We start from the raw sequence: 72089 nt of genomic DNA on the forward strand, positions 1-72089 counted from the left end.
TCCGGATGTAAAGCCTTAGCATTTGGAATGCTCGCTTTTGTCACTGTCTCTAAGGCATGTACAGGACTAACGACCATTATGAGCTTACCCTGTGCGAGGGCTCTCTCTTTTGCAACTGCAGTTTGAACCACTGTTAGAATTTTTCTGTTGAAGTGAATTTCATTTCTGCTTGTGTGTACAAGTGTTTTTTGTAAGCTATTGGTACTTTTTCTCCTTCATTAAAGGTTAAATACGTGAATCCGCATCTTCCTGGGATGATTCGGATCACTAAGTTGCGTACGTTTAAGCGTGTTTGCAAATGTTTTGTTGCCTACATGTCCGTTTGGACTGAACGCTAACTTTCTGTGTATTTTTGTGTCCAATAATTTGTTTGAAATCTGGTTTGATTACTTCGTAGAGAGGTTTGACCCTCTCTACGTAATTTAGAATGTAAGTTCTTCCAAAACTCAGGAAACCTAGAATTGACTGTAAGTTTTTCCGCGTTTTTGGAGGTTGGAGCAGCGCACACTTTTCCAAAAAGTTGGCTGCCAGGCTTTTGCCTTCACTTGATAACTCGTATCCTAGGAAAAGGACGTTAAAGGCGGGCAATTCTCGATTTCTTAAAATTTCATTTATACCCTTCAGAGGCGAATCCCAAAATATTTGTGTTCACTCTGTTCAAGTGCCTATCCAAGTCATTGTCTGTTAGATAGAAGTCATCTATATATGATAATGCCTCATCATCATAGGTTTGTAGTAACTCTGTTACTCTGGCTGAAAATAACCCTGGACTATTCTTGAATTCCTGGGATATACGACAGAATTGACGCTGTCTCCCCATGATTGAGAAAGCGGTCAAATACCTACTTTCTGGAGCAATGTTTTGACAGAAGAAACCATTAGAAATATCTAATGTGGTTTTCTATTTTTTACGCACAATGTTATTCATTAATGCTGCACCGTGTGCATTTTGTACTGCAAACGTTTTGCAACAAGAGTTTAAATGTCGATAATCCAAACCTACACGATACGTATTGTCTGGTTTGGAGACAGGAAACAAAGGATTGTTCATGGATGAGGTGCATGTTTCAATCACCCCTTGGTATTCAAGTTGATCTAATATCTCCTGACCTGTTTTTTAGCTTCTTGCTTATCTGGATATTGCCTTTGTGCAGTTGGTTGATTTTTTAACTGGATTTTATGGTGAGGAGAATCCTCATCCCATCCTACAAGATTTTTATATAATGCAGGAGCCTGGGCTACTGCCCATTTCCTGGCATATGTATATTTTTTATGAATTGGAATATGATTGGAAAAAGCTGGCATAATGATGTCTTCGCCATGTGGGCACTCCCCGACAAATTCAGGTGGCCAGTCTTGTTCAGCTAAAAGAATGTCATAACCCTGAGAGAGCTTCTGCTAAAAGAGTGCTCTTATTTTTCTAGTTATGTCCCCCTCCATAATAATAATAATAATAATAATAATATGCAAATTTGTAAAAGCGCCTGGTTACACTAGGCTAGTGTGTCCCCGAGCTGAGGTACCGACAGCCAAGAGGCAAGTTGCCAACGCCATTCTCCCCCCCCCCCCCGTTCAGACCCTGCCACCTATTAGCTAATCAGTGGGGCATAGGAAGGGTTTTAAGTGGGGAATAGGGAGGTTTTCAAGTTCCTATGGAAACCTGTCTCCGAGGCCTCCAGTCGAAGGTACCCTGGGAGTTTGTTCCACTGTTGGGCCGCCAAGAAACAGAAGGAGCGACCGCCCATTCTTGCCCTCCTGATAGCGGGAAATTTTGACCTGCCCCATTCCGCTAGATCTCAGTTGGCGTGAAGGGGTATACGAGGTCAGAAGGTTATGTAGGTAAGTGGGCCCCTTCCTGGGTAAAATCCTATGGCTCACACACAGAGCCTTAAACAGGATACGCTCCTTGATTGGCAGCCAATGCAGTGCAACCAGGGCCTTTCTGAGGAGGTTCTCTTGGGTAGCATCAAAACCATGTGGGCCGCTGCCTTTTGGATAAGCTGAAGCCTCTGTATGCACTTGGCATTAGCACCTAGGTAAAGGACATTTCCATAGTCCAGCCTAGAGGTTACCAAGGCATGGACCATGGTTTTCCTAGCTGTGGTAGGCAGCAGGTCCAGTGTCTTACGGAGACCACGCAAGACTCCAAAACATGTGCCTGCCACCCGCCATGTATGGTGCTCAAACAAGCGCTTGGGCTCAAGCCACACCCCTAGGTTCTTGACCTGTTCACTAGGCACAGGGGTAGGGCCCAGGGTCTGTGGCCACCAAGCTGATGTCCAGACAGAAGGATCATTACCAACCACCAGCACTTCTGTCTTGCTCCCGTTCAGTTTGAGGCAGTTATCCGCCATCCATAGAAGTTGCAGGCTGCCTTATCGTCATCATGTGCTAGGGATACAACCAGGTGCGTGTCATCGGCGTAAGACACGACTTTGATGCCAAACTTCCCCGCAATCTCTGCCACAGGAGTGACATAAAGATTGAATAGCATCGGACTGAGTGTAGATCCCTGAGGCACCCCCTGTTTCAGCCTGATGTTCTTAGACAGATGAGGTCCCTGTGCTACCTGAACACTGCGGTCCCGCAGGAAAGATTCCATCCATTCCAGAGCTTTACCACCCACTTCTCCCTTTCTGAGACATTGTAGTAACGTGTGATGGGCCACCGTGTCGAAGGCGGCACTCAGATTTAATAAAATTAAGGCCGCCGTCTGTTCTTCATCAACATACCTTCTAATAGTCTCAGTGGAAAGGAGCAGTGCCGATTCAGTGGAATACAATGCTCGGAAGCTGGACTGGGTGGGTTGGACAAGGCTATGTTTGTTAATATGAGCCGTTAACTGGTTGTTCACTACCTTCTCTGGAATTTTTGAAAGGTATGGAAGTAGGGAGATGGGCCGCAGATTGTCTAGCTGGTCCACGCAAACATTCAGATTCTTTTTCAGCGGTAAGACCACAGCCTCCTTCCATTTCTTAGGCACAATGCCTGAACTAAAGGAGAGATCTAGCAGATGCCTGATATATGGTTCAAGGCCCTCCATACTCCCTCTCAGCACCCCGGGCCTAGCCGGATATCTGGGGGAACCAGATTTAATGCTGTTCGCTATCTTTATTAAGCTCTCGCGGTCAGGAATGGTGAATGTGTCCAGCCGTTCTCCTCCGCTTATGTTGTTGGGGGCCGCACCCTCAGCATGCCCCACCCTTGCTGAGACCGGGAATGTGGAATATATCTTCTCAACCTTTTTGCCAAAAAACTCTGCCACCCGGTCGCAGGATTCCACTTAGCCTAAAATTGGTGCAGCGATATTGGCCAGGCAGGAGATCTCTTTATGAATGGCAAACATCTCCTTTATCGAGTTGTCAGCACTCTCAATCCCCCGGAGTGTTACTTCATATAACTTATGTGGGACACTAACCCTGGTATCTGCAGTTTCAACTTGGATGTACTCATTTAAGTCCACTGTCTCCAGATGATCCTTCAAGTTCTTGCGAGCTATGGTGACTTCTGCTGTGCTGTCCTACATCGTCTGGGCCCATTCTCCATTCTTGAGTTGTGTCCTCAAGAGCCTCGGCATGCCTGCTTCTTAGACCTGCTACCTTCTTTTTGGTGAATTGCATTTTCTTATTTTTTGGAAGATGTTGATCGTCTTTGGACTTCACACGTTCTTCTTTTTGTTCTGACCGTCCTCTTCTTTCTGATTTCTGTGAGGAAGTCTGAAAGGTACGAAAGCAACGCGTATCAGTATCTTGATATCTAGAAGGTTTTCTCAAATTATCCCTATTCCTGAGGTTATACCGCCTTTCAGAGGACTCCTTTTGAGGAGACCTACCTCGGTATTGAGAACACTTCTCTTTAGAGGTTTGTTTAGTGTTCTCCCACTTCTTTTTGGGAGGAGCAAGAGTGTTTTTAATAAAGACCTTTAACTATATAATTCTACTAAATTTTGTATATTACTTAGTAATTCATCGTCTGACATTGCTTCGATGTCAGGGTCAGGTCTGTAGTTGGCTAAAGCTAGCCTTGTTGCTCCTGGTCTACCCAGTGGACGGAGCCTGGTAATGTTATGTGTATGTTTTAGAGCGTCTTTAAACCAGAGCGCATACTATGTTAGTGTAATTTCAACATCCTCGAAAGGAATGTATTCCTCTGGAGCTTCATCTTCTTTGTAGAAGTCAAACACTTTTGATTCTGGATTTGCTTCAGGGAAGATTATCCATAAATAGAATACCTTTGTCTGATGATGTGCCTCTATCACAAAAACTACCCTACCACCTCTTGCTGATAGGCCATTTCTTATAAGTTTCATAGTGATGGCAGATCTTAAATTTTCTGGGATGATTATAGCATCCGCGTCGGTCTCTTGAAACCTCTTATGTCAAAAGCTGCTAGATTTACGCAGCTCCACTGGTTGCGGTGTTGTCGCCGTTAACCGACATTGTTTACTGAAAGTTGCAGAACAAGTATCAAGGAAACAAATATAAGGTGCACAATATTACAGAACACTGAAACTTCAACATTGAACAAACCAAAAACGAATACATAGGATTTTTGTCCTACTCAGCTATGGCAGATATTTTATCCCTTTACCCACTCCAGACATCTGTTGGAGTATTTTACGGGAAAAAGGGGTCTCTGAGAAAAGCACGACTGAGTTACTTTAGTATCTAGCATTAAATTAGTGCCTTACCAAACGTTGGGCGCCATGTACTGTAGTTCCTATATTCCCAATAGGCTCTGCGCATTGGAATAATATATTCTATAGATTTGACGTAGGATTGAGGTCGACTAGTTCTCTATCGAATATACTAAACTTAATAGTGAGTGCCAGCTAGCTCAGAGGTCACAAGAAACTTTCTCGAATTCACAAGAAGGGATTAGTTTCTGACAACCGCACAACCATGACAACTTTGTTTCCCAAGAATAAGAAATATATCTGTAGTCGTGGAAACAATAGATAAGTATTCCCCTATTCAATCATGCATGCTTCGTTTCAACAGAGTTTGTAGAGAAATAGAGAGACAGGCTTTTTCAATAAAAAGGTTTTTTGAACAGTCTTCTTTCTCATACAAGAGAAGTGAACTGCTACAATCGTTAAGCAGACTGCAAAGTATAATGCGTACAGCGAGAATAGTAATATAAAATAATACTGTAAAAGCACTGTATGGTTTCTAAGCCATATAAAAATACATACATACATAACATTGACTAAAATACTCAACTGGTGCTTCTAAATATGCCTTCCCCAAGGTACCTAACCTAAGTCTAGTATGTGGGAAGAAGTAAGTATTGTGTAGCATAGGTTTAGCTGTTTTTGCCAAAAATCTACTAAAGTTTTCTCTAGGTTCTAATCAGCTCCATACCTTGTTTTAGAATGAAAGAGGTCTGGTATCTCTGTCTCAGGACTCAATTTCCCAACATCCCTCAATGGGAGTTTGGAAACACCGGAGCTGGATTCTCGGCGAGAGAAAGGCAGCCTCTTGATCAGTGCGTCAGCGGGAGGGTCGGCTTCCTTTGGCACTTGCTGTAGCAAGCTGCATCGGGCAATTAGATAGTCGAACTGCTCCGAACCACCGTAGTTTGCCATAGCAAGTGAAGGTATATTTATACCTTGAAGGTGTTTAGGAATGCCATAGATTGATGTAAAGTCAGGCATAATAACGTCAGGAAAGAACCCCTAGGGAATAGTTGTTCTTTGCAAAGTACGTGAGTTCTTGGACAAATCAATATTCCAGCAAGGGGAAGTTCCCTAACTGCTTAAGCTGATTTTCCAAGAAATCGGTGCGACGTTTGGTACGGGTAGAAGTAGCCATGCCTCTATTTGGTCTACGTGGGCTATGTCTAAATAAGGGATTGATTTCTATGCCTATATAAGGGCAATGTGAATTGTACCTATATAAGGGCATGAATCAGGAAAATTCACGCGGAGCTCTAAACGCCACACAACAGTTTTGGTCAGTTGTATGGATAATTGCTTGGTGTAGATGTAGAATTAAAACTGTTTCTCTCAACATATATGCCAAATATTTTATAGCATTTACACTTCTGAATCAAATGAGATCTTTTTGACTTATTTCTAAGTTATGATGGCTCTTCTGCTCTCTCTAAACAAGTAAGTAATCTTTGAAATGTCTCCTTATTTTTACTCAAATGTGCATGTTTTTTTTAAGTTGATACTGTATTACTTGTAATGTATTGTAGTTTACAAATCTCCAAGGCTTCTCTAATAAAAAGATCACTGCTTTCCTCTCCTTTAGATAGGCCAAAATCGAAGTTAGAGGTTTTATAGGAATTGGATTTACATTTGGTTGGCCCACCTCACATTGGCAACAGATCTGGGAGAAACTTAGCTTTAAAGCTCGTCCTGCCAACCTTACTCAAACACATTTTGATTTCTATGATAGGCTATATCGTATACCTACATTTTTGGTCAAATGTAAACTTCTTAAAAGTGTTGCTTGCGGGCAGTGAAACTCAAACCCTGGAACTTACCTTCACATGATCTTCATATGTCCTAAACTGTCAATATTTTGGGAGCAGTTGTGGACAAGGATAGGACGTATTACTAAACTTCACTCTTCATTCTCTTTCGATGCTCTACTTTTGGGCGGCCTAAGTAGTATCTAGCCTCAGAATAAATTAATTTGTAAATTGATTGATCTACTCACTGCCATTGCATTGCAGGTTATCAATACTAATTGGAAATATGTAGGTAATATCACATTACAAAAGTGTTGGAATTTAGTTTGTCATAATCGTCATTTGGAAAGTTATAATTTACAGTCTTCATCTTTGTTGGCAAAACAAAAAGAGCTTTGGGAACCTTTGTAATCCAATTTAATTGTGTACTGCCTTTCAGCTATAAGTAATACTGTTTCAGCTATAAGTAAAAATATTTTACGTTCAGCCACAATCTTCCACAGTATCTAAAGCTACTCTGGATTCGCCAAGCAACCAGTGATGTTATGAAATGCTATTTATTACCTGTAAAGTGCAGGCACACACCTAAGGGTGTCATGGTACTAAATGAAAAGAAGGAAACGATGTATAGGAGAGGCTACTGTTCATCATTAGCAAGCCAAGAACATACTTTTTTTAGCTGTTATCTGAGGATTTAGTGAAAAGGTATGATGTGAAGCGTAGGGAAAGGACATTCTAAGCACTGACATCAACGCCCTAGAAGGCCTTTCCTTCTTTTCATTGGCTAAGGGATCTAGGAACTCTCCCAACAGGGAAGTCGTGGGCAATGGGGAGGCGCGAGTGCAGGCTGAGGAGTGTCGGCCTCTTCCCTTTACATTAATACACTTCCCACCTGCTGTGGTCTCCCTGAAAGCCCATGCCTCCCCTCCCTCCTGAATGTGTCGAGATCGCCCTGTTGCCCACCCCTCCTCTGATACCGCTCATTATGACCTGCAGCCAACACACACCTTGAGACAGTTAGGTTTTATTTTTACCTAAGTTACTTTCCATGTTTCCTCCTTCCCTTCCTCTCGGCCCAGGGTCTTACGGGACATAGCAATTGTTTGCACTTACATAACCTTTGCCTAGGCTGATTTGGAAAACACATCATGGGGTAGGACTGGACCAGTATGCTGGTATTTTACAGCTATGTTGCTATTTCGGAATTTCCTGGCGCTGCGTATAAGAGACTGTTTGATGATGGTATACGTATCGTGCCCTCATTTTCTTTCACATGCTTTTATATAGTTTAGTTGTTATTGGTTGCTAGTTGGATGTGGGAATGAGTTAGAGGGTTGTTGCAATATGTTTTACACTCCGATTGTATTTATTGTAAATACTAGCTTTCAAAACTATGTATTACTTGAATTTACGTATTTAACAATTTTAAAGCTACATTTTTAAATCATTAATTATTTCATATTACATGTAATATTTGAAAACTGAATTTGAAATTATTATTTATTATCTATTTATTATATGTATTTGTTTGACAACCTTTTTCTGTGGAATTGTAGCTTCTGTCTTATGTTCAATATTGAAAATAATAAACTTATTTCAAAATAATGCTTATTATATATTGTTTCAACAACTTTACAGAGGTATGATCATGCATACTATATACCTGTTATTAACAACATGCCAATAAACATATGTTTAAAAAAAAAATAACATTGAAGTCTTGAGATTTGAATTTGTCATGGCGGTCTGGTCCCACAACAAGTTGGACACCTGTCGAATGTTACTGCATTCCCTGCCCCATGCAGTGGACCAGTGGCGTAACACAGGCCCCTGCAGCCCCCATGGTGTGGAGGGCCCGAGCTTCAGGAGCCCCCACCAGCACAGTACTCTGCCTGAGAGCTACTGATAAAATCCAGACCAGGCTCCTCCATGTACCTTGCAGGGGAGCCCCCTCAAGTTTTGTTACGCCATTGAAGTGGACTTGAATTGCCTCCGTTGGTGTGGTCAGAGGGACGATGTGGGCTGAAGTATGTCATCTAATGCAAGAGATGGGTCAAAGCATGGTTATGATTGCTTCACTACTAGAAGCCCAACAGTGTGATTGGCTTGCGCTTTCTAAAGATTTGCCAAAATATGACAACATTTGCAGCTGTGCGATATTTGGCAGCCCAATCTGATAGGGAGACTCCAGAGAATCCAGTCAATGGGGGTAAAGCTGGCACTGATGAGACCATGTCAGTCCTCAGCGTCTCAGGCCTTGGCCGAGCTCCACTGGCTCCCAGTTATGCAGAGGGTACAATTCAAATCAATGTGCATAGTCTTTAAGGCTCTGTGTGGCATTGGGCCCAAGCCATTACAGAGCAGATTTGAATGGTACGTCCCCCCACGTAATCTTCGTTCCTCCTCAGCTAAACTGGTGATATTATCCAGGTTTAGAAGAGCTAGATCTGGAGGTAGAGCGTTTAGTATAGCAGCAGCTTCGTCTTGGAACAAACTCCCCACCGAGCTTAGACAGATAGGTAATCAGCTGCCATTTAGAAAGAAGTTAAAGACCTGGCTCTTTCCTAGGGCATTAGCATATGTCCATTACTTTTTTCATCCTTCTTCTGACCCTGTTCTCGCTACTACACTCAAGGTTAATTGATCTCACGTGTTCAAGCTCCAGGACACCCGTATGGTCACAGTGCGCTCTAAAAAATGCGGAATACACTACAATACAATTGTGGGAAGCCCGCTATTTAAAGCTTCTCCACTCCTTAAGGGCTTCGCCCCTTAATCATGGCTAGTCAACGTGGTTCAGTGGAGAAAAAGTCCACATAGCAGCATTTATGAGCACTGCAGTATACTGAGAGAAGCCACGCTGAAAGACCTTAGAGGCCAGTTATCTAGGTGGGAGAGTTCTGTGGAGATTTTCGTTATTAGCAGGCTCTAAACGGGGTTCTGTGACTGAAAGAATTCCCAAATCCATTGTGATGTATGCTGGTCATTGCTTCCCACAGGACCGAGTGATTCCTGATGAGGGAGGAGACAGGCCCTCTTCTTTCATAATAAGGGAAAAAGTGAGAGTGGTCATTTGTGTATTTTGGACGTCAAACTTTCCCAAAGCTTTATCGTTCGAAATTAATAGGAAAAAAAAGTTAAAAGGAAAGCCTGATGCAAGTCAAGCTTTAAGTTATTTGATGAAGAAACAGAGTCAAGACTCCAACTGTGACTGTGGTGGTCATTTCTTAGAAGTGATCATACCAACTTCTTGTCTGAGATTACAGTGTGAAACCCAAGGTGTGTTGTATTTTTATTGGAGAAAGCCTTAGTTAGGCGACTGCTGACGTTGTTGGATGTGACTTAACAGTATTTTATAATTGGAGGGTCTCAGCTCTGTCTAGCTGATCCTAAACTCTTATTCCCAATGACAGTGTAGATACCTGAGAATCCTTTTAACCTCAAAGACTTTGCACACCATACTCAGGTAGGATTTCATTGTATATTGTGTTGAATATCCTCCACATGCACACACACGCACGCGTGTGTGGGTGTGTGTGCTTGTGTGTGTATGCGGAGGCTATTCAACACGTTTTCCCAATACGAAGAGTCCTTTCAGCAACTGACTCCCTCTGATTTTCTAAAAGAATGCATACAATTAATATATTATAGTTGATGCTGTAGATTAGAATTTGGCTATGTAGGAGGTTGTGAAGATAGCCTGCTGTTCCTGATGGGAAGTTAAATAATTATTTTAAAATTGTCTGTAATTAAAAGAAAAATATGTTTGTATACATTTATGTTAGACCTACTCAGTTATTTAAAGCTCCCACACTGTCATATTACCTCAAAAACCAGGTTTATATTTAATCCCAAATGACTCCGTGATTGGCTGTTAATCAGATTTAATTTGCTCTCATAATCAGGTTGAAATTCCATTCAAGTAGCTTGACATTGTCCTCATAGTTAGATTTAAATTTCCCACTCTAGTCTGTGCAGAAATGTTTACTCATGCCACCTTCCCAAAAGCTTTATGTTCAGGCTGGTGGAGGAGGAGAAAGGGCTATGGGCCCGATTCACAGAATGAATTTAAGACTCAATCCTAAACTTACTACTATTTTGGTATTCACAGAATGCATTTACTCATTTCGGTATTCACAGAAGGCACTTACTCATTTCGGTATTCACAGAAGTTAGTAGTCCTAACTTTAGGACTCTTAAATGCCTTCTGTGAATACCGAAAGTCTTAAAATTAGGATTTTTCTCAGTTTAGGAGTCCTAAATTTAGGAGTCCTAACTTTACTACTACTAAATTGAGAAAAATCCTAATTTTAAGACTTTCGGTATTCACAGAAGGCATTTAGGAGTCCTAACGTTAGGAGTCCTAACTTTACTACTACTAAACTGAGAAAAATCCTAATTTTAAGGCTTTCGGTATTCACAGAAGGCATTTAGGAGTCCTAAAGTTAGGACTACTAACTTCGGTGAATATCGAAATGAGTAAGTGCCTTCTGTGAATACCGAAATGAGTAAGTGCATTCTGTGAATACCAAAATAGTAGTAAGTTTAGGATTGAGTCTTAAGTACATTCTGTGAACGGGCCCTATGTCAACAAACTGTGGGTCTTGCAGACCTGCCAACACACATGATGCCACTGTGTGACACATGATATCGACTCCCTTCACAATGTCACCCAGAGCAGAGAGGAGCCAATATCACACTTGAAACCAGCTCGTTTTTGGAGGCTTTTACCTACGGACATCCATTAAAGTGTGTGAAAATACCCGATGACATGAAAACAGCCTTAGCAAGCTTACTTAGCTTTATGGAGGAGAAGATTTGGGGGCAGGGTGGGAGTGCAAGTGCCTCTTATGTGCTTTTCAGAAAACAGCCACACCTCCTCCAAGGTCCCGCCCCTTCTCACACAGTATGATTTTTAGGCAGAAGCCTACAAGCCAGAGCAGCTGTCTGGGTTGCTAACAACATCTTGGTGGCATTCGGAAAGCTTCTCTGGGAATGCATTCCATCCATTGCTTATCATTGACTTTGTGGTTTGTAACTGAAATTTTCTGGCGTTCTATTTGCTGGGTTTATTTGTTTTAAGCTGTCCATCTTGAGTTTTTCCCTTCCCTGGCACAAACCTTATTTACTGTACTCTTCCACCAGGACTGGATTTGTGTAGACAGGCCTTTAAATCTTGTTAGGATTTATGTGGCAATCAGGCTGGCTACTGATGGTGTATTGGACAGAAGGCTGTACGATATTATTTATTTTCTAGGACACAACAAAAGTTAAATATCTGAATTGAACTGTGCAGATATGTCAGACTATATCATAAAGGAGAGTGATCCAGTTAGGAAAGTTGGGGTTGGGATCAATTCATATTTTGTCATAAGAAAGTGCCCCCAAGACCATCAATCTAATCTTTCCTTAGTGGAAGAAACCTGTATATTGTTTCTCCAATCGTCAATAAAATGACTTGTTATTACTTAAAGTATTCTGATATACTATACACTAAGATATATCAATTCAAAAAAGGATTAGACCTAAATTTAAGGAAATAAACAAGGAGTCCTGTATCTCAATTGGTTACTGTTTAGGACTCCCCATGACCCAGCGTATGCGCTGCTCTGGCGAGACATTTAGTGAGGGCTTAAAAAATGCTATCATGGCCAACCTGGCCAGCCTAGAGCTACAGTGAATGTGCACGGGCGCGTGCTTAGGAGCCGAGGCACCAAATGGCAAACTTCGTCATACTCATTAAGCGCCCAAGATCACTTTAGCAGCGCCACTTTGATGTTCTCGTTCAAAGAACATCAACCATCAAAGAACTTGTGTCACTTTCGCCCGCGATCACTTTAGCAGCGTCCCTTTGATGTTCTCGTTCAAAGAACATCAAACATCAAAGAACATGTTGTGTTAATGCTTTGCTGCTCCAGTTTGACTTACAATGTGCTTTCTCTTTCCACAAACTCGATGTTTGTGTTCCTTTATTTTGAGATTCTTTTAGTATTACTGTCACACACACAACCCCAACCACACACACAACCACACACACACACACACACACACTCACACACACACACACACACACACACACACACACACACACAGACACACACACACACACACACAGACACACACACACACACACGACCACACACATACACACAATCACACACACACAGCCACAGCCACACACAACCACACACACAACTACACACACAACCACACACACAACCACAAACAAGCACACACACAACCACCACACACACACAAACACATGCACAACCACACACACAACCACACACACACACAACCACACAAACACACACAACCACACATACAACCACACAAACACATACAACCACACCCAACCACACAATCACACACAACCACACACACAACCCCACACACACAAACACACACACATCCACACACACAACCACACACACACTACCACACACACAAAAACCACACACACAAAACCACAACAACACACACACAACCAGACACACATACACACACACAGACACACACAAAACCACACACACACACACACAACCACACACACACAACTACATACAATCACACACACAACCACACACACACACAACCACACCCTAACAACCACAAGCATCCACACAACAACACAATCACACATACAACAAAACACAAAACACAACCACCCACACAACCACACACATACACACACACAACCACACACATACAACCACACACAACCACACACAACCACACACACAACCATACACACAACCACATACACAACCACAACCACACACACAGACACTCACAACCACACACACATACAACCACACACACAACCACAACCAAACACAAGCACACACACAACCACAACGACACACACACACAAAACCACACATACAACCACACACACAACCACAGCCACACGCACAACCACACATACAACCACACATACAACCACACACACAACTACACACAACCACACACAAACACACACACACACACAACCACACATACAACCACACACACACAACCACACACAACTGCACACACAACCACAACCACACAACCACACACACAATCACAACCACAATCATAACTACACACAACCACACACACATAGCCACACACACACAACCACACACACATACAACTACACACACACACAACCACGCACACACACACACACAACCACACACAAACACACACAAGCACACACAACCCCACACACACAACCACAAGCACACACACAACCACACACACACACACAACCACACACAACCACACACACACAACAACACTGAGCTTGTTAACATTTGGATACAAAACAAACACAGTACATGTGACGATTTCACACATTCAGGAAGGTATACATTTTGAACACAGTAATTAAGAACAAAACATATACAGACCATGAAAAATACATCATATTAGTCATAAACAAATAAAAGGAATAAATCATTAAACATATAAGAAGGAACATACAGAATGACATGTCTAGTGTCCTACAATATAGGGTTACTGGGGTAATGCTCAATTTGAACCCTCCTTGTGCAGTACAGAAACTACTGCTTGGCCCTATTTTAGTGGGTCTATGCCACTCTAATATACTCTGCACCACTGCATTCTACCCCACTGTACGTCACTGTACTCTATTGTACTCTACTGTGTACCACTCCCACACCACTATACTCTGAAACAATCTACTCTGTGCCACTGCACTTGGCACTACGGAACTAGGTGCCATTGGACTCTGTGTTTTGGCACTCTACGCCAATACACTACTTTATTCAAAACCAATGCACTCTACACCAATCTACTCTGAACCCCTGCACTCTATGCCACTATACTCTACTCTGCAACACTTTAAGCCACTGCACTGTAAGCCAACTGCACTCTACATCATTGTACTATACGCCATTGTACTCTGCGCTACTGTTCTCTACGTCACTCTACTCTGCACCACTCTAATCAATGCCACTGCACTCTGTAGCATCCTCCCCAGCCCGAGTACCTGTAAATGATCACCTGGTATTACACGTCGTTATTCCTCAGAGTGTAGCCGTTAACTGAACATTCTACAACATGATTTCTATCCCTCTACTGAAGCACTGACGTTACAGTTCTACGAAGTCCATCAGGGAGCAAAAGAGTCCTGTCATCTCTAACTCACAAGACACTACATCTCCCCCTTTGTTAAAAAAATTAAAAAATAATACATAAAAGCATCACAACTCTTAAGTAAGAGTTCAAGCTTTTACAGTGCAGCAAGCTGAACAGTATTCTTAAGGGTGCTCATAAATCTCTTGGCAACACCATTTTCCTGTGGCCAATGAGGTGTGCTTTTCTGATGCTTGACATTCAGATGAGTGAGGAAATCTCTAAAGACTTGACTATTGAATGGGAAGCCATTGTCAGATTTCAACATCAAATAAACACCCCATGTTGAAAACAATACTTTCTAATCTCTCAATGACTCTAACATGAGTAGTGGACGACTGATCGTCCACAAGAGGAAAACAGGAGTATTCATCAACAATGACTAGATGATGTCAAGTCAAGTTAAACCTATTTTGGTTAGTAATAACCATAAGAGTTCACATCATAAAATTAGACAAGAAAAAATGAATAATTACCCACACATAATCAAATTCAAACTATTATCTGGGTACAAACACATAGATTAAAGACTCCTATTAGTGAGCAAAAACCTCATGAATGGGTCCGCTAAGCTCACCAGGAGTAATTCAGAAATAATAGTGAATGTAATGTTAAAAAACCTTAAAAAACGTTAAAAATAGGCAATCTGTATAATAGATGATTTGAGGGTCAAATGCAAGCAGATAACATCATTTAAGATACAGTCATTAAAAATACAATTTCCAGGTGACATACACTTTAAACTTCAAGCGAGCTGATGATCAGATATACATTATCTATTTGCAGAATAAACAAAACTAAAACTTGGATTACACTGTCACAGGCCGAGGTAGAAAGAAGTTTAAGAGCAAGTTAAAAGAAGACCCCATCTCAACTTAACAACCACTACAGTACGATTAAAAACTCTTCCAGCCCACCCTATAAAACCAAATATGTGGCCTCTTTTTCCAGACACTGTTTTTAAGACTCTCAGAGCTTCTTTGAAATAAGGGGGGAGGCCATATTTCATCAAGCCTTCAGTATTCACTTTTGAAGCGCATTTTGATACTCAGGGCAGAAAAAAGAAAACATGTTCTACAGCTTCAGATGTTTGGGCACAAACTGGACAGATGGCAGAGAACAAATCAATCTTCCACTTGGAGTTAAAAGACAGTAAGAAAACAGCCTAAATGAAACTTCACATAAAGGTTTCTCATCAAGGGTGGAGAAATGGAGTCTAAGGAGTATTCGAAATGTGGGTGCAGTTTAAACTCTAAAAACGGGGTAGTCATTCTACCAGAGAGCCTGCTTAGTATCTGCCTTTCCAGAACATGGTTCCAATATGTGGATTTCAGTCTAGCCAACTCTTACTTGTGGATGGTGTAAGGAGTATCACACAACTTACTCAGCCCAAGTTTCCTGACCAACTTGATACAAACTTTAACCAGGAATATTTGGACCCACCTTTCATGCCCAGTAGATTAACAAGGTACACTGAGAGATAATGAGTAGTCCAGACACATACCCAATAGCTCAATGGCTTCAATTGCACCAAATCTGCAATATGCTTTAGTCCTAGATCTCAAAAAAGAGATAAAAGAGGCATAGTTACTGGGATCTAATAAATGAATTCTCAGCTACAATGCGTCTCTGGGTGTCAGCATACCCCCACAGTTTGGCACCAAAAAGTGCCCCACTCTGAGCTTTTGCTCGATAGGCCTCGAGAGCAGGGGAAAGAGGTTGTGAAAAGAATTTTTTTTTGAAAGTGATAAATAGCACTAGGTCTCTAAGTAAGTAGCAGAGTGCTATTGATGATCTGGGAACTCCAGGGTAACTTCTCGGTCAGTGGAGTTTTGAAATCTAAATCTAAACATATTCTTTAAAAATGGCACAAATAACTAAAACGTATTTACTTACCTGTTTACAGGAAATGTCCCACTGCTGAATCCAGGTATCCAGCACTGAGTAAGAAAAGTTACGTACAAAGTAACTTACCTGTAATTTACTGAATGTACTGTATTTGCTAAGCTAACCTACTGCATCCCCGGTAAATCAAACAAAGTACAATTTCTATTGCATTTTCAAACTGTCCTATATCCAGTAACTTATTACAGAAACTTATTTCATGCTTACCTGTAACAGTGTATATTTTTATACAAACACAATTGGCCTAGAGTTCAGTTATTGAGTGTGTGAATTCATTTGCTGACTGAGTGTGTACATCAAATGCTTAACTCTGTCCTGTGATATTGCCTTACTGCTCGACCACGATAGTAAGGTTCTATCTAACTTTAACCTCTGCCTACCTCTGGGGACATTTGGACTCTGTACACACTATATATACACTACATTTTGGTTTAGTATATATAGAGCCAGTTTCTTACAGCGGTGCACAGCAGATCGGCCCAAATTTACGTGTTCCAATGTTTGGCATTTTTCAAGGTTTTCTTGTAGTTATATTGAGCTTCACATGTACTAGCTCATGCCCCGGCTTTAAGAGCTAACCAAGAGTCACTTTTACAGATTTAAAGGCAGAATTAAATCATGTAGGGTTTTTTGGGGACCTCTGTTTTTTAGCCCCAACTTCCCTAGAGAAAATATCAAACAAAGTACCAAATAAACGTTGGTGAACAGCTAAAATTGTTTCTGGTAAAGTAGAGCTGGGAGAAATTTCAGGCGCAAAATGGACAAACCAGCTGTAAACATCAGCATTCAATTTAGAGTTGGCTATAACCTAAGGCCAAGATACCCTTATGCGATTATTATCAATAGGCGGGGTTATGGCAGTCATATCACAAACAGTCATAGGCCTTCTAATAGCAACCCCTTTTGGGGAAATAGTACGAGGGTTATGGTCTCTAACTGTTCAGGATTGGTAATAACTGTTACACTGCATGAGTTACAAAGCATTCCTTTACTCCACATGCCGTTGCAAAGAAAATGGCTTGCTGTAGGGGGTTAGAAAGTGTTGGATTTAACTCTAACACCTTCCCTCCTGTTGCACAGACTGGAGTTGGAATAGTAAATTATACTATTCCAACATGCAGCACACCCCAGACAGCAAGTCGGGGTAAAAAGTTGCGTTGCAAATTCATGCAGGTCACCACTATCATATCAACTAGTAACAACAAGAGCCTAATGTCCAACATCAAATATTCAATGACATTATTATAACTTCCTCTTTTAAACTGAGGTAATTTCTTAGAGTCAAGCGGAGGAGTATGCCTGTTACAAGCCCGAACTCCCTGCCCAACCACCAAAGAGGCCAACTGGAGAGCAATATTAGAGAATGTGTGCTGCCGATGTTTGAGCTTAAGGTAGGGGATTTCCCAATGTTCATCCTCAGACACTACCAAGTCATTAATGATAGAAGAAGGCTCAAAGTTTACGTTGAAATCACCCCCACCATAACCTTGGCCTCCGGTTGATGCATCTCAATTATTTCATCTAATAAGGCTACCGTTGCGGAATTGCTACTAGGCGATACAGACCTAGTGTATACATTAAACAACATCAGTTTTAGACCAAGGGGAAATTCCAAAGAAACCCCCCAAAGGTCTAATGAGGCAATTTCCATTGTGAATGAGTACATGTTAGGTTATTTTTTATCAAGACCAACAACCCCCCAATTGCCCTACCCGGCCCACTTGGGGAAATTGCCTCAGCACTATAGGTAACATAACCATCAAGAAAAATGTTCTACGTTGCCCACGTTTCCTGAATGAGACATATGCCATGGTTCTCAATATAAGTGATCCAGTCAGGATCCAACAATTTAGACATAATGCCTGCAAGATTCCATGAAATCATACAGAAAGAACAAAATTAGAGCCTCCCTTGCTAGTTAAGACAGCCGAAGGGTGCCCATCCGAGCTAAAGTTACCCTTTAACCCCTTCCATGCTCATGACAAGGTCAGCTCGTCATGCAGTACACTGGAGCTGTGCTTATGACGAGTTGACCTTGTCATGAACAATGGTGATTGAATAAATGCAGCACAGGACGGGAATTCCCTTAGCATTCAAGATGTAAAAAGTAGCTGTCACTGCTCCTTTGATCACAGTTTAACATACAATTCCTAGATCAGGAAAAGAGCAACTAGAGGATAAACCTAGGAAGGGGGAAGTTCGGCTTGGTCAGTCAACTGCATTAAGAGTAGAATCAACAGCTCCATCCGACGGGATAGCAGGAGTGGGCTATATGATGTCCATTGTTGAGGGGTCCAGAGTACTCAATTGCAATCTTCTCCCAGGCATGCTTTGGGAGATCAAACATGTTTAATGGATGCAGGGTAGTTTTGAATAAAAAACAATTACATAAATGACAGGCACTTAATTCTTTTTCAACTCTTTCAGCAAGACAAGGGAATCACACTTGGTCCTGAAAAGCTTGCACAGTAGCAACAATTCCACATTGTCGCTCATGTGCCAGTGCAATGAGTTGTTGTCTTAAATTCTCAAGTATGAAAATTCTTGAGCCTTCTACTATAATGCCTTTTGGAGTAACTAAAAGTTTATTGTGCACGTTTCTGAATTTCTGGTATTCTAGATTATCAGGAAGATGGCGAGCATGCTTTCCCCAAGATTGATGAGTTATAATGTATTTAAGGATTAGCAGATCTCTGTCAGTGCTTGTGGCAACATTTATTTGTTTGACTGATTTGGCAGCAGGTGTACTGGATTTAACTATGAAGTTAACATAAGCATCAGCCGCTTTAGAAGTGCTGCCATGACACAGTATTGGGACACGTAAGAAGTAGTCAGCAGGATTTTTAGCTATTAATCCAATGCACAATTGTATAATCATACTCCTACAGTTGCAACTCCACCTCTGAATGCGGAGGGCATTTAGGCTTTCGGTTTGCCAAAAATGATGAGCAATGCTTGGTGGACAGCCCCCTGCTAGCATAAGCCACAATGTGTCTTGGGGAATTGGGATGTCCCGTGTGCTGGGCAAGGATGTCACCCAACTCCACTGGGTCCGCATCAACAACCTCCGTCTGCAATTTCAGATCAAAGTATGCCATTTCAGTGGTGTTCTCAGTTGCATATTTGATTTTCTTGAAGCTTTATCCAGCGCCACATGACCATCGAAATGGAACAGTTCATTTTGTTAAGTTTCTCAAAGGGGCACTCACAGTGGCAAAGTCACATATCTACCTTGAACAGTAACTGGCCATATACCATGGAAGGATCGCAACATAGTTACTTCCTGTGGGGCAGAAGTGCAAAACAAGGCCTGTACTTTATTTGGATCTGGTGTCCTTCCATCATCGAAAAAGATATGAGCAAAAAACTTGAGTTTTGTGAGATCAGCAAAACTTGCTCCCCTCTTTACATTAATTGTCATCCCTAATGTTATCGCAGTGCCCCACGAAGGAGTTCACAACTTGTTTTTGGACCTTTTGGGCCACAACAGAACCACTGTTTTCCTAAACATTGTACCACCCCAGGTTCACATTTAGGGGTCTCCTTGTTTTCATTAGTACTGAATTTAGAGCAAGGCTTGAGGCTTCCTAGAGCCTCAGGGAGACGGGTCCCTAAATCTGAGATCCAAGTTTCAGACAGACAGCGAGTCAACTTTGAGACTTTTTCTGACCTGGCCTGACTGTAGAACTAGAGCTGCAAGAAAGCACGGAGCCCTTATTAGCACCCAGGAGAGCTATCTTTTTCCAGACCAGGACACTACCCTGATTCACGGTGCACCGGCCACTGGTCGGACCACCTCACTCACTCACTCCAAAAACAGCCTCCAACAGTAGCCTGGCAATCCCGAAGGTAATGTAGCGTTCTATGTAATAACGCAGCCTAGCGCCATACATACACTGAATAACCGCGCACAGGCTTTCCTTTCATCCTTACTTCACAGTTATGAGAGAGTATAACAATAATAACAATGACATCCATGTTGTCTCAGGCTTAGCCATCTTGTAGGATTCTAAGGAGCAGGGGCTCCTATTAAGCAACTTAATTTACAGATCCCAGAAAATAGAATCCTTGTTACAGCGAACACCTGCCCTCCTGCTGGCAGGCCACAGACCACCCAGTGAACACCCTTTGCCCATGAGTCACGGCTGGGGGTAATTTATCTTCAAGACATAAGAGCAAATGTAATGCTCTGTAACTCAAATAATCTGAACAAATGTAGCAGGAGTGACCTTGCTGAGTGAATTCCTTTTTTACTAAACAGGTCCTGGATATGGCTTCCAATGTGTTTTTTAAGAAAAGTTAAAACTCTCGTTCTATCAAGTCAGCCTCTTGTGTCATTGAGCAAACTCTGGCCAGCGCATGTCCTTCTCAGTGTGATTTAGTTTTCACTTCCTGGTGGGGTCATACTTATCCCAAGAAGCGAGGTCCCTGCGGATGCGTCCTGCGAAAGTATGTTCTGCCTTCAGTGCTTTTTATTGGCTGCGCGAGACCCTGCGGCATTACCTCATGGTCGCAGAGCAGACCGGATGCACGCCAGTATGTTTCAGGATGTTTTACATTTTAGTAGTCCTGCTTGCAAAGGGAAGTCGGTGATAGGTTTATGGACATCCCACGTTTGTTTTTCCTGTATTCGGCCTTCTCCACCCACCCCCCAGCGGACACCACTCGTCCTACCTGCCAAAAGCTTTAATAAATGTGTTTTTAATGGCTCTGGAAGTCACGAATGACGTGGAAGGTGCTGGCTGGATTCAACGGCAGCATTGCACCGGTTGTCGAAGAGTGATGCTGGAGTGCATTGCAGCGGATGTGAACGTGGAGCCAGTTTTCTACAATCGTCAAGGGTAATAAGCGCTATTTAAATGCAATTACAATACAACACAATCAAGAACAGCCATGAAGCAGCTTTCGGATTCCACTTATGGGAGACATTAAAATCGCTCCCCCAACAATTGCTGTTGATTTTACGTTTTCGTTTATTTAAATCCCATTTGTGTATTTTGTTAAAGGTGTCCATAGGCAGGGGCTGGGCTATCAGTAAGGCAGGAGTTGCACTTGCACCACAATTATTACTGTCTTGTACCACCCAACCGGAAGCAGAGGAGGTTTTCAACTTCCATTAGGACCCATGGGCAGCGACGGCTCGTGGAGGGAGTTACGGTGGGGCAGGAGGGTGGGGAGGGGGAGGGGCAGGGTGGAGGTTGCTAAAAACCGGCATATGGATAATTGCAGGTAAGTAAACAATGTATTTAATAAAACGAATTTCGTAGTGCGCCTTGTATCGCAAAATGCAATGCAGTGCGAGCTACGAAATTCGTTTTATTAATTAAATTGTTTACTTACCTGCAATTATCCATATGCCGGTTTTTAGCAACCTCCACCCTGCCCCTCCCCCTCCCCACCCTCCTGCCCCACCGTAACTCCCTCCACGAGCCGTCGCTGCCCATGGGGCTCGTGCCCATGTAATGTAGAGGTATAGCGCACGGCTACCCGGAGGCATCTAGGCGCTTGCACGAATACCACTGAGGAACCCTATCTGGCTTCTCCCTGTGAGGTGTCCACTCTTGGGCACCCCCAAGGTGAAGCCAGGCATCCTTGCGTTGTTGGGGCCGTTGTGGAGATTAAGCAAGCTATTGCCCAGAGTTGCAGAGTGGAACCCATGATTAGAATAGGCACCGAGGCGAGAATTATCAGGTCCGAGGAAATTGAGCCCAAGACCCGCCGAGGCGGGAATTGAACCCTGGTCCGGGGCCAGACTACTGTATCAGGGTCTGCCGCTCTAACCATTGAGCCACACTTCCCCACCGGTGGTCCATAAGGAAGGCAGCAGCTGGAGCTGTTTGCCCAAGGCCCCACTCTCTTGAGGGCCCCATGCTACCACTGCTGAATGTATTATATATCACAAGAGTGGGCCGTCTCAGGAGGGGGTTCACAGCATTCTGAATGTTTAGTCCATGAACTCCCAAGGATTTGCCTCAATGTTTAGAACTCCTTAATGATGGCTTGTGGATCCAATGGGAAGTTGTGCGCTTAAGGCTTCTAAGTAGGATGGGGTCAGTATGTGCAGAGAATCTGGGTCCTTGTTCTGGCTCCAGTAAGCCATGTGCGTCGCAATGGTGTAGGGCAAAAGGATGGCCTCCCCATCAGAAAGGGATGAGGGGGCCCCAAGACTCCCAAATCTTACTGATATTCCTTGGACCTTGGGCTGAAAAAGAGCCCCCTTGAAGGGTCGGGGGCTCAATAGAGGACTGGGCTCCTATGTATTTAGATAATAAAGAGACAAAGAAAGATGGTGTGCGGAGCAATAATGAACCTGGTGCACTAGTTTGCAGTTATTCATTTATCATCTGGGAGATACTGTGATAGGAAAGGGTTTGCCGTTGATCATGATGTTCCTTTTTTTCAGAATAAGCTTGATACACAGATATTTCATAAAGTTTCCCTTCCACAGATATCCATAATAGAACCAGTTATTTTTCACCATTTAAGAATGATTTTCTTTTGAAAAATTGGAGGCCTTTCATTAGGACCATTCAATCTTCCAACGTATTAGGACACGTTTTGTGCCTTCGAATTACTTATCATAAAATTTCTCTAATTCTTTATCACTGTTTGCAGCTTTTGGAGATTAAAAGCATGTGCTGATGATTATGGGCCAGATGTAAGAAGCCTAATATCGTCCGGTAAGGGCCGAAATTACTGAATTTCGGCCGTTACCGACTGGTATTAGGCATTTGAGATGTAGAGGCCTGATTTAAGGATTCAGTAATTTATCGAATCGGTAATTTAAGGAATCGTTAAATTACCGAATTCTTAAATACCGATTCGGTAAATTACCGAATCCTTAATGTAGGAAGCACTCAAGTGAGTGCTTTTCACTTGTAAGGATTCGTTATTTACCACCAACTACAAGTTGGTGGTAAATAACGAAAACCTTAAAAAATGCAATTTTGTGCTTTTTTCAACTGTGCCATGTGGCAGACATACATGCCCTATACAGGGGTGCAACAGGGTGTCAATGTGACACCCTGCCACCCTTGCAGGTCTATGCCCTATTACCGATTCGGTATTGACCGAATCGGTAATTCTCATTCATTCCTATGTGCCTCCAGGACCATAGGAATGAATGGGGAATACCGAATCGGTAAATACCGAATCAGTATTTACCGAATTTTACCAATTCGGTAAAATTTACCGAATCATTAGCTACATATCATTTACCGATTCTAAAATTCGGCATTTTAGAATCGGTAAATGATATTTACCTACATCTGGCCCTTAGTTCTCAGAAAATAAATCAAAATATTCCATTGCTGCTCCGGACACAGTTGAAGTCCGCAAACCCCCATGACTTCCTCCGTCATTGTTTATTTCTACTAATATTTGATTATTGTTATTATTGTATTCATATATATTGTATTTTTGCCTTATGTATTCCCGCCTATATGATATGCTCACGCTTTTCATGCTTGTAATGCCTATTTTTATGAAGTTTTTACTTTAATGTTTACTTCTACCACCTGCTTATTGTAATTCTTCTCTTTCCTTCCCCTTCCCTTCCTTTTCCCTTTATTTCTCAATAAATCAAACTTAAAAAAATATTCCATTGCACCTTGCCTTGTATTTGCTTATATGTATTGTGTTAACTGAAGTGGTTACTTGAACCATGTTCCTTATAATGCTGTACATACCTATTACCCAGTTTAGGTCTACTGTTTCTTTTCTCTTTCATATCAATGTTTTCTTTTCAGTCCTTTTGTTGGAAATAAAATTGCGTACATCATGGTATTGACTCTCTTGTGTCTTTTTCCCTTTGGTCTTGCCTGTTCCCCTGTCATCCTGGAATTGCACTTGGAACCAGAATCTTACTTAGCCGTATGTGCAGTTATTCTTTAGCTTGCCTGCTGCTGGTGGAGGATTTCTTTGCCATGCTTTTATTATCATTAATTTAGCTTGCCTGCTTGTCTCACAAACGTTTATGTTGAGTTTTTCAGTGGTGGTTATCAACTTATCATGGTTTATGTGTAACTTCCTTTTTAGACATGCCTTTACCATAAAGGTTTTTACCAGGCATATGCCTTTACCACCCATGCCTTTACAATGAAAATGTAAGTATTTTAAAGGTAAGTATAAACCCTTTACACACACACCTACATATAGACATCTATATTTATCTCACCCTATTAACCCATAGCCTCTAAACCCTAAGAATACCCTTTCCCCCCAAAAATCCACACCCACCCTAAACCCTAAAAATACCCTTGCTAGTCAAATTCCCATACCCACGCTAAAAATACCCTTGCCACACCAAAAAGCCCCACCCACCCTAATCAACATACCAGTGAGGGTCTCAAGGCGCTGGGGGGTTGGGGGGGGGATACTGCTACTGTTCAAAGAGCCAGGTCTTGAGAAGTCTCCTGAAGGTTAGAAGGTCTTCAGTCTTCCGTTGGCGGATGGGGAGTGTGTTCCATTTCTTGGCGGTGAGGTGTGAGAATGATCTGCTGCCGGCGGTCACTCTTTGGATGCTGAGGATGGTGGCGAGGGCATGGTCTCTGGAGCAGAGCTGGTGGGCAGGGTGTAGAGGCTGAGTCGTCTGTTGAGACCCCCCCTGACCCCTTTGGTTTGATGTGGGGGCCATAAAAGGGCCCCACGGGGCAAATAAAAAAAAAAAAATTTGATTTGCGCAGGGGAGCGCCCGGTACGCGCACCGGGGAGCGTACCGGGGAGCGTACCATGGGGAAAAAAGAATGACAGAGTTTTAAAAAAATTTAGCATTTTTTTATAAATTGGAGGTAGTTCTAAAGAGAACTGTTTTTTTATTTGTTTTGTTGTTTTATATTTTTTATTGTTTTTTGGAACATTTTTTACTTTTTTTTGGCTTTTATTACCTATTTTATATTTGTTTTGTAATTTTTATGGGGACAAACAAAAAACAGGGAATTGTAACTGGCACAACTGGAGCAAAAAAAACAGGAACAAATTAAGGTTTGTTTTTGCACTTGTGGTTGTCTCCAGCACGGTTAATTAGTTTAATACTTTGCTCTCGATAGCAAATTGTAGTCCCGCAAAATTTACAAATTATTTTAAAATCTCCAAATTGGGTTTGGATATTTGGGACCATCTCCCTTGTCTCTGGACCCGATGGAGTGGGTTGTTTACTTTGGGAGGTGCTGGGAGAAGATTGGGGAGGGTTTCTGGTCAGTTCTCTGACCTCTGCCGCAGCATAGTTGTTTGGGTGCCGGCGTTGCATGTGGCGAATCATAGTGTTGTTGCCAAAAGAATACTTTTTGGCAGGGTTCCCCCTTGAAAGTACAGTGCCACAGATCAGAGAAGTAACTTTGGGAGCATTAACTTTCTTAAGGCCCCTTGGGATTTTAAAAAACTCCCAGACAATGTGCTCCTTTGGCTTATAGGGGGTATTATCTTCAGGCAGGAACCGCCTCTCCTCCTCCTCCTTCTCCTCCTCCTCCTCCTCCTCCTCTTCTTCTTCTCCGCCACTGTGGTGTTGTGGTGGTCCATGTGGTGGTGGTGGTGGTTGAGATGCTCCTGCTGCTGCTGCTACTGTAGCCATTTCTCACAAACAGGTCTTCCTCAGTCAAAGAACAAAGGTAGAATGAGGAAAAAAGGTGGGGGCTTTCATCATTTGGAAAAAAAACTGTTCTGAACCAATGAAAAGTGTTATTTTCAGGTCACATGATCCGACGCGCTTACGCTATGCGACCTGGGGTGCTTACGTAGCACGATCGTATGCGCACGGGTGCTTCCGGGTGCGCTTACGCCGTGCGTATCACGCGGACGCGGCTAAGCGATACGTCACAATGATGTTTTCGTTCGCGGCAATAGCGCTAACGGGACGTTCACCGGTACGCGCACCAGGGCGCGTCGCAAGACTGCGCTTTCCGGTGCGCACACCGGTGCTACAGGGCAAAAAAAAAGAAAAAAAAAACATGAACAATATGCATAAAAAAAGAGTATTACATAAATATACAATATATGATTCATTATAAAAAAATATTACATGTAATAGCTATAGAAATTTGCTATTAAAAAACCTTTCAAATTCACAGGAAAAAACATAGGTTTGAGGCCCTATATATAGTTCGGAATTAGCATTTACAAAACCTATGAAATTCACTGAAAAAACCATAGGTTTCACACCAGTTATAGTTAGCAATTAGCATTTAAAAAACCTATTAAATTCACTGAAAAAACCATAGGTTTGACACCAGTTATAGTTAGCTGGAAATTTTACTGACATAAAACCATTGAAATTCATTGAAATTCCCACTTTATAGCTAGTTGGACTCACTATAACTTGCGCGCCTGCAATGCACTGCTGATGACGTCACATATTACATCACTCATGACATGGTCAGTGACATCACTCATGACATCACTGATGACACCATCCTTGTGACAGAGTGACAGACCTCCTTTCAGTGTAATGTAACCCTTGAAACACATATTCAAAAATAGAAACAATTTTTTTTTTTAAATGGAGATAACATACCAGTTACAACAACCAATTCAGTAATTCCACCATCTATATACACATCCACTCATTCACCAACAGTTCTATATAGTCCCTCATACTTATACTCACTCATCATATGTAGTGATACACCTATACATCCTGTTACACACCGACAGTCATCCAAAAGTTACTCACACACATACTTACACATGCAAATAAACTATTGAACATCCATTTATTTGAATATACAGCTATACACACACTACCACCTTACTTCTAAGGAAACTTACACATAATTACTCTCTTAAACAATCACTTATAGAAACACATACTTATTTAAACAGGGACTCTTACAATCTCTCACTCTCACATATACTCACTTATATACATCAATACTCACATATACTAGATTAAAACATATGTAGTTACTGATAAAGACACTAGTGAGACAGTCATTCACTCACTAACACACACATATACACACTCATCCACCCATACAGTCCTGCACATATGCTGTCTTCAAAACACATACAAACAGTGAGTCAGTCATTGATGCATCTATGTGCTAAGTAATACCCCCACCAAACCATACAGACACTCATACTGATACTAAAAAAACATCTAATAACCCATATACACACACACATATAGCTACTCACCAACCCATGCAGCCACTTATACACAAAGTGAAACACTAATACAAACATTTAAATATTTAAACAATACTCGCTAATATTTGTATTCACTAAGATACACTTAATAAGCCAGTTAACCAATCAATTAAAAAAAAAAACCCATCCATTTAGACACTTATTTAAACATTTATTCTACCATCGACTTTTACATATACATATATAAAACATATTTATTTTTCAGAAAGACACACATTCACTGGATGGTGTCATCAGTGATGTCATGAGTGATGTCACTGACCATGTCATGAGTGATGTAATATGTGACGACATCAGCAGTGCATTGCAGACGCGCAAGTTATAGTGAGTCCAACTAACTATAACGTGGGAATTTCAATGGTTTTATGTCAGTAAAATTTCCAGCTAACTATAACTGGTTTCAAACCTATGGTTTTTTCAGTTTTTTATCTGCGTAATACTTACATTTTTGCTGTAAAAACATAGCCGTTGTAAATGTCTTCATGGTAAAGGCATGCGTGGTAAAGGCGCATGCGTCATTCCAGCTGCATTGTTGTAAAGGCTGTTTCCCGACAAATAAGTACTCTTTAAGTGCTTATAATGTAAAAAATACAAATAATAGGAAGAAAGCTCAGCGCTCATGCGAACCTACAGACAGCTGAACAGTCCTGTCTAACTTATCCACCAGTACATCCTGGCAAGACCTGTCTCCCTTGTCCCCTACCAAGCCCACAAGAAATCACTAGGCTTAGCAAATGGTTTTCATGCTTTTGATAGCTGGCGCTCAGCCTATGGCACCTGCACGTTTATTTAGTTTTTTCCTTCTCTTGTCTTTCTAGGGTCTTTCCTGCTCCCCAGTTTGGGGCATTGCTCTAACCTGAATTTGCTCTCCCAGCTGTCTGTTTCGAATTCTCCCATGTGTCAACATATTTATTGGTTGCTCTAGTGCTTGTCAATGCTGTTGGTCTGGAGAAATATTCATTGTCTTTGCTAGTTCTTACACTCACCTTGATTCTCCGTCTGCTGAGACCTCTCTTGTTGGCCTGAGCTATAGACTGTAAAACGTTATGGCATATTCCAACTTTTATCCAGATAATGTTGTCTCTTTTCTCATTCCTATCGCCTCTCCTCACCACAGGGTTTAGTTTCAGGAACACTTATTCTGTGCAGCATCAGGTTGAAAAATGCAAATTCAACGGTAGCCATGCATTGGATAGAGGCAGGACATATAGGGGTCGATTCCGATTCGGGAAAAACTGCTCCGAATAGCCGCTCGGAGCGTTTTTCCCGTACGAATCGTACCCTGCAACGTCCCCCGTACGTACGACGAAGTACGATTCGTACTAGGAGCCGTACTCCGTACGAGTCGTAAAAACACCGTACGACTCAATTCAATTCAATTCAAGATAGCTTTATTCGGTATTTTGACAAAAAACCATAAAAGCATGACATACAAATACGAAGCAAAAAACAGATTAAACAACTTTTCTCATATACAAAATTTCTTACAATATAAAATATCATCAGAGTAAAAAGGATAAAATAGAACAAATTCATTAAAATGTGCATATAAAAAAGTTCTAATATTCATTTACAAGACTCTTGGGATTCATACAGTCTACTGCTGTATACGTATTATTCGGTGTTTATAAGGAACATTATAATACGAATTTTCAGTTTTATGTTTAACCAAGAAGTCCTATGCGTTTCCCATGGACCCCCTGCATTTTACAATAAACGCCAGGAATTTTATCGCTGTCACTATGGTAACTTCATCTTGCAGCATATATAATCTAAACAATGCAGTTTTACAGGTTCTTACACCCCATGACTTTAGCAGTGGTAACAGGTATCTTTTCCTCCCCCACTCATAGTACTTACAGAAGAGTATACAATGTAAGTTTGACTGTCTGGATAAGTCATCGCACGGGCAATTTTCCATATTTACAGCCCAGATGTTTGTGATGGGGAAAGATACAAGCCTATAGAACGACTCCGTCCTCATTCGGGTCAGGAGCATTCTATGGTAACACGAGTAGATTGGTGCTAAATAAGCATGGATACCCGGGCCATGTAAAATATTACGATGAGCTACTATGGTGGATTTGTGCCCGTCTAAATACCATCTTCGTTCCGCCAGTAGATCTAAACATGCCGTTTTTAGAGATTTTTTTGATATTAGTGAGCATGTTGTGGGGTTTGAATAAAGATCTGGTTTACCAATAGAAAGAAAAAACTTTTTCACATAGGCTAGCCATGGTTGTTTGGTAGACGCAGAGTAGTTTAGACAGTCATTAATTACTTCCCTGTTGAACCCTGTATCCTCGCATGTCCAAATCTTAAACCACAGCATTACAGGTGCTATTTTTATCAGATCTGTGATATGTACTCTGTCCAGTTCGTTGTGGCACACAGTGGTAGACGTGGAGCGAGGGACTGAGAGTAGATATCTAAGGAAAGCATTTTCCACTGTTTGGATCTGTGTGCTATCTGCTATGCCCCATATACCCGCCCCATATACGGCGGTAGACACGCATTTAGCAGCATATATCTTCAATAAAATGTTCACAGGTTTCTTGCCCAGTCTCTTAGCAAAATGTTTAAGAGCGCCTATTGTACGGGCAAAGGCTAAATTCCTCGAGGTTATTGCTGGTGACCATGTTCCCTTGTTATTAAATGTGATTCCTAAATAGGAAAAGGTTTTGGTCATCGCTATCTTGCTGGTGTTTACAAAGGTTTTGCAGTCTGGTGTGTTTTTTCGCAAAGAGCATGACATTGTAAATGTTTTTCCCTCATTTATTTTTAAGCCTCTTGAGGACATAAAAGATGAGAAACCTGTTATGGCTTTCTGAAGACCTAGCTGTGTGCGGGCCATGATCACAGCATCGTCGGCATACAATAATAAAGATACTGGGGAGCCATTTATTTTAGGATAGTCAACTCTAAGATCATTTAAAACGTCTGCTATCTCGTTGATGTATAGATTAAAAAGAAATGGCGCAAGGATGCAGCCCTGACGGACACCCTTCGCTATAGGGAATTTTTTTGTTCGCTCACCATTTTTGCCATATCTAACCGCTGCACCCGCATCTCTGTATAATTCCTGTATAAAATGTAGGATATTTTTATCTATTCCCAACTTTGCCAGAGTTTTCCACAGCACCGCATGATCTAGGCAGTCAAAAGCCGAGGATAAGTCGACAAAAGTAAGGAAGAGGTTCCCTTGTTTCTTGCTAATGTACTTGTTTATTATTAAGTTCAAATTTAAACCCTGCTCTACAGTGCCAACTCCAGTTTTGAAGCCGTACTGTAATTTAGAAAGGATCCCTTTGTCTTTGGACCAAGATTGTAGTTTAGTTAGCAGTATTCTACCTGCCACTTTCATTAATGTATCCAGCAGGGAAATGGGGCGGTAGCATTTTGGGTCCTGTCTATTCCCCTTTTTGAATATTGGAATGATTATGGCTTCATGCCATGAGTCAGGGAATCCCATTGTGCTATACGCATTTAGTACATTTGCTAGTAATGGAGCCCACAGTTCTGCATTGACTTTAAATAAGTCAATGGGTACTCCGTCTGGGCCGGGAGCTTTTAAATTTGCGCTCTGTGAGATTGCTAATTCAACCTCCGCAGGAGTAAAGACTATATTTAAAGGGAAGCTATCTTGAATCGCTGAATTCCCGTTATAGATGTTATGTTCTGGGGTCATGTTTATTGCCTCTTTTTTATATAAAGAGGTAAAATAGTCAACCCAGGCGTCTTCCATTATGGCTATCTCCAATGAATCTGCCTTGTTCTCCGAGGAAAAGAAAGGAGCGTTAATTTCCTTCCAGAAAGAGACATCGTCTCTTGTGGAGCTTGCCTTTACTAGAGCTTCCCAAGCCTGATTTTTAAGTTCATCCTGTCGTTTACATAGGGTCTGCTTATAGACACGTCTTGCTTGCTTAATCGCACTATTATCCTTGGGGAGTGTCTTTAGAGCCTGTAATAAATCTTTGTGGGCTTTAGAGCAGGCGGTATTAAACCAGCCATATTCTCTCTTTGCTATGCCTCTCTTTAATTTTTTTGTTAGTTTATCATTTATAGTGGCAATTATGCTTCCATATGCCACTGTGATTTGCTGAGGAGTGGTATTAGATTCTAGGCAGACCATGAATTGATTCATTTCTTTCTGCACTAGGTCTCTTAGAAAGGTTGTAGCATCGATTTTTCCCCATTTTTTAGCATACCCGTTTTTTCTTGCCAATGACACCGAGTGGCCATGAAGGATACTCGGTATGCTTAGCTCGGGGCGCTCGTCTTTCTCAATGAAAATTGTGGTGCTGATCGGGAAGTGGTCGCTTAATACTAGATCTTCCGTATTGAAAGCCCCCAGGCAACCCTGGTTCTTGTTGGTGACTAAGATGTAGTCAATTGTGGTACCTGACCCCCGCCCAAAGAATGTTGTCTGGAAGGCTACATAAGGCTCGCAAAGTTCATTAGCGAACCCCATGTCCCAGTCATGCATTAATTGGTTAAGCATATTCCCAATAATGGAATGTTCAAAATGTGTGGTGGGGTCACCTCTTAAATTATAGATGCCACAATTTTTTGTGGCGCTATAGGGGCACAGGTGGCAGTTATAGTCTCCTACTACCAGGATGCAATCTGCATTTTTATCACCCCTCAAGAGCATTGCATTAAGCTCTGCTATTAAGGCTTTGGGCTCTACTTTGGGCACATTTATATATACATTCACCAAGAAGAGGGACCACCCCTTTGCTTTGACTAAGAGTCCTTGCAAGGATCTAGCCACCTCTACATTGGATCCGCTCGACAGATATGTGGTTAATTTTGTATTACTCAGATTGGAAGTAAAGATGCATAGGCCCCCCGACCCTCTGCCTCGGTTACCCTGTATCGCCGGGATGTAGTGGGTACTGAAGCCCTCGATGTGGGTTTCCTCCTGATCCCAGCATTCCTGTAGGCATACTATATCCTGTTTTGCCATGAGTGATAGGAACGGGTAGGCTCTTACTTTATTACTCAACCCTGCAATGTTCCAGGAGGTAATTTTCAAATTTAATTTATGTCGGCTGGGTTCTGTTGCCACTACCTGAGGGGTTGGGCTCTCTATGCCCTCTAAGTTTAATCCTTGCTCCCTGTGTGTTTGGATGAAGATCTGTGGGGTTGTGGGGGTGCGAGGTGTGTTCCATGGAAGAGGATCAGGCGTGTACCCTACTGATGGTCTATTAACAGTGTCAAGCTGCTCTTCACTGTTAGAGGTTTCTACAGGAGTGCCTAGATTTATATTTTTGAGGTTTGTTATCATTATTGGTCAATCGACCATGTCCAGGCAATCATACCTATTCCTCATGGGGACCCCCCTCCAGTAATCAGGATATGCGTTCTCTCTTCTCATTGGCCAGGGATGATTGTCCCACCCTCCATTCCAATGGTTTTTACTATTCCTGTTCCTGTTTCTATTTCCATTATAATGCCCCACCTGTGTCCAAGTCCAATCCTGTGCTTCCTCCCAACTGTTTGGGTCGCCATAATTAGGGGTGTTTATAGGAGGGTAAAAAAAAGAAAGACGTTGTACATCAACGCCCCCCCTTTTTTCTAGAGCTGGCCATGAGGAGATATAATCGGCTGTATCGGGGTCCTCACAGTTTAGTACGATACAATCGCCCTTTAGAGTTTTTTTGGTTTCACCAATCCAGAACACTCTCCTCATGGATACAATTCTTCCGTGATTGTATGGGTGAAGAGGTCTGTTTTGGCTTAGCCACTGAAGTACCTTATTTCGCAGGGACCAGGGGGGTTCATCCATACCATCAGCCAGCTCTGTAACCCCTGTAAGTATGACAGTGTACGACTCTAATCTCCATACGATTCTCCCTCGGAACCTGCTGTACGCGACATCTGTACGGTTCGCGGCTGGTTTTTACAACCCAGCAAGTACGATACGTGTCGGGTACGCACCGTACGACCCTTTTTCTACGGGAGCTGAAAACAGCCGTAACAGGTACGGAACGGCCCCCCCGGGTACGGTGCGTACCCCCCATGATCGCAGGGGTACGCACCATACCCCTGCGATCATGGGGTGTACGAGCCGTACCCCCATTGTACAATCGGTGTACGAGCCGTACCCCATGTACGATGTGGGTACGGCTCGTACACCGATTGTACATGGGGTACGGCTCGTACACCGATCGTACAATGGGGGTACGGCTCGTACACCGATCGTACATGGGGTACGGCTCGTACACCGATCGTACACCGATCGTACAATGGGGTACGGCTCGTACACCGATCGTACACCGATCGTACAGTGGGGGTACGGCTCGTACACCCCATGATCGCAGGGGTACGTGCCGTACCCCTGCAATCATGGGGGGTACGCGCTGTACGGGGTGTATGTAATCGTGCGCTTTTCCGTACGAATCGCCCTTACCTGACGTGGACCGTACGAATCGCGTCCTGATTCCCCGGTCCGGATCGTACTCGTCGGGTCGTACGGCGTGTGTACGAGTCGTACGGTTCACAGTCTCAGCCTTGCGATACGTCCGGATCGCGACGATTCGGACGGATTCACGAAATGCGGATCGTACTACGCGACTCGGACGGACGGGTACGATTCGTACGGAAAGGGCTACGAATACGAATCGTACGGTGGATTTTTTTACCGGATCGGAATCGAGCCCAAAGTGTCACAATTGAGATATACTGCACTAGAAGCTGTAATAATTGACCCAGGCACCAATCCACACAAACAGGTATTGAAATCAGAATTCTTTTGGATCAAAAAACTGAATACTTTACAACCGTTTGGGTTGAATGACCGTATTGAATTATCATGATTTCTTTAATTTCAATTTGTCATTGACATGCATTTTATAAGGTATTATTGTTTGAGTATCAGGCATAGAATTGGCATAGAATTGGAAAAGATGGGTATTTCGTATGTATTGAAATGGGTACTTTTTGCAATATGGTTGGCCTCACAAAACATTGTGTTATTAGCAAAATAATTGTAGTAGCCTTTTTGTGCATTCTACCGCAAAACTTTATTGCACTCGTTCAGTTTAACTTCAGGAACTGGTCTCTTTAAATCCCAGCGAGAGGTAGACACGTGGCTACGTCACGAAGCATATCACGTATAGCATAATCAGGAGGAGTGTTTGGAACTTCCTTTATCGGACGGCATGCAGCCTGCGGATCTAGAGAAACTACACTTGGGATTTTTGAGTATTTTTTGAACTGTAAATACTTTGACAGCGCACAACTAGTTTGAGAAAGTAGTAGTTGCGTTTAAGTATTTGATCGTACAGCATTAAGCGCGTAAAGCACAAATATCATTCTCATAGAACTCGCCGAGCAGGGTCTAAACATTACGTTACGTAAAATCATTTGCCATACGCAACTGCTATGTTACGCAACATAATGAACACGCTACCGTGAACGAATATACCGCATTGCATGAGCAAGCAGGGAAGAGATTGCCCTTACGAGTTATAATTTACAGAGTGATCGATTAGGGTCACGCCATTTAATTACAGTTTTAGGTATAGCGTTTTGTATGATTCAATATTGTGCTTTGACGACTTGATTATCAACTAGTGTTAACTCATCAATCTGGAATAGCAGTATTGTGACAATTGAATAAGACATATACTCATGGGCAACAACTGAAAAACATCTATTTATTTGTTTGAATGAATGATATTTTGAAGTACATACATGATCTGAGACCTATGAATAATTATCTTCTTGTTTATTATTTCTATAGACCCCTGAGGAAGGGTCCATGAAGTGACCCGAAATGCATTGGGTGATAATTCATGCGAAGTGTAAATAATGATTTGAAAAAATGAAGAATTCATGAAAATAATGAAAATAAAGAAGATTAAACCTATTACGAAGAGGTTTTATGGTCATTTGGAAGGTTTTTGAGTATTGATAAGGAACCCAGCAGTTCCCTGTAAGACTTATGCACATTCCACAGGGAAGGACATTCCTAACCAGATCAGTTTCAATTATGATTTCAAGGCACTTTGACCAAGTGCATCGAATGGAGCAGCACTAAGTGAAAGTTGAATAATTTGAATGAACTTGATATAACGTAGTGTGCACAGAGCACCGTTGTAAATAAAAAACCTCATAGACCTCCCCATCAGTATTTCATGAGGTGAAAGACCTGTTCTCCTGTCTGGGGTACTGCGCATACTCATCAACACCAAAGGTAAAGCATCAGGCCATTTCAGAGACGTAGATGAACACACTTTCCCCATTCAAGCTTTCAAAGTCCCATTGATCTGATCCACTATCAAAGAAGCCTCTGGCCGATAACTACAATGAAGTCTCTGATCAACATTCAGTGCTCTGCAAAGCATCTTCTTGATTTCGCTATGGAAGTGTGTTCCTCTGTCCGATTCCAAAGTGGTCGGAATCCCAAACCTAGGAATGATTTATATCAGCAACAGCTTGGCTACAGTGAGTGTATCGCACCTACAGGTAGGATAACCTTCCACCCACCTTGAGAACACACAAACCACAACCAAAATGAACCTCAGCCTGTTGCACAAAGGCATCTCGATAAAATCCAACTGCATCCTGTTGAAAGGTCCTCCTGACCTGACCTGACTCATTGTAACCACAGTTTTCTTTCAAGCATTCATCTGCTGACATATAACACACCTCTGACACATAGTTTCTGCCACAGCACGAAATCGCAGACTATACCATGTTTGTATGCACACTCGCACCATCGCATCTCTTCCCAAATGCACTGCACCATGAATCAGCCTTGCCATTGGGCTCAACAACTCATCCTGCAACACCGCTCTTCCTTCGCTTGAAACCCAAATTTCCACATCCCCTTTCTCACAGCCTGAATCGATCCACACATTGTTCTCCTGTTCCGAAACGTGTTCCTGCAGGCACTTGAGCTCATCCCAAGTAGCTGCCATGGCCAACATCATGCTAAACTCGGTTCTTTCTTGGCTCCCATCTACATGATTCTCAGTGAATGAACAACCTAGTTCGGCACAGCATAGCGATTTCCAAGTGACACAAAATCTGTCCCCTTTCCATGAGCCGTGCACTTTAGAACAGCAATCTCTTTGGGGCGTTGTAAGGCCTTTAGGAGCAACCTCACAAACTCCCCATTTCAGATGGGTGATCTAGATGATGGCATGTAACCTCTCTGGGGCCATAACTGTCCGAAGTCATGAACGACACCAAACCCATATCGGCTGTCGGTGTAAATGGTAATTCGAATTTGGTCTGCTGCCAAGCAGGCACGAGTCAAAGCAATGATCTCAGCTACCTGAGCGGAGTATACTCCTTCCAGACATGCAGCTTCAACTATTCCTTTAATGGTACATACAGCAAATGCTGCTCTCAACTAACCAACACTGTCTCTTAAGCATGAACCATCGACAAAGAAAATCTCATCGGGGTCAGGCAATGGTTCATCAACAAGTCAGATCTCGGTTTGGTACAAAGCTCAGTCTCATCAAGACAATCATGGTCCTCACAATCTTCATCAAGGGTGTTTGGCAAAGGCATCAAGGTGGCAGGATTCAAAACAGAACACCTCCTAAGGGTCACATTCTCCGCAGCAAGTATAACCTGCTCATAGCGTGTGAGCTTATTATTGGTCAGGTGCTGTGTCTTGGTCCTGGTCATCAACAATTCAACAGAATGTGGAACAAAAACAGTCAATTGGTAACCCATGACAATGCTTTCATACCTTTCAATGCTGACACCTGTTGCAGCAACAGATTTGAGACATCCGGGCAACGCTGAAGCTACTGGATCTAAGGTAGCTGAAAAGTAGGCAACTGGTCTATGGACATCTCTATGATCTTGGACTAAAACTGACAGTGCACAGCCTTCTCGCTCACAACAGAATAGTGAAAAAGGTTTGTTGTAATCAGGCATCCCTAGTGCCAGAGCACGACAAATGTCCTCTCGCAACTCAAAGAACGCCTTCATACAGTCATTGTCCCAAGGTACTGGATCACTTACATCCTTGTGCATCAGTCTTTGTAAAGGCTTTGCTTTCAGTGAGAAGTTGGCAATGCACTGACGACAGTAGCCAACCATGCCTAAGAACATACTGACCTCTCTGTGTAGAAGGCACCATCATACCCATAATCGCCTCTATCCTGTCTGGTAACACCTTCCTCTTGCTTTTTTCTATCCGGTGTCTCAAATACTGCACTTTATTCAAGCAGTACTGTAGCTTATTTGGCGACACTTTGTGTCCATTCTCTGCCAAATAGTAATGCGATGGTATCAATCCTGCAGGCATCTTCAGTCTCTGACGCCAAAAGGAGGTCGTCAAGGTACTGTACGAGAACGGAGTTCTGCGGCAGTAGAAGACTCTCAAGATTCTTTTTCAAGATCTGATTAAAGATCAAGGGACTCTCTGTGTACCCCTGTGGGATACTACACCACCTTAAAACACGATTTTCCAGCTTAAACGCAAAAAGAAATTGGCTCTCCTATGAAATGGAATCAAGAAGAAAGCCTGACAAAGGTCAATCACAGTGAACCACTCTGCTTGACATGGAATCTGAAACAGTATTACAATTGGATTCGGTACCACTGGATAACAGGGAACAACTATGTTGTTAACCTGGCGCAAATCCTGCACACTTTTAAATTTCCTTCTCAGCTTCTGCAATCCCATAATAGGCGAGTTACATTGACTGCCCATTGCTTCCTTCTGAATTCCCTGCTTAATCATGGACTCAATCACAGCCTTTATTCCTGCAACTGTCTCTGGCGTCAAATTATATTGAGGTGTTCTGGGGAACTCAACATTTTGCTTGACCTGAATCTTAACTAGCTCTACTCCTTTGATCAAGCATATGTCCTCACCAGTGAAGTCACACACTTCCCGCGAGACTGAATCTCTCAAACCAAGTGGAAGCTCTTCCACTGTCACAACAGGGTGCATTTCGATACACAAATGTTGATTTGTGACCTTAAAAGCAGCATCATCATCATTAGTCTGCAACTCCACTCCTTTAGGGGTGCAATAAATGATGCAATTGAGTTTACACAGGAGATCCCTCCCTAGTAAACAAACAGGGCTCGAATCGCACACCACAAACTGATGTCTATGTCGAAATGTCCCTATCTTCACAGGAATCGGTTCTGTTAAAGGGCTTGTTATTTTCTTGTTCGCAACACCTCCAACTTGGATACATTGTCACATAAGGGGTAGGTTGGGGACTACTGCAGATCTCACAGTAGAACGGGTAGCACCAGTATCAACCAGGAAGGTGGTGGGGTGACCATCAACAGCAGCTTCCACAAATGGTCCCCTCTGGTCTACCTCCAAGACTGCAGTCTTCCTCCCCCCTCAGGCACCGTCATGCCAACGGGTCTTGGTAACAATCATCGCTGTTGTAAAAAAGAGGCATCTGTTGGTAAGTCCGAGTCCTTGTCGAGATCCTTGGAGGCAGGGGAACCTGAACTCGCTGAGCCGAAGTGCCTCCTTTTATCGACTTTGGCTTTTTCTATTGTCTTCGTCACCTCGGATTCTTGAACATGCACTATCTTATTCTCCTGCTGCATCTGATTTGTAGGATTCAAAGGACACTCAGTAGTCTTTTTCAGAGTCGCCAGATCTACTCTTGGCCTAGAGTCCTCAGTATTTCCCTTTCCCTTATTCTAACCATTCTATTTCCTTCCCAGCGTACCTTCGCCTGACTGTACTTGCCTCCCTTGTCGGCAGCTTGAACCAACATCAGCTTATCCTTGAGTTTCTTATGCTTTGAATCTACCTCATCACTGCAATATCTAGCATACCTCAATATCTCATCCACTGGCTTATTCTGCCAACAAATCAAATGCTGCTGGATCATAAGGCAAATCTCAGGTCTCAAGCCTAAAACAAATTTTGACACAAACTGTCCCATGTCCTTAGGATCCATTACATCCAACCCACTGTACTGCTTAAAGACTTGCAACAACCTTTCCTAATACTCATGCACCGTCTCCTTTGGTTCCTAAACTGTCGATCTATTTTCACCCAGTCAATGTCCTGCTATGGTACTTTAGATTTTAACCAGGTGATCACCTGCTTGTACTTTTTCATAACAAGGGGTGATAGGCCATTAGTGACAACATCCCTGTCCGATTCAGAAGTGGGCCATTCAACAGCAACCTTACATGCTACCCACAAGTCACTTGGAACCACAATGTCAAACAATGTATTCAAATCTATCCACAACATCTTCGTAATCTTGCCAAACCTCTCAACCTGCATGTACCACTCAACTGGGCTCTCTTTCTACTCCAAGGCACATGCACATAACCTCTGCTAGCTACCTCTCGTAAAGGGTAATTCCCAATTCCTTGCACTCCCCTCCCGGAGGAGGTGTCTCTGCTGCATTTCTCTTAACACTCTTTTTCTTGGACCATCTTTCTTCCCACTTATCAAGCCTATTCCATGCTCGTATCCCTATAATCAGTTCTCTGATGTGGGTCTTCAGTCCAATTACGCTCTTTTCATCCAAATCTTGGTCAGTATACTGTAACCGGTGACCACCCTGCAACATTTTAGTTTTAGACAAATCCACTTCATACCTGCTCGCCAATTCAGTTAGGTTCTCATGCGCCGACCTTGCTTTGCGAGTCACATCCTTTGCCACAAGAAACAACTAGTCTGGCTCATAGAGTTCCACCCTCTCTAAAGGCAAGTTCCCTTCAACAATCTCAACCAATTCTGCTTTTACCGCATCACATCCAGCCTTTTTGCCCATACTGCTGCCTTCAGGACACCTTTACCAAATGCACCACTCGACTCTGCATTCAGGACCCTGTTCTCTGCACCTACTCCCTTTAGGTGTATCCCTTAAAACCACGCTATTGTCGACACTCCCATGATACTAGACCTCCCTTTGTCTGTCACTCTGAGTCCCTTCAACCGACTCCCATGTCCTCAAATATGACCTCAATTCTCCCAGGGATTTTGGTCTTCGTCCCCTCAGATCCATCTGTCCTCTTTACAAATCTGCTGTAGCCGGCAACGGCGTGCTGGACTCTACAGGCCTCAGTAATGGAACCAACCCATTCACTGCACTGTTCATTCCCAAGTCAGCACTTCCTTCCATTCCTATCTGGGATGGGCCTCCATTCATCGCCTTCTCTGGATTGTACACTGACACTATGGGACCAATGGTAACTGGCACCCTAAGGGCATCCAGTAACCTCTAAGAATTTACAATTTCTGCATTTCCCCCATTGAGAGTTTTCTAATTACTTCAGAACAAGGTGGGGCTTGTGGTTCCTTAGTTCTCTCTATTGGAGCTGATCTGTCCCCCTCTGACTCGCAATTGTACGGAGGTGGTCTCTCTGATAACATCCTTTCCATCAAGCTATCATCAGTATCACTGTCGTCATCCTCAGCTTTCTTTTTCTGCGTATCCCCTGACTTGACCAACAATGGATACAAGTTATCCCCCTCAATCGTCTGTACTCTCCATCTCTTTTCAAATGCATCCCATCTCGCACCTTGAAATGCCCTGACTGACCTCTTTACTCGTTCCTGTCTCTTGGCCCTGTTTCTTTCGTGTGCCGCCCTAATCCACACATGTAATGCCTCAAATTGTGTTGGTCTAGGCAAAGGTCGCAAGGAAGCCATAATCGATTTCAACTGGTATAAAACTTCCAATCTAAAAGTTCCATATCTGGGAAAGGTCAACTCCTCATTTACTTCAGTCATTTTGCACCGGGTCTCAAGCCACAATATAGTATGCAATCCCACATTCGTAGCCATATAATGAGCTGGAGTGTCCTCGGGCGGAGCCTCTCCCCCCCGGGGCTCTAAATTCTTTTCTTTTTTGAACAAATCTCGCAAAACTTTAAAACATTTCATGATGAAACCAGCGTTTCTCTTTTCACAACGCTTCCTGATGACAATCCACCAATCCTAGCACGGCTTCACACCAACCGCGCTATTGCAGTGCTGCACCTTCTGATGTCATTTTTCCCCCGCTCGCAGCAGTTCCCCTACTTTTCAATTCACTTCTCACTCACGCACACGTCCCATGCATACACTGAAATAATCACCTGTACGTCCAAGTAATTATTTCGCTGACTGTACGTTCACAGTTGTATAATTGTCTACCGAAAACTGGCAACTGTCTGTCAATGAAACGACCGGACAATCACCTCAACTGATAGGTTACAAACACTCAGCAACCCACGACCAGCGTCAGTTACTTAATCACTCACACATTTGTTCGCCCTATCTCGGTTCAGTGGGCAATCGATAGTACCTCACGATCCCCTTAACAATGATCGACAATTACGGTTTGTTTAAGCTACTCCTTGACCCTAAGACTTTCCCGGGCTGCGCGTACTCACAGCCTGATCTCCTTTCATACAACAGGCATTCCAACTGCGCAAAACATCACAACACAAACACCGCAATCTAACAACATATAACCCTATTCATACTCACTCTCCCACGAACTGCTGCTTTTCGCCGCACCGTCACTCTCTGTCAGTTTCCACGAAACGCTGTCTTCCACTGATAATCCACTGAACAGTCATTGCCTGAATACTATAGGCCTTGGGGAAACTTCTATCCTAATCTAGAACTCCCTTACTTCCAGAGACAAACCTTCCTCTGGCTACCAACGGATGACTCTGGGATTCACATACAGATTTTACTTACCAATCCTTTGAATCATTGGCTGACTAGATCTCTGTAGTCTGCTGTCGCGTTCTAATCTAGGACCCTGATCAACCCTATGACCTTATGCCCCTATACGGCTATAATCCATTTATTCCCATATAATGGCATAAACGTTCAAGTGTAAAATCTCAGAATCTCGTCTCTGACCTCACACGTTCAGAGCCACATTCCTATGCAGCTTCCTCTGCAGCTCATTAGTAAATGACACAGCAGAAGCCCCTATCTAAGATTCCTAGATTAACATTCCGAGTTCTTCAACAAGATAAAAACTCAGCAACCTGGGAAAGCCCCGCTTGCTATGTTTTGATTAGTAATAGAACTCTAATAAGCACTGAGAGACGATCACTTCCTAGTGACATCTTTCTTGACGTCTTATGTCCAAAAACCTACGTCAAATAAGGCACCTTTCAGGTATAAATATTACCAACGTTGCCTTAAGCAAATGCTAGCTGCCTCATAGACATCGCTGCCGTTATCGCTGCTGATGCTATCGCTGCGAACGAGCGAACGATGGTGTGGTGAACAGAGGAGCTGAACAGCCGTCCCTTGCGGAGGCCAGCAGATGCAACCAGCCCACGGACGCTGCCCCTCCTCCTCCTCTTTGACGCACTGAGAAAGATGCTGTCTTTTCTCCTGCCGAGAAAATCCAGCTCCGGCGTTTCCAGCCTACTCTTGCGAGTGACTGGGATATCGAGTCCTGAAGGAAATACAAGCCCTCCAACATTCTATTCCAGAGGTATGGTGTTGACTAAACCCTTAGAGAGAATTCTTGAACCAAACCTTGGCAAAACCAACTTAACTAAACTGCTACTTACTTACTCCCTCCCAAGTATTAGGCTTAGGTCAGGTACACTGGGGTAGGCGTAGTTAGAAGCACCAGTTGAGTACGTTAGTCAAATGTATATATGAATGTATATATGTTTTATTCATTTTAAACCATTGTATGGCTAAGAAACCATATCAATGCTTTTACAGTATTATTTCGCAATACTCATTTTACTGTATGCACTTTTTATAATAACAAGTCTTGCAATTGTGGCAATTCATTTCTCTTGTATGAGAAGAAAGACTGTTCAATAAATAATACCTTTTATTGAAAACACCCGTCTCTCTATTCTCTACATATTGTGAAAGTAATCTGCACAACAACTGACTGAGTAAAATAACTGTCTATTGTTTCACACGACTCTAGAGATTGACTCTTATCTGAGGAGCAAAGTTGTCATGTTGCACGGTTGTTGGAAAACTGAATCCCTTCTTGGCTGTGCCAGGGAAGCTGATCACTTCCTATTCAGTCAAGAAAGTTTCCAGTGACCTCTGAGCTAGTTGGTAACAAACCCAATTAAGTTTAGCATAGTCAGTAGAGGCCTGGAAGATCCGCACTTCTACGTCGATACTACTGTTTATGTTATTCCAATGCGCAGGGCCTATTGGGAAAATAGGAACTACACTACATTGCAAAGAAGTGTAAGGGGAAGTCCTCTATTTTCATACTTATAACAATCTTCCAAAGGCCAAATACATCTCAATCCAAAGGACGACTGACTACAGAATGAAGTTTAAAGATTTATTACAAAGTCAAAAATAACTGAATATACAAGCACCTCAGCAAGAGGTTCAAGAAATAAACTGGCACTAATACAAACATAATCCTACGCAGAAGTCTCAGATGACTCAAAATAAAGAGCAATGTGAGTTCCAAAAGCATTAGGCAAGCTATAACAGTTCCCACTGGAAGTCTTGAGAGCATCTGCTCCAAAAGAAAAGAAAGGATTAATCTGTCCCTACACTGACTCTAAGGTGACATCCCTACATAACATACCTCCCAGGCAAGAGAAAAAGGTGTCAGCTGTGAAGGCTCCCTAAGAAGCACACTCACTTTTTGCAGGTAAGTAGCCCAAGTTACTGAGCTCGTTCTAAGATGCTCCTTGATTTCTCCTGCCTAGTTCCCCCTGAGACTCCTGTCTAACTGCATTTCCAATTGGACTGCCTTAGACAGGACTCAGTGTGACTCCAACCGACTCTAACCCTAACTCCGACTGCAACCCTCACTACAACTGCAACTCCAACTGACTCTCCTCCCTCTGGGCACTTTCCCTAATACAAAACCCCAAAACAGTAGACACGCCCATGGCACACCTTCAGGACAGCACAGATTTGTCTCCTTTCAAAAACCATTGCTGTGTCCTTGGGTCCCAGGCACCTTCTCTGCCAAATGTTGTATCTTCACATTGCAGTAGACTCCCTTCGTTTCTACTCCTACCAACCTAACTCCTAAAACAAGGGATTATTCTACCTAACAAGCTACGTGGCTGTAATGGCAGAGTTCTTGTCTCTATTTAGCAGTGATATAGATCTTAGTCTTGCTCACATCTAGGATAGGTATTCTTAGCTTGTGTTGGCCCTTTTAAGCCCTTTCTTCCAGACCTAGAAGAGGATAGCTGCTTAATATGATGATAGATCCCTTATTCTTGACTCTAACCTGTCTATTGCCTATTGGCTTTGACATACTTGACACATTGGTATGGTTTATGTAGGTATTCTGGCAGAGCTAAGGGGCATTTCATCCCTTTCAGGCCTACAGGCCTAGAACGAGAGGGACTCCATCTTGATGGAGCTGAGAGGCTTTTCAGGGTAAAGGTAAAGTTTATAGTTAAGGCTGTTGTGTGCTAGAGGAAAATCCAGTTAGGACTGCTTCTTATCCGAGGAATGTGTTTTTCTCTTGGGCCCAGACGTAACATGCAGATGCGCACTGCGGTTGCGTGGAAGCCTGGGAGCTGGCACAGGAATTCGGTAGGAGACAGCCCTCTGTTGGAAATTTCCATGAGGGGAGGGGAATCCATATTAGCGAGCTGCAGGAAAGGAGGAGTGTTCATTCCAGCTTGTGTGCAGTTCAGCCTAGAGCTCAGAACAGCTTGGAGCTCAGAACAGCTGGGAGCTCAGTTCAGCTTGGAGCTCAGTTCAGCTTGGAGAGAGAGAGAGGATGTCTGCTGGAGCTGCAGAATAGAGTGCAGTTCTTGAATGGAGAAAGAAGGCAGACGATTGCTGAAGATGAGGAGAGAGAGAGCAGTGCAGAGAGCATCAAAGAAGGCTGTCAGCTGGAGCAACTGAACCAGAGGCGTGGTGATGTGTTGAAGGAGGGAGAGACAGAGAGAGCCCTAATCCCACCAGAGGCAGAGAAATCTTCCTTCTAATAGGTGAGGTAGTCTGAACTAGTACACTTGCATCTTAATCTTGTCTTTATTCCCTAGGCTATTGTATGTCTAATCTTTTCCCTTTCAGCGGTGTGTTAAAGTTACTGCTAGTTATAGAGACCCCATAGTTTTGTATATGTGTATTTTATTATTGCTACAATAAACATCCCCATTAATTAGTGAATTAGTGTGCATGAGTTTTTTATGTAAAGCTAGCCTGGCTTCTAGCCAGTTGCCGTTGAGCCACTGATGGATCAGAAGGGAGTAGGAGCGCTTAAATCAAGAAATAACTCAATCACATAGTGTGTATATCTTTGTCCCCATACAGTGAGGGTAATCTCCTTTCCTGGTAGGTATTACTGTTTGAACAGATGCTACCCCTGATCAGGTAAGTAATAGTGAGGGAGAGAGGAGACCTGCAACTAAGGGACCACGTTAGTACACCCTCCCATAATCCTGTAAACAGCGTCTTCTGTTCCAAAGCATAGGTAACCTTTTTCTCCTAGTCAGATGTTATAGCCAGAACAGATGCTGCCCCTGATCCGGTAAGTCTGAATGACTAGGGAGAACAGGGAGCCCTTGAGCTAGGGAATTGTTGACATTAAGTAATTCGGCCATCCCGTAATATTATTGTAGTAGCAGACCCTTAGTGAATAGACAGAGAGCTGAAGGTGTTCATAGGAATGTGGTCGTCGTTGATATACGGCGTTAGTGAGAACGCTGGGGAGGATTACCAGCGTGGAAGGCTGCCGGATTGCGGCCCGTGTGTAAATGAGAGCGTTGGGGGGGATTACCAATGTGGAGATCTGCCGGATTGTAGATCATTTGGAAAAGAGAGCATTGGGTTCTGCAGGCCCGTGTGTAGACACGCCGGATTGTGTGTCATGTCTGCCCTGGGGTAGATCAGTCTGGGTCTGAGTGGCCGCGAGACTAACTGATGTATGAGTGTGGTGTAGGGTATGGATATCCTTAGTAATCAGTGAGTATTCTTAGTATCCCTATAGATTTAGTGGTGTTTCTGATAATATGAGCTTGTATATTGCGAGTTCCCCATCCTCAGGTAGGTACCCAGGTGCCTGGATAGATGGTCCTGAGGAGGGATGTGGTTACGTTCTGGCTGGGTTGGAGGGGCCCCTAGGGGCTGATCCCATCTAATCAGAAAATCCAGCCATGACATCTGGCGTCACGAACTGCTTACCTATCCTGTGTGCCTGGCCATGTGCTTGGATAGTTTCCCATGTGTTGTGAGGGAGTGCCCTGAGCGCCAGTTCCATCTGGCGTAATGTTGCCGTTTATGTAGCCTGTGTGACCTATGGGCTTGAACAGTTGCAGCGTGAGGAGATTGCATTACATCATGGCATTTGGCTTATTCAGGGTGGAAGGAATGGTTTTCATCTTGGTGTTTAAACTGTCAGGGTTGAAGGATGGCATTACATGAGGGAGCCAGTTACATCTTTGTGATGGTCCAATTGTATAAATGTGTGTAAAAAATGCTTTTAAATTGCCCATTAAATTGCTTGCTGCATCTGCTTATGCTGTGCAATGTGAAATGTGTTCATTGTAATATGATTTGTGGAGTTCTTTGCATATAGGTCATGGCTTGGATAGAGCATGTTATCATTACGTTAGGCAGGAGAGAGCTGGATCTCTCTCGGGTGCTTGGGGATAACGTTTTGAAAATGTGTGTACGTGTTATCTGTAAACGTGAAGAGATGTGCTCAGGACTTTCCCATGTATCCGCGGACATTGGGGAATGATTGTGCTTGTGCTGCCAAAGGGTTAATATCTTGAATTGAGATGGCAGTCTTTATTTTTAACATGCTGTTTTAACTTGCATGGTTATCTGAATGGACTATAAAAGTCAGTGGATTATTTTAATGATTTGTGGTTTGATTTTGACTTTTATTTGATTCCTGGGTCTGCCTACGTGCTTTGTCAGCTTCTTGCCGGAAAGGTAACATCTTGTGCTTTGCAAAGGGTTCTGTTCATTTCACATTCTTTTTGAAATGCGTCTACGAATTTGTGTGGGTTTGCCTTGGAACTGATGACTTCATGTGTCTGACTCTTAGGGGTCGGTAAGTTATAAATCAACTAGTCGGACTGAGATAAGGGTTTGCACGGAGAGAGCTGTGTTCTTTTAAATGTGCTTCTTAATATACATCCACTGACGTGTGGAGAATTATTTTTGAATGCATGGTTTAAAATGAGTGAAATGTTAAGGAGGTGGCCCGGTTAGAATGCATGCTACGGGCTGTTTTCATTAATTATTTCTTTGAGGGTTTTCCATCTAGAAAGGAATGTGCTGGCCGATGTTTTGCAATGATCACAGGTTGAGAATAATCAATCTTGCCCGACAGTGCATGGTAACATGTGCTTTTAATTAGTGAAAGGCAACCGTGTGCTTTTAAAATAAATGTGTTCTCATTATTATTTTCCCAAATGCAAACTGAACCTTTTTTTTTTCAAATGTGGATATTTTAATATGCAAAATGTAAGTTAACCAATTCAGTTAGAAAATAAATGGCTGTTTGATAATATATGAATGTGGCCCTTTTATTAGGTTGAATTGAAAAGTTTGCGCTATAAATTACGCTGTAATGCATAATTTCATGTTGCCCCTAGCTGAACAAAATACAATGGTGAAATGTGTCTGCATTTTATGTTGTTTTAAAATTATTTCTCTTTCAACAGCTGACAATATATATTTTTGATACTTTGCACGATAAACATGCTGCCTGATAGGTATATGTGCAGGGAAATATTAAACCCAATAGTCCATGATAATTCGTTTTTTCAAATGCAGACTGTATAGTTTTGTGTGCAGAAGTAAGTTGCCCCTTTCTAAATAAGTGCCCATGTTTCAATTATCTTGCCTTTTAGCTGCATTAGTTAGACAAAAGTCTTTTTAGAAAGTGGAGCTTTTAAGTAGCAGTACATTGTAACAGGATTGTTTTTTTTAAAAAAAATGCTAGCTTTCGTTAGTTAGAAAATCAAGCCTGGGAACAGTTTCCAAAGGAATTTGTTTGTCGACCTTGACAGACCAGCTGGTTTGTGAAGACAGGTTTTTTCCTCTGCAGGCTCCGAACACGGCCTGTCTATGATTGGCCATAATCCAATTTTGTTCTGCGGACGGAATGTTTATATAAGGGAGGGGTGAACTCGCTCTTCCTGGCTGTCGGCGCAGACAGCTTCATTGCCTACTGATAAGGGATTCTTGCAGACTCTTGGCCCTTGGAGTTAGTTAGATACAGTAGGCCTGGGCAGGCTTCCCTGATCAGGGAAAGGGAGGCTTGCAGCGCCCTGCTCCTGCTGTGAGATCATCATTTGGCAGTGATTCAAATTACTTCACACTGTAGCCTGGCTCCTGCGTATTCTGAAGGGAGGGGCTGTCTCACAGAGGAGGCCCTTCTGGATGTCCTTAAAAATTATATTTTGATAATGTTTTTAATTAATTAGGATATTTTCTTTTCAATAATGAAAGGCACCCGGGGTGCTTTTTAAATAGAAAATTTTATCATGCAAGATTAATGATACTTGTTTTCTTGTCCTAGGATTGCTGGGTTGTGGTGTTGGTGCGTGGGTCGGCCCCCCCCCCCACTTCCTTTCTTATTTTAGTTTTTTACTTTCATGTTTTTATGTTAGTTTGTTATTTTTGGAAGATGGAACCAGACCAGACCAGACCGGAAGGGTGGTGGATGGCCGCATCGGAGGAAGTGTCCGGATACCGAAGATGCCGGGTGGTGACCTACACTGATGTCCCAAAATTGACATTGGACTCTTTTTTTTTTTTGATAAAAAATATACTAAGACACTTTTTTTTGATTTGTGATTTCCTGCAAAAGGATTTTCTTATATAATTCCTTGGCCTGCATTATTCCCATGTTTTTTCTTTGCAATCACTACGAGCAGGCCCCACTTTAAAAAAAAAAACCATGCCATCATGGTTTTGCTTTGCTTTTTAGGATGCAGTCACCTATTATAGTTTTCCTGTTTTCTTCAAAACAGTTTTTGCCAATGAAGGACTTTTTTTTTTGAATGGTGGTGCACACATGTGTTCCACAGTGTGATGTAAAATGGATGTTAACTGTTTTAGGCTTGGTGTTACACCAGCTATCTTGTAGAAATGGGGTTGTCTTTTACTGTTATTACATTTTTACCTTGATTGATCAAAGGGTGGTTACCCTAGACTTTAGGTTGTCCTGGGAGGTGTGTCTTTTAGTATGATTATGTATTAATGTTTGCCCAGACCTTGAAAATAATTTGTCATGTCTATTTCTCAGATTTCACCAAAATGTTTCCTTAAATTGACAAATGTCAGTAGGCCTCATTTAGGCCCATTGTTATTTTCATCCCACGAACAAGCCCCTACACCAATAGATTTCATGAGTCATCATTAGCTTAAGTTGACCATAGTAGGTAGGCCTCATTTAGGCCCTTTGTTGTTTTTTCATTAGAAGTTGAAACACATTTATGCCTAGATGCATCAACCATTTTAGGAAGTGCAAACGGTGCGATTCGCATAAATCGGCCTTTTGCACTTCCTAAATTGGTTACTGGGATGCATCAAGCATTTTTTGGAAATCGCTTTTTTTGCGAGTTCCAAAAAATGCGATTGCTGTTAAGGAATCGCACATTTGCGATTCCTTAACAGCAATGCATCATCCCCAAAACATTTGCGATTTCCAAAATTGCAAATGCAAATTACCACGAAGTTGAACTTCGTGGTAATTTGCAAAAATGTTTAAAAACGCATGAAAATGCATTTTTTAAACGTGCACGTTACAGGCACACATGTCCTTAGGACATGTGTGTATGTAACTCATATGTAAATGTCCATTTCATGAGTGCAGGGGGGGGTCCTTTGGACCCCCCTCTCCACCCTTGAAAGGCTTTGATGCATTCCAAATTGAAATTGCGAATTCGCAATTCCCATTCATTCCTATGGGCATTTCAGCCCATAGGAATGAATGGGAATATCGGATTCGCTATTTGGAACTCGCAATTTTATTGGAATTCGGTAAAAATTGCGATTTTTACCGAATTCCAATAGAATTGCGAATTTAATGATGCATTGCCATTTGCGAATCCTTAATTGCGATTCCTTATTTTTCGCAATTAAGGAATCGCAAATGACAACGTTGATGCATCTAGGGGTAAGTTCTTAAGTTGTCCGAAGTAGGTAGGCCCCATTTAGGCCCCTTGCTGTTTTCATTCAACACATAAATCCCTACATCACTTGACTTCATCAGTTATCACTAGAAGTTGAGGCACATTTAGTTTGAGGATGCTTTTGTTAGTTTCTGTTGTTATCAGATCCAATCTCAGATATGTTTCAGCATTCAAGTCAAGGGTGCTTTGATTTGTTTTCAGTTGGTTGTTAGGTTTGTATTCCCTACAATCGAGTTTCAGGTAGAATTTCCTTAAGTTGTCATTCTTTTTAGAGAGTTTTTTAGTTTTTGATTTGTTGATAGATTGTGTTGATGTTTGTTTATATGGATGTTGTTGTTCATAGATGTTTGCAAGATAAGGATCTAAGGGTGGAATGTAATGGCAGAGTTCTTGGCTCTATTTAGCAGTGATATAGATCTTAGTCTTGCTCACATCTAGGATAGGTATTCTTAGCTTGTGTTGGCCCTTTTAAGCCCTTTCTTCCAGACCTAGAAGAGGATAGCTGCTTAATATGATGATAGATCCCTTATTCTTGACTCTAACCTGTCTATTGCCTATTGGCTTTGACATACTTGACACATTGGTATGGTTTATGTAGGTATTCTGGCAGAGCTAAGGGGCATTTCATCCCTTTCAGGCCTACAGGCCTAGAACGAGAGGGACTCTATCTTGATGGAGCTGAGAGGCTTTTCAGGGTAAAGGTAAAGTTTATAGTTAAGGCTGTTGTGTGCTAGACTTAGAGTTAGGACTGCTTCTTATCCGAGGAATGTGTTTTTCTCTTGGGCCCAGACGTAACATGCAGATGCGCACTGCGGTTGCGTGGAAGCCTGGGAGCTGGCACAGGAATTCGGTAGGAGACAGCCCTCTGTTGGAAATTTCCATGAGGGGAGGGGAATCCATATTAGCGAGCTGCAGGAAAGGAGGAGTGTTCATTCCAGCTTGTGTGCAGTTCAGCCTAGAGCTCAGAACAGCTTGGAGCTCAGAACAGCTGGGAGCTCAGTTCAGCTTGGAGCTCAGTTCAGCTTGGAGAGAGAGAGAGGATGTCTGCTGGAGCTGCAGAATAGAGTGCAGTTCTTGAATGGAGAAAGAAGGCAGACGATTGCTGAAGATGAGGAGAGAGAGAGCAGTGCAGAGAGCATCAAAGAAGGCTGTCAGCTGGAGCAACTGAACCAGAGGCGTGGTGATGTGGTGAAGGAGGGAGAGACAGAGAGAGCCCTAATCCCACCAGAGGCAGAGAGAAATCTTCCTTCTAATAGGTGAGGTAGTCTGAACTAGTACACTTGCATCTTAATCTTGTCTTTATTCCCTAGGCTATTGTATGTCTAATCTTTTCCCTTTCAGCGGTGTGTTAAAGTTACTGCTAGTTATAGAGACCCCATAGTTTTGTATATGTGTATTTTATTATTGCTACAATAAACATCCCCATTAATTAGTGAATTAGTGTGCATGAGTTTTTTTATGATAAAGCTAGCCTGGCTTCTAGCCAGTTGCCGTTGAGCCACTGATGGATCAGAAGGGAGTAGGAGCGCTTAAATCAAGAAATAACTCAATCACATAGTGTGTATATCTTTGTCCCCATACAGTGAGGGTAATCTCCTTTCCTGGTAGGTATTACTGTTTGAACAGATGCTACCCCTGATCAGGTAAGTAATAGTGAGGGAGAGAGGAGACCTGCAACTAAGGGACCACGTTAGTACACCCTCCCATAATCCTGTAAACAGCGTCTTCTGTTCCAAAGCATAGGTAACCTTTTTCTCCTAGTCAGATGTTATAGCCAGAACAGATGCTGCCCCTGATCCGGTAAGTCTGAATGACTAGGGAGAACAGGGAGCCCTTGAGCTAGGGAATTGTTGACATTAAGTAATTCGGCCATCCCGTAATATTATTGTAGTAGCAGACCCTTAGTGAATAGACAGAGAGCTGAAGGTGTTCATAGGAATGTGGTCGTCGTTGATATACGGCGTTAGTGAGAACGCTGGGGAGGATTACCAGCGGGGAGGGCTGCCGGATTGCGGCCCGTGTGTAAATGAGAGCGTTGGGGGGGATTACCAACGTGGAGATCTGCCGGATTGTAGATCATTTGGAAAAGAGAGCATTGGGTTCTGCAGGCCCGTGTGTAGACACGCCGGATTGTGTGTCATGTCTGCCCTGGGGTAGATCAGTCTGGGTCTGAGTGGCCGCGAGACTAACTGATGTATGAGTGTGGTGTAGGGTATGGATATCCTTAGTAATCAGTGAGTATTCTTAGTATCCCTATAGATTTAGTGGTGTTTCTGATAATATGAGCTTGTATATTGCGAGTTCCCCATCCTCAGGTAGGTACCCAGGTGCCTGGATAGATGGTCCTGAGGAGGGATGTGGTTACGTTCTGGCTGGGTTGGAGGGGCCCCTAGGGGCTGATCCCATCTAATCAGAAAATCCAGCCATGACATCTGGCGTCACGAACTGCTTACCTATCCTGTGTGCCTGGCCATGTGCTTGGATAGTTTCCCATGTGTTGTGAGGGAGTGCCCTGAGCGCCAGTTCCATCTGGCGTAATGTTGCCGTTTATGTAGCCTGTGTGACCTATGGGCTTGAACAGTTGCAGCGTGAGGAGATTGCATTACATCATGGCATTTGGCTTATTCAGGGTGGAAGGAATGGTTTTCATCTTGGTGTTTAAACTGTCAGGGTTGAAGGATGGCATTACATGAGGGAGCCAGTTACATCTTTGTGATGGTCCAATTGTATAAATGTGTGTAAAAAATGCTTTTAAATTGCCCATTAAATTGCTTGCTGCATCTGCTTATGCTGTGCAATGTGAAATGTGTTCATTGTAATATGATTTGTGGAGTTCTTTGCATATAGCTCCTTGTAAATATGGCTTGTGAATAGCGCCATGTTAATGTGTCTTGTGAGGTGCATGTTCTCATGTTGATTTACTGTGTTCCTTGTGAATTGCGCCTTGGATATATTGTTTGTGAAGAGTTTGTCTTGTAAATATGGCTTGTGAATAGCGCCATGTGGTCATGGCTTGGATAGAGCATGTTATCATTACGTTAGGCAGGAGAGAGCTGGATCTCTCTCGGGTGCTTGGGGATAACGTTTTGAAAATGTGTGTACGTGTTATCTGTAAACGTGAAGAGATGTGCTCAGGACTTTCCCATGTATCCGCGGACATTGGGGAATGATTGTGCTTGTGCTGCCAAAGGGTTAATATCTTGAATTGAGATGGCAGTCTTTATTTTTAACATGCTGTTTTGCATGGTTATCTGAATGGACTATAAAAGTCAGTGGATTATTTTAATGATTTGTGGTTTGATTTTGACTTTTATTTGATTCCTGGGTCTGCCTACGTGCTTTGTCAGCTTCTTGCCGGAAAGGTAACATCTTGTGCTTTGCAAAGGGTTCTGTTCATTTCACATTCTTTTTGAAATGCGTCTACGAATTTGTGTGGGTTTGCCTTGGAACTGATGACTTCATGTGTCTGACTCTTAGGGGTCGGTAAGTTATAAATCAACTAGTCGGACTGAGATAAGGGTTTGCACGGAGAGAGCTGTGTTCTTTTAAATGTGCTTCTTAATATGCATCCACTGACGTGTGGAGAATTATTTTTGAATGCATGGTTTAAAATGAGTGAAATGTTAAGGAGGTGGCCCGGTTAGAATGCATGCTACATGCTGTTTTCATTAATTATTTATTTGAGGGTTTTCCATCTAGAAAGGAATGTGCTGGCCGATGTTTTGCAATGATCACAGGTTGAGAATAATCAATCTTGCCCGACAGTGCATGGTAACATGTGCTTTTAATTAGTGAAAGGCAACCGTGTGCTTTTAAAATAAATGTGTTCTCATTATTATTTTCCCAAATGCAAACTGAACCTTTTTTTTTTTCAAATGTGGATATTTTAATATGAAAAATGTAAGTTAACCAATTCAGTTAGAAAATAAATGGCTGTTTGATAATATATGAATGTGGCCCTTTTATTAGGTTGAATTGAAAAGTTTGCGCTATAAATTACGCTGTAATGCATAATTTCATGTTGCCCCTAGCTGAACAAAATACAATGGTGAAATGTGTCTGCATTTTATGTTGTTTTAAAATTATTTCTCTTTCAACAGCTGACAATATATATTTTTGATACTTTGCACGATAAACATGCTGCCTGATAGGTATATGTGCAGGGAAATATTAAACCCAATAGTCCATGATAATTCGTTTTTTCAAATGCAGACTGTATAGTTTTGTGTGCAGAAGTAAGTTGCCCCTTTCTAAATAAGTGCCCATGTTTCAATTATCTTGCCTTTTAGCTGCATTAGTTAGACAAAAGTCTTTTTAGAAAGTGGAGCTTTTAAGTAGCAGTACATTGTAACAGGATTGTTTTTTTTAAAAAAAATGCTAGCTTTCGTTAGTTAGAAAATCAAGCCTGGGAACAGTTTCCAAAGGAATTTGTTTGTCGACCTTGACAGACCAGCTGGTTTGTGAAGACAGGTTTTTTCCTCTGCAGGCTCCGAACACGGCCTGTCTATGATTGGCCATAATCCAATTTTGTTCTGCGGACGGAATGTTTATATAAGGGAGGGGTGAACTCGCTCTTCCTGGCTGTCGGCGCAGACAGCTTCATTGCCTACTGATAAGGGATTCTTGCAGACTCTTGGCCCTTGGAGTTAGTTAGATACAGTAGGCCTGGGCAGGCTTCCCTGATCAGGGAAAGGGAGGCTTGCAGCGCCCTGCTCCTGCTGTGAGATCATCATTTGGCAGTGATTCAAATTACTTCACACTGTAGCCTGGCTCCTGCGTATTCTGAAGGGAGGGGCTGTCTCACAGAGGAGGCCCTTCTGGATGTCCTTAAAAATTATATTTTGATAATGTTTTTAATTAATTAGGATATTTTCTTTTCAATAATGAAAGGCACCGGGGTGCTTTTTAAATAGAAAATTTTATCATGCAAGATTAATGATACTTGTTTTCTTGTCCTAGGATTGCTGGGTTGTGGTGTTGGTGCGTGGGTCGGCCCCGCCCCCCCCACTTCCTTTCTTATTTTAGTTTTTTACTTTCATGTTTTTATGTTAGTTTGTTATTTTTGGAAGATGGAACCAGACCAGACCGGAAGGGTGGTGGATGGCCGCATCGGAGGAAGTGTCCGGATACCGAAGATGCCGGGTGGTGACCTACACTGATGTCCCAAAATTGACATTGGACTCTTTTTTTTTTTGATAAAAAATATACTAAGACACTTTTTTTTGATTTGTGATGTCCTGCAAAAAGATTTTCTTATATAATTCCTTGGCCTGCATTATTCCCATGTTTTTTCTTTGCAATCACTACGAGCAGGCCCCACTTTTAAAAAAAAAAAAATGTCATCATGGTTTTGCTTTGCTTTTTAGGATGCAGTCACCTATTATAGTTTTCCTGTTTTCTTCAAAACAGTTTTTGCCAATGAAGGACTTTTTTTTTTTGAATGGTGGTGCACACATGTGTTCCACAGTGTGATGTAAAATGGATGTTAACTGTTTTAGGCTTGGTGTTACACCAGCTATCTTGTAGAAATGGGGTTGTCTTTTACTGTTATTACATTTTCACCTTGATTGATCAAAGGGTGGTTACCCTAGACTTTAGGTTGTCCTGGGAGGTGCGTCTTTTAGTATGATTATGTATTAATGTTTGCCCAGACCTTGAAAATAATTTGTCATGTCTATTTCTCAGATTTCACCAAAATGTTTCCTTAAATTGACAAATGTCAGTAGGCCTCATTTAGGCCCATTGTTATTTTCATCCCACGAACAAGCCCCTACACCAATAGATTTCATGAGTCATCATTAGCTTAAGTTGACCATAGTAGGTAGGCCTCATTTAGGCCCTTTGTTGTTTTTTCATTAGAAGTTGAAACACATTTAGTTCTTAAGTTGTCCGAAGTAGGTAGGCCCCATTTAGGCCCCTTGCTGTTTTCATTCAACACATAAATCCCTACATCACTAGACTTCACCAGTTATCACTAGAAGTTGAGGCACATTTAGTTTGAGGATGCTTTTGTTAGTTTCTGTTGTTACCAGATCCAATCTCAGATATGTTTCAGCATTCAAGTCAAGGGTGCTTTGATTTGTTTTCAGTTGGTTGTTAGGTTTGTATTCCCTACAATCGAGTTTCAGGTAGAATTTCCTTAAGTTGTCATTCTTTTTAGAGAGTTTTTTAGTTTTTGATTTGTTGATAGATTGTGTTGATGTTTGTTTCTATGGATGTTGTTGTTTATAGATGTTCGCAAGATAAGGATCTAAGGGTGGAATGTAATGGCAGAGTTCTTGGCTCTATTTAGCAGTGATATAGATCTTAGTCTTGCTCACATCTAGGATAGGTATTCTTAGCTTGTGTTGGCCCTTTTAAGCCCTTTCTTCCAGACCTAGAAGAGGATAGCTGCTTAATATGATGATAGATCCCTTATACTTGACTCTAACCTGTCTATTGCCTATTGGCTTTGACATACTTGACACATTGGTATGGTTTATGTAGGTATTCTGGCAGAGCTAAGGGGCATTTCATCCCTTTCAGGCCTACAGGCCTAGAACGAGAGGGACTCCATCTTGATGGAGCTGAGAGGCTTTTCAGGGTAAAGGTAAAGTTTATAGTTAAGGCTGTTGTGTGCTAGAGGAAAATCCAGTTAGGACTGCTTCTTATCCGAGGAATGTGTTTTTCTCTAGGGCCCAGACGTAACATGCAGATGCGCACTGCGGTTGCGTGGAAGCCTGGGAGCTGGCACAGGAATTCGGTAGGAGACAGCCCTCTGTTGGAAATTTCCATGAGGGGAGGGGAATCCATATTAGCGAGCTGCAGGAAAGGAGGAGTGTTCATTCCAGCTTGTGTGCAGTTCAGCCTGGAGCTCAGAACAGCTTGGAGCTCAGAACAGCTGGGAGCTCAGTTCAGCTTGGAGCTCAGTTCAGCTTGGAGAGAGAGAGAGGATGTCTGCTGGAGCTGCAGAATAGAGTGCAGTTCTTGAATGGAGAAAGAAGGCAGACGATTGCTGAAGATGAGGAGAGAGAGAGCAGTGCAGAGAGCATCAAAGAAGGCTGTCAGCTGGAGCAACTAAACCAGAGGCGTGGTGATGTGGTGAAGGAGGGAGAGACAGAGAGAGCCCTAATCCCACCAGAGGCAGAGAGAAATCTTCCTTCTAATAGGTGAGGTAGTCTGAACTAGTACACTTGCATCTTAATCTTGTCTTTATTCCCTAGGCTATTGTATGTCTAATCTTTTCCCTTTCAGCGGTGTGTTAAAGTTACTGCTAGTTATAGAGACCCCATAGTTTTGTATATGTGTATTTTATTATTGCTACAATAAACATCCCCATTAATTAGTGAATTAGTGTGCATGAGTTTTTTTATGATAAAGCTAGCCTGGCTTCTAGCCAGTTGCCGTTGAGCCACTGATGGATCAGAAGGGAGTAGGAGCGCTTAAATCAAGAAATAACTCAATCACATAGTGTGTATATCTTTGTCCCCATACAGTGAGGGTAATCTCCTTTCCTGGTAGGTATTACTGTTTGAACAGATGCTACCCCTGATCAGGTAAGTAATAGTGAGGGAGAGAGGAGACCTGCAACTAAGGGACCACGTTAGTACACCCTCCCATAATCCTGTAAACAGCGTCTTCTGTTCCAAAGCATAGGTAACCTTTTTCTCCTAGTCAGATGTTATAGCCAGAACAGATGCTGCCCCTGATCCGGTAAGTCTGAATGACTAGGGAGAACAGGGAGCCCTTGAGCTAGGGAATTGTTGACATTAAGTAATTCGGCCATCCCGTAATATTATTGTAGTAGCAGACCCTTAGTGAATAGACAGAGAGCTGAAGGTGTTCATAGGAATGTGGTCGCCGTTGATATACGGCGTTAGTGAGAACGCTGGGGAGGATTACCAGTGGGGAGGGCTGCCGGATTGCGGCCCGTGTGTAAATGAGAGCGTTGGGGGGGATTACCAACGTGGAGATCTGCCGGATTGTAGATCATTTGGAAAAGAGAGCATTGGGTTCTGCAGGCCCGTGTGTAGACACGCCGGATTGTGTGTCATGTCTGCCCTGGGGTAGATCAGTCTGGGTCTGAGTGGCCGCGAGACTAACTGATGTATGAGTGTGGTGTAGGGTATGGATATCCTTAGTAATCAGTGAGTATTCTTAGTATCCCTATAGATTTAGTGGTGTTTCTGATAATATGAGCTTGTATATTGCGAGTTCCCCATCCTCAGGTAGGTACCCAGGTGCCTGGATAGATGGTCCTGAGGAGGGATGTGGTTACGTTCTGGCTGGGTTGGAAGGGCCCCTAGGGGCTGATCCCATCTAATCAGAAAATCCAGCCATGACAGTGGCCTTGCACCTGCAAAAGAAATGCATGAGAAACAATCTTACACACACTCTGAGTTACATTTCGAATTCAACTGTGAAAAGAAGCCTTTTCCCAAGGGATAACATTCAAGGCTGCCTCTCTGGTTATGCTAAGAAAATTACTATTAGGCCTCTGCGGGCAATCTCATGTTTCAGGTCTTTACGCTTTTGAATGCATTTCTAATACAACAACAAAAGCAACACATTTAAACCATTCTAAATCAATATTTCATTACATTTCTAAACATTATTCCTTCTCATGTTAGCATCACGCATTTCTTAAATGGGCAACCTATACGTGCAACTTTAATATGGCACGTTCAATTCTAATGCAACAATTTAAACATAAAGCAATAATTTCTATGTTATTTAAGACACATTCTCGAACATGGCACTACATTAGTCTTTAAATGATATAAGCAGACATCTACCTATTGCACTGATCCCTGGCCTAGTACTACATAAATCACACAATAACATGGTCCTCTAAATATGCGGGTGCTGACTATGAGTGATTATGGTGCACCCTACAATTTTCAAAATAACATGGCGCTCTATCAAGCAAATGCTATTTATCAACAAGGAGAACAAGACCCATAAATAAATAACTTAACATTGACAAGAAGCGGAGGCAGCACAGATATTGGAAGAGATACTTTAGGCTCCACAACAGAACGTTGCTAAAGCTGAGATGTACAAGAATCCTAGCCTACTGTTCTGAAATTATTTCAGGGCATCCAGGAATTAGGAGGGCTGGGTAATTACTGACATGTTTGTTTTGGTGGGCAAATATGCAGAAACAAGTAGAGGAGCACACAAAAATTGTTCAATATGTGATCAAGCCAAAGCAGATCATACCATGTCTAACGGTCTCTTTCAACCTTTTCCAGTAAACCTGGTCTCAGATCTGGTGGACTGTATTGTGGAATTGTGACCTTGTCAAATAGTCTGACCCCTTTGGTAGTCATAGTAGATTTTTTTACCAAGCTTGTTCATTTTATATCCCTAAAGAATCTTTCATCAGCTAGTGAACTAGCCAAGGTGTCCTTACAAGAGATTGCTCGTCTTCATAGACTTTCTGAAATTATCATTATGGATAGAGGGGCAACATTTATATCAAGGTTTTAGAATGAGCTGTTAAGCCATTGAAGGTCAGCTATAAATCCAATGGTCACCATCCATAGCAAGAGGGCTAGACTGTAAAGGCTAATCAGGCTATCAAACAATAGCTCTATTCTTTTTTAATTGATTGTCCTCATGATTGATGAAATTAATTGCTACTGCAAAATGTGTTTATATAAGTCTTTACATAGTGTATTAGGTTATCTGTCTTTATATGGTGTTTATCTGGGAATAAGTGATTTCTGCACATAACAAACACCTTCAATGCAGTTACTCATATAAGTTTGGAAGAGAATTCAACATTCCGAGCCTAACTAATCTAAGTTAACTAAGCCAACTATGCAGATAGACACAAACAGCCATCCCCTCTGTATAAGAAACAATATTCTGTCTGGATCTCTTCCGAGGATTTGACTTTTTTTAGTATCCATCCTAAGTTTTCTCCTAGGTTTTAGGACCATTTTTGGTCACTGGGGTAACAGGACCTGCAGCAGTTCAGCTAAGTCTCTCTGAATCCAGGTGCAGGCATTCGGAGGAACATATCTCACAAGTTAGACTAATCCACTTTAAATCCAACAGTGGTAGTTGATGATGCACCAGAATAGAAGATGGAAGCTTAGTTAGACTCTAGGATCTCAATGGGGTTTTTACAGTATCTCATTAATTATACATTATATGATGTGGCAGATCAATGCTGGGAGCCCGCTGCTTTTGTCCATGTCCATTTTGTTGGTCCCACAAGATTAGTGTCAACTCTCAGCCGTAAGTTGCCACACAATCTATCACCCCCAACTTTAAATGAGGATTCTTCGATGAGGGCGAGGTACTTTCAGGAATCTCCTGAAAGGTCTGTATTCGGTGAAGGAAAAGCTGAATCTAGACAGGGGCTTGTGTATATTCCTGTCCTACAAATTTCACAACAAACTTTTTAGACCAGACCAGTGGCAACCTGGGCCCCTTGCAAGGTCAGAATAGATACTCATAAAGGTTAGGGAGTTATTCCAGGTGAATATAGCACAGTCAGAAGGAAGTCATGTTGCCTTTAGATATGGTGTTGCAAGCTTCACACTTTTAATAAGCAGCATGTGACCATTACCAAGCTTTATATTTTTCTCTTCTCAGTTCCCCTTGCATTCAGGTTCTTTACTGCTCCCCTGTTGAGGGATATTGCTCCAACTTGTGTCTGCACCCCAGCAGACTGTCTCCACTTCTATCATGTGTCGGGGTACTTACTGGTTGTCCACTGCTTGTCAATACATTTGTCCTGACTATGCAGTTACTGATTTGACTGTTTCCTCCGCCTGGTTGTCCACTGCTTGTCAATGCATTTGTCCTGACTAGGTAGTTACTGCTTTGTAAATGTATGTAAATGTATAGGCATTTATATAGCGCACTACTTACCCATAGGGTCCCAAGGCGCTTCGACCGCTGCGAAACCCTTCCTGGCTTCCCTGAGAGATGGTCCCTTAATGGGTATCTCCAGGGTGAGACCAGGCATCCCCGGCGGTCTGGTGGGGCCGTTAGTGAAGATGAGGCAAGCTAATGCCCAGAGTTGCCGAGTGTGATCGCTGATCAGAGTGGGCACCGAGGCGAGAGAATTATCGAGTCCGCTGACCCTGGTCCAGAAACCTGCCGCGCCGGGAATCGAACCCTGGTCCCGGGCCGTCCTCTGCTCTCGGGTCTGCCGCCTCTAACCAGTGAGCCACACTACTTCACTGTTTGACTGTTTCCTCCACCCACTTTTGTTCCCCTACTGCTGAGTCCTCCGTTGCTGGGCACAGTAATTCCCTGTGAGACCTTATGGTGTGTTCAATTCTTATCCAGCTGCCTTTGTCTTTCTTCCCATGCTTATTCCTTCAGTTCACCATTTGAGAAATGCTTGTTCTGCACTCCAGAGTTCTATCAATGTGGAGGATGGACAAGCATCTGAGTTTACTCGCTACCTGCTTGATTTGTGACATATAGCAATGCTGTAGTAGAGTGAAAAACATAATATATTTCCCCAATATGTGATTTAGAAATCTACAATCTGCCACTTTCCAAGGAATGTGAGAAAGGTATAACTTCTCCAGATCTGATTCCCATCATTACTTTGTCGTACTCTAAGTAATAGATTACACATACATGATTACTTAGATCAGATTAAGATGTTTAACAGATTACAAATCACTACTATTGCTTCATCCCACAGTTCTTTACAACAGACTGCAAACATACACATACAACTCTCATTTACCATAGGTATAGTCACTAACGTATAAAATTGATTACACTTGCCAGCGTCCACATACATAGTAATGTTGTGAATTATCGCTGTGTTTATTTTTTGCATTTTAATTGGCATGCTATAAATCTATTTCTACCCTAACAAAACACTTTGGGCCAGATTTAGATCCTGGCAGATTGCTTACTCCGCCACAATGGTCACAGATATTCCATCTGCCGAAATATACATCCCATAGGATATAATGGGATTTATATTTTGCGGATAGGATATCCGTCACTGTGGGATGAAGTAACCTGCCCACCAAGATTAAATTAGGCCCTTTTTATTATCTGCATTGTCCCTCTTTGACACAGAAATGGTGCTGCAGGTCTCTTTCATCATAAACAAAGTTGGTGGCATCTGATAGGAACAGCCATTATGCACTCAAACTGTAAAATGGGGTATAGTACCTCCAAGTGAATTAGGCAGTATTATGACCATTGACAGTTCCCAAACTCAAAAGAAAGATGCCCACTCCAATTCTTATATCACATAAAATAATTTTAGACTGTGGTCCACACTATATAAAAAGAACTGTGAAATAATAGTGACTTTTTCACAAAGAAAGCAGTAGATGCGTACAAAAGTGGACACACTAAGCTTTACTTGCTGGATTTGCTAAGCCACCGTTCTGGATCCCTCATAAATTGCTGTTTACTTTAAGTACTATCATTCAGCCTCTGGAAACCATTCTTGGTGTTTTTGAGTGTAACCTGAAGAGGCTGGAATCATTCTTAAAAGACGGGCCGAAACAGGTAATTAATTATAGGAGCTATGCTTAATTCATTCCTTTTTCTTTAAACACATATAATATAGCACACTAATCCTCTGGCCCTGATGAAAAGCAGTGAGACTTCCAAGACTTTCGATGCCGCTTGGTGCAAACCACCTCTAATTCACTCTAAGATTAGTGATAAAAATAACGAGGCAGGCGCTGGGAGTTGGAAGGCGAAGAACAAGTTTATTGCTTTAGAGGAGAGTACATCACTTCAGACACCGGGACTATCTTCAGGAGGTGCTCTAACTGCATCTCAGTTTGGCTCTTCCTTTTATACAATTTTTACAAAATGCATTGTTGTCATGTCAGCCCACCTTTGTTATACAAACATGTTTATACAAGATTTGAGTCCCCGCTCCAAGCGTGTTGTCAAACAAGGCCCCCTGTTATTCTCCTCCCACCCGGGTCAAACAGATAATATTATGGTATAGCAGGGCCTTGCTTCAGTGTCTAAAGTACACAGTCAAAATATTGAGTTGTAAATATCGACCTACACAAATATCGAGTTAGAAATACCGAAGGTAAAGAATATTGATGTCAAGAATATCGTAGGACAGAATATCGACCCTAAGGTAAGTAATATCGATTTTTTATATCGATGTAAGTAATATTAAAGTCAGTAATATCGATATCAAATATATTGATGTTAGCAATTTCGATGTTACTAATATCGATATTTGTACTATTGTTATGTATTTTAGTATGTATTTTATATGTATGTGTTATATGTTTTTTGTTAAGAATTTTACTTGTTTTAAGTTATATGTGAACTATTTTCATATATTTATAATGTTATTTTTAAGTCAATTTTATGATTTAGTACCGGAGCGGGTTGTGGGTTTATAGGGGAATAGGGTGGGAAAATCATTTAATTATATTAAATTAATTATTATTTTTTAGGAATTATAAATTATTTTAGTTAATTTTTGCGTTTAACTTCTGTAGCGGTTAGTGGGCTTATAGGGAAATTGGGTGGGAAGTATTTTAATTGTAATTAAGTAATGAATTATTTTTATTTATTGGTATTGATAATTTATGTATTTTTAATTAATTATTAATTGGCAATTAATAATTTTAATTGGTAATTAATTGTTTAATTGGTAATTAATAATATTAATTGGTAATTAATTTATTTAATTGGTAATTAATGTTTGTAATTGTTAGTTAATGTTTATAATTGGTAGTTAATGTTTGTAATAGGTAATTAATGTGTTTGATGTGTAATTCATTTTTGTAATTGGTAATTAATTTATTTAATTGGTAATTAAAGTATTTTTTATTGGAAATTATTTGTAAATAATTTGTAATTAATGTGTTATAAAAAGTATTTTTTGGCATACAAATAATATTATTGTTTAATGTTTTTCAATTGGTAATTAATTATTAATAATATTTGTTTTGTTTTTACATTATTTTATTGCTTAATATTTATTATTTGGTAACTATTATTTATTAATTTATATTTATTGTTAATTATTTATTCAAATCTACTTTTTTTTATTAATGGGTATTTTTAAATGATGTTTAGGTATTTAAAATATTAAAACATTAATACATTTAAATATAAAAATTATTTCTAAGTATGTTTTATTTAATTTGTATGGTATCCAACGCTTTCCCTACTGTTGCACTCTCTGGAGTTCGAATAGTAATTTTTACCCCTACGCTATCCAACGCTTTCCCTACTGTTTCACTCTCTGGAGTTGGAATAGTAATTTTTAACCCTACGCTATCCAACGCTTTCCCTACTGTTGCACTCTCTGGAGTGGGAATTGTAATTTTTACCCCTAAGCTATCCAACGCTTTCCCTACTGTTGTACTCTCTGGAGTGGGAATAGTAATTTGTACCCACCCACTATCCAATGCTTTCTCTACAGTTGCACTCTCTGGAGTTGGAATAGTAATTTTTAAACCTACGCTATCCAGCCCTTTCCCTACTGTTTCACTCTCTGGAGTTTGAATAGTAATTTTTACCCCTACGCTATACAACGTTTTCCCTACTGTTTCACTCTGGAGTGGGATTAGTAATTTTTACTCCTACGTGATCCAGCGCTTTCCCTACTGTTTCACTGTCTGGAGTTTGAATAGTAATTTTTATCCCTACGCTATCCAGCGCTTTCCCTACTGTTTCACTCTCTGGAGTTGAAATAGTAATTTTTACTCCTACGCTATCCAATGTTTTCTTTACTGTTTCACTCTCTGGAGTGGTAATAGTAATTTTTATCTCTATGCTATACAATGTTTTCCCTAATTTTGTATTTTCTGGAGTGGGAATAGTAATTTTACATTTTACGCTATCCAATGTTTTTAATACTGTAGTTTTTTTGGACTGTAAATTTTTGTTTTATTTATTATTTAGAATGAATTTAGATAATGTATTATGTTATTAATTTTAAAAATATTGAAAGTATATATATTTTTTAATTTATTAAAAATAATTATTTACTGTTTTATGTAATTATTTTATTTTTGGAGATCTATTTGTAATTTATAGTATTTTTAAATAATGTATAAGTAATTATAGTAATTATTAAAATGTATTCTTAAGTAAATATATAATATATATTTTACATATGTGTTTAATTAATGTTATATTATTATTTATCTATTATTTATTAATTTTAAACATTACTAAATATTTTTAACAATATTTATTTTATTTATAAGTATTATTTACTTTTTTTACACATTATATTTTAACCGATATAAAACGATATTTTTAATTGCGATATTTTTAACATCAATATTTTTGTACTTACCATGTTGTAGATAGGATGTCGATATACTTGCCTTCGATATTCCAGCCTCGATGTTTCTGTAGGTCGATATTTTGTCTGTCGATATTCTGTCATAGATCCAGGGTCTAAAACATGTGAGACCAGCCAGATCTAAGAGTCTGTTCCGTTGATAAAACAGGTTCCATTGTTGGTGAAAACAAGTCTTGCTGTTTGAGGTGCAATAATTCATGTCTGCAAGGGTCATCTTAGTATCTGAAATCTTTGCTTAGTACCAAGTATGGGGAGGGAAGAAAAATGCAAAAGTTCATAAGTTTATTAGTTATCGAGGACAGGAAGAGGTGGTGGTTTAGTCAAAGGGCGCTAAGGGTTGTTGTGGCAATAGAATGTCTCTTTGAAGATACCATAAAAGGCATGCCTGTTAGTTATGGCCTCAGCACACATATCAGGTTTGGTCAGATGGCCAGATGGGTGCTAGTGAGGGCAGGGTGAGAAAGAGGTGACCATCAGAATACAAAATGGCTGCGGTTGATCAAAATGACTGCGGCTTATGTTAACGAAAGAACTTTCGCCAGACAAGATGGCGCAGGTAATGTTCATAACTGTCGTTTTGCTTTTAACAGTTTCCCCTTTGACCATAACTAGGCAGCTTTTCAGTCTATTTCTATCTCCATAATGTCCTTTACACTGGGCAGGGGATTCATTTACTTCAGATGGAAGACAAAAAGCAGCAAGTTGCTTTTGTAGAGTGCTTTAGAGCCTGGTTGGATTTTGCTTGAGGTGCTGTAGGTTTGTTTTCCTCCAGAGTGCGTCTTCGTCCGTTTTTGTGGTTGTGAATGATGAAGATGACCTGGGACAGCGTTCCCTAAGTGTTCTGTCTCTCTTTGTGCTGCTGCTCAGCAAGGGTGGTAATTCTGCATATGCAATGTTACTGTGTCAGACAGGGCATGGTAGTTTTTTAAGTCAGTGCGAAGAGGAGGGCAAGTATTTAACAAGAAGCACATGTTGGGATAAATGTAATTTAGCGCTAAATAAGTACTACCCACATGAACCTTGAATGCACTCTTCTTCTTAGGACATTTCACTTCCGCTCTGCATTTCCTCATTGTTAAGCTACAGGAATTACCCTGTGTCATCCCTTGCTTCCACTTTCTATTCACAGACATCTGCCTTCAGTGTCTCTCCTCACTGTGTCATCTTTATGAAATGGTGGAATCATAGTGTTTGATACACAGTACTGAAAGATGGCTTTCTTTGTGTTCCTGCATAGCAGGGCTGGTGTATATGCATCCTAAAAATAGGCATTGAGCTATAGGCCCTTTACCATTAAACTATCTTCCTTCCCTGTTGGTGTCTATGTCTTAGTGTCAAGTGTAAGTCTGATTCTAAAGGCATTGTCCAATGCCATCAGAATCTGATTTTAATCCACCATTTTATTTTTTCCCAGTAATTGCTCAAATAGTAAAGATGTTACAAGAGAACATTGCCTTAAAGACTGTCACCTAGGAATGAAGGTTACCTGTTTGGTACTGAATGTTTCTAAAACTGAATTTATGAGATCAGCAAAGCATCACCCTTTTCGTTACCTCTTACCTGGCCGCCCACGATGCATCTTGATCAGTTCCTATGGCCAGTATAAAGACCTTCAATTCACAAAATCCCATAATTAGGTCCTTGACTTCCTGAATGGCTAATTGTACATTCAAACGAATTGTAGCCCCCAGTACCCTCACCAATAATTTCATCTAGCAAAGAACAATGCAGTTGCATAATATACACACTCTTGTTAACAAATTGCTTTCAACCTGTCCTTCACACCCCTCACTGACTCTTCACCATTGAAAAATTGGATTCTAGTGTTTGCACATGTCTGAAGAGCCTTTTCCATAAGACAGAACCGTAATGACTACAGTCCACGATTAGAAGGAGATGGGTTTCCAGCAGGTATCTTTGGTCATCCATTTATTCATTCCCTCCTCCACACTTCAGTAAACAAAGGATTTTACAATAAGCATTGCAGTCCAGTGCCTCATACTATGAAACACTCTTGGGGTCAATCATCTGGCACCCAGGAGGGTCTCTAACAACCTATCTCTTTCACATTGTGGCCTTTATTATCCACTCAGTCTGCTCTTCCTTTCAGTATCCAAACTCATTCCGAGGTAGCTTTGAGCATCACATACAAACAACCGATCATAACAATGATGGTAAATTATTACTAATATGATGCTGGCTCCTCAATGAAGTTCCATTGTTCTAAAATATTTGAAAACATGAGCAGTCTTATTGATTTTCCCAATTTTTGCTTGACTTTTGCATTGCAATTATTAAGATGGTGAAGCCATGTTTTTGCCTAGAATTCGCCAGTCAGCAAGAACACAAGATGACTCGCACTATATGTTCACTGCAAACCCATACCTCACAAGTAGGTTTCTCTGCTGCATTGGGAGTGTGGAATAATTCTCCAAAACAAGTCTCACACTCAATTCTTTTCCTTCTGATTGAGTCTTCTCAAAGCTAAATCTTTTGGGAATTGCATCAAGATTACATGTACATAATTGTTTAATCAATTAAATTGTAAATTGTGGTAAATATAACAAACACATGACAAGAGCAATATGAAGTAGTGGTCATTGAGATCATCAACAGAAGTAGGGATAAGACAACTCTGCTACAAAGTCAGATTTAAGCATGCAACAATGTTGCGTATGTGTCAAACACAGTAAGAGGCAAATAATTCTTCAAGCAATTCATCCACTGCCCCCATATGTTGCTGTGCTTCCAAGGACAACCACGAAACCCATATATTGAGGCTTCAAGGAGTCTACCATTGTCCATTGGCAAGTGTCAGCACGTCAGTAGAGCTGATTTAAGGCATAATTAGACACTATGGAATGCTGTTATGAGGGCAGTGGATGAATTGCTTGAAGAATTATTTGCCTCTTACTGTGTTTAACACACATGCATACTTACCCAGGGTTGGTGATTTTTACCCTTATGGCATCCTCTACTCCTTCGTATTGGTCCAACACCATTGAGAGTGGGTTGGGAATGTTGTCATCTAGTCAACTAATCTTGGTTTCTTGCTGCTGTCTGTAGAGACTGCTTTTGTAGAGTAGTTTGTGACTTAACAAAAGTGATTGTCTTAAGTTTCTACAAACACTTGGGCAAATAAATGGGCAAGCTGATCTCTGTTTACTAATTTTGCGTGTGCTACAATAAGCAGTAGGATGTTGCTGCTTTTCTCCTCTTCAAATAAGAATTTTAGGAAGGTATTTTTGGGGGGAGAAGAAGAGAAATACTGGAATTGAGAAAGTGAAGAAGAGAGAAAATCCTCTAGGAAAAGGAAGAACTGCAGTCATGTAATCGCAAAACCTACGCCACTTATAAGTAGAAGGGTAATATGCAAACTACATCCTTTAGACTGGATATGTACATTGTAGGGGAGCTCACAATGACAGAGATCCTCACTCCACACATAAATCTCCCAGAAACTCGCATGCAAAGCCACTTAGGAATCACTGGCTGCTGTAAACACAATCTGACAGTATCATTGCAGCGTTTTATAGCCGAGCTATAGATGCGCCTTGTGTTTGTACAGCGTCACCCAAGTGCACTCCGTGCAAATTAGTATAAATGAGGAAGGAAAAAATCGAAAAAAAGAAAACATTTGCAATCAGTTTGTTAATCCAGGATATCTGTTTTACATTATGCTGCACAAATTGAGGCTACTATGGCATCCAGAAATCATCAGCTAAACAAAGCCAGGCATTTATGATAAAAAGGATGTGCCAACAGTTGGCTCCCTGTTCATTCACTGTTGGGAATGAAACTTCAATATATGTTTTGTTGGCAAGTAACAAGTTTTCAGCTACAAGTTACGCACAGATATCAATGCCCATGTGCTCTTTGCCTACTCCCGCAATGGGACCCTTGTCAACTGTGCTATCTTTAAGTTTTTTTTAGATTTTTTATTTTTTCCAAGTAAATAACGCCACAGAAAGCATTCATTTTCGTGATGCCATCCAAGCTCATATCCCTCACATGCTTGTCCAGAACTAATGAATAAAGGGACATTCCATGTCATATTTTCAGGTTAACCACAAGATCAATACTTTCATTCAATCGCTGAAAATAATAATTAAATACTGTAGGACTGGTTAGTCTGAAAAGCTGGTAGCACACAAAGGAGTGCCCCATTTTATATTTACAGGATATTGAAATTAGAGATATTTGCATATGATTACTCGAAATAGAAATCTCTTACTTATTAAGTTTATTCTTCTGCACTGTCATTGAAGCTATATGGTAAATCTTTTAAAAGCACATATTTGTGATTTCACATAAAGTTGTAACTTATCTCAACCAACCCACGTGACAGACTAAACCACTAAAGTTTTAACTTTTTTCTTACTGCTTTCAATTTGAAATTGAATGACCATGGGGCAGCCTGTCAGGTTTGTGTATAAGTAGTGCAGCAACGAATAGCTCTACTGGCTATAGCCAGAAACCTCAAAACCCTAACATTTGCAGATCTTCTGTCCCCACCGTGCATGTCAACAGCAAAAGAAATGTTTATGAATGGTAAATGCAGTTCTGATTACGTTTCGTTCTCCAACAATAAACATCAAAAGAAAGCCCAGGGTCCACACAAACCAAAAGCATGCTGTTTGGCCGCCCGACAAACCCTCACACACGGTTTGCTCGCATGAGAATGCGATGGGAATGCTCGGGAAGTTACTCCAAGCTTGGTGGTCTCGGTTTTAATTAAAACAAGTGAGGCTCTTTCCAACTGCTGCAAATAAATATTTGATGAAGCGCGGCATATGTTAGGAATCGCAGGAAGTACAGAGAAAAGCAAATGGGACAGCGTTTTGCAGCAGCAGGGGGCCCTGTGTGTGATGTCGGATGAAAGAAGCTGGTCACAGGCCTCTTGCTCAGCGAGATCTTGAAAAACCGAAAGCTAGCCAAGAAAAAAAAACACACCCTTCATTTTTCTCTTTTAGATGATTCTAAATCAGTTGTGATCATGTATTTTTAAACTTATGTTTATTGGTATAATAAACATATACAGAGACATGTATGATTATCGTTATATTTATGTTTAGTTTCAAACCTGCTCCACCAATGTAGGACCGTAGGGAAGTTATATGTATTAGCAATTTTCCCATCATAGTTGTCTTTCTCTCAACATGATCAAGCGTCAAGATGTATATTAGTTTTTGTTGTGCACTCAAATGATCGATATCATAATTATTTTTGTTTGTGATATATATTTTTATGTGCTTCATCTCGCTCTGAAGTTCTTCGGCAACTTGAGCAGGATCAGAATATGCAATGGTTATCACTTCGTCCCTCATTATGAGTTGCCAGGCGCAGCATCCCTACAGGGATATTTCTTAGGGCAACTATGAGTGGTCCAGTATTTCTGGACTCGGATGACCAGGTTCAGAAACATGGGGCCCGGATTAATCCATTGCATATCCGCACCCAATAACTGGGACTCGAGAGAGAGGCTGTGACGAAGGGCAGAGGCCCACCCCTGCCCGGCCCACCCCATCCAGCTCCATGTAAGGGACAGACAGCGCTGTACCCCAAGACCCGCACCGTCCCGTCCTCTTCTAGAGGATCGAGTCAGATTATAGGATTTTTAAATATGTTTTTATTTACAATGTATCACTTTTAAAGACAACTCAATCAAATGAATCAGTATGATAGCTTTACATAGTATAACCTTGTTCTATATGCACAGCAGTAGTAATAGCCCTTTGAAGTTCAATGGGATGTAGTAAGCCTCAACAAAAGGTGGACTGGTAGCTGAGAAGAAACATGAATAACCATTTCAAAATTAATCTTTGGTCAACCTATATGATACCTACAATTGATCATTAACTTGGCCAGATAGGTGTGGAGTGGTCCCCAAAAATCATTAGGTCGGCAAGACTCAGACAGCAATGTACCATATATTTTCTGCATTTTTCAATCAATAAGCAAGATCACGGAACCACAGAATTCAACTAGTTGTCTCCGCACCTTGCCACTGTACAGTGGCTTGCCACTTGCCCAGTAAAAATGCCATAGCACCAGGGCTTTAAGTGGGATGAAAAAACTGGGGGGGGGGGGAGAGGAAGCGCTCAAAGGGGCGTGGCCAATGTAATTAAGGGTGTGGCTTAAAAACACAGTAGCT

The sequence above is a fragment of the Lissotriton vulgaris genome, chromosome 2_1, assembly GCF_964263255.1.
Source record: "Lissotriton vulgaris chromosome 2_1, aLisVul1.2, whole genome shotgun sequence".
Taxonomy (NCBI): domain Eukaryota; kingdom Metazoa; phylum Chordata; class Amphibia; order Caudata; family Salamandridae; genus Lissotriton; species Lissotriton vulgaris.